This window comes from Prunus persica, chromosome G2 (assembly GCF_000346465.2).
Source record: "Prunus persica cultivar Lovell chromosome G2, Prunus_persica_NCBIv2, whole genome shotgun sequence".
Lineage (NCBI taxonomy): Eukaryota > Viridiplantae > Streptophyta > Magnoliopsida > Rosales > Rosaceae > Prunus > Prunus persica.
Window position 1 is genome coordinate 14,119,375 of NC_034010.1, and position 56,796 is coordinate 14,176,170.

The 56,796-nt window shown below is 38.1% G+C and overlaps 3 protein-coding genes across 3 annotated transcripts; all 3 read right to left on the minus strand.

Moving 5' to 3' along the window:
- LOC18787645 (transcriptional activator DEMETER) lies at window positions 6,204–18,829 on the minus strand. Its single transcript, XM_020558064.1, has 21 exons — window positions 18,079–18,829; window positions 14,701–15,030; window positions 13,108–14,655; window positions 12,652–13,008; window positions 12,327–12,417; window positions 11,217–12,222; window positions 10,845–11,114; window positions 10,684–10,763; window positions 10,511–10,595; window positions 10,324–10,415; window positions 10,182–10,250; window positions 10,025–10,061; window positions 9,848–9,930; window positions 8,972–9,409; window positions 8,536–8,572; window positions 8,386–8,443; window positions 7,963–8,102; window positions 7,810–7,875; window positions 7,437–7,551; window positions 7,303–7,341; window positions 6,204–6,319 (listed from the first exon to the last, which is right to left on the minus strand). The coding sequence occupies exons 1-21, from the start codon at window positions 18,827–18,829 to the stop codon at window positions 6,204–6,206; spliced, it is 5,808 nt and encodes a 1,935-aa protein (XP_020413653.1).
- On the minus strand, window positions 27,991–31,104 carry LOC18787377. Its single transcript, XM_020557295.1, has 5 exons — window positions 30,958–31,104; window positions 30,537–30,614; window positions 29,227–30,416; window positions 28,404–28,727; window positions 27,991–28,294 (listed from the first exon to the last, which is right to left on the minus strand). The coding sequence occupies exons 1-5, from the start codon at window positions 31,102–31,104 to the stop codon at window positions 27,991–27,993; spliced, it is 2,043 nt and encodes a 680-aa protein (XP_020412884.1).
- LOC109947586 (rust resistance kinase Lr10-like) lies at window positions 49,165–50,320 on the minus strand. The gene is given in 3 exon segments (XM_020558089.1): window positions 49,165–49,479; window positions 49,481–49,917; window positions 49,919–50,320. Coding segments are annotated over 3 exon segments (957 nt in total). The 5' UTR covers window positions 50,306–50,320; the 3' UTR covers window positions 49,165–49,346.

Sequence of the window (56,796 nt, forward strand, 5' to 3'; positions counted from 1 at the left end):
TTTATTGAAACTATCCATTCATAACATGTTAGCAAAGGAATGTTTGTTTAAGTAATGAGATATTGTACCCTAAATGAAATATCAAGAAAAGTTGTCCTAAAATGGACGATGGGATTTAGAATCGTCCATGGTATGCTGATCATTCTTATATTGTGCACTTATTTGATGAAAAATTTATGATGTGCTGATATTGATTTTAGATTTTACACTTTCTTTCCATAAGGTTTAATATTATGCTTGGTATTTATAATCAACATGAATTTTCATAGTAAAAAAGATTTTAGATTAAGAATTTTTTTATGTATTTATCATATGTAGGAAAAAATTTATTTCGGGAATCTATAATTGAAATCATACAACATGAATATAGTAGTGAAATCATACTACAATAGAAATTTCTTATATTGTATGTCACCATCAAAAATTAATATCAGCACATCAGAAATTTTTGAAATGATTGTAAAATTCGAAATCAATACTTATCAAAATTGTATTCCAACATGAATATAGTAGTAAAATCATACTACATGTATGAAAAAAAAACCACTAATTTCAATTTAATACTTTTGTAGGTAATAGTTTACTCAATAGGTCAAAATAACATATAACTAAAATTTCTGTTTGATGTTTTTGCTCCCTCAAATATAAAATCCTAGCTCCACCCTTGATTAGAGGGTACCTAGCCTCTAATCAGTATTGAGGTTTACTATGGAGATTCCTGCGGAGTTAGCAAGAAACGTTATTGCCTCTCACTTACATTGGAACATGACATAATTTTCAACGATTTGAAAGTTGAGCTTAAATGTTAGAAAAAATAACAATAAATGTTGACTTAGAGTTTGAGAATCAATCCCGATGGCATCTCACATATGGGACCATTAGCTTGTTGGAATAGTATCTTAATTATTATACTTTTAACCTTGCTCTTAATTTCAAATCATAAAAATGCTGTTCTTAGGGTGGAATGTAGCATTTCTTCTAGTAGGTGCTGAACGGTATTAACAAAAAAAGAAATAAATCTATTTGTTATTTGTGGAGAAGGTTGCTTGACCTCTTTTCATTTTTCATTGATTTATTTGCTTCTCATCAGATTGCATTTTACTTTCCATAGTTTGATCTTTGAGGTAAGAAGCTTGTTCATGGGATTTTAATCGATTTATCACAATATATCTATTCACATATATTCAGTTGATTCATGTGCTGAAGGGTTTTTGGAGTTAGCTCACTATTGTTGGATTGCGAATTATAGTTCATACAATCGCAATGCTGAAAAATTGAAATTGAAAACACGAGGTATTATTTTTATTTCCCAAATACTGCTCAAAGATCAAAGACTCCCCCTTGAATGTCTAAGTCATTTTTTGTTTTGTTTTTATCTTATTACCTAATAACTTAATGAACTATGTGAAAGTCACCATCTCTTCATTTGAGGCATTAACTTAACTACTTCAGGTCTCTTTGATGACATACATATGATCAGATTATCTAATTTGAATAGTTCAGTTCTACATGAAATATTTTATTTTCTATGTTCTAGGTTACTAAGGCTAAAAGTTTGTGCAGAATGATGTTTTAATTTCTAGATTATCTTAGTTTCTTATGGCTTATTTCATTATTGGGAGGTTTCTAATTACTGTAACGTCCATTCCATGGTTTAAAATTAGAAATGTTCAAAGTAATTGGAAGAACATTTTGATAAAACTGTTGTCCTCTCATAAGGTATCATTCAAATGTTGAAGCTTCAGTTATGAGCTTGACATAGTGATTTGAAGTTTGTCAGATGATGTCAGATACCAAAGCACTTACAATTATTGCAACACATTTGTCATATTCATATTAACAAGGCATAGTTTCTTGTTATAGTTTTCATCCTCTAGTGTAAATTTTCTCAATGGGGTGTCTTTGTTTAGATGGTTACATATTATTCTGTGTAAGTGGGATTTCTCTAGTTGGTTTTGAAGTTAGTTTCACAAGAAGTTAACTTTTGGTTTCTAGGAATTTCTATGACTTCATTATTGGTCTTAGAGGTAGGATTTTATTTGTGGTATTCTAGCTGAAGGAAGTTGAGGTTCCACCCCAAAACCAATTGGCAATGGGGGGAGTAGCTCAACTCTTTATAAGCCCTTGCTAGGTTTCCCAACTTTCCAATGTGGGACTTTTTACCTTCACATTCTCACACGCCCCCACACATGTGGCGAATTTTCAAGCCTAACACGCGGACAACACATATTGGGTGACGTTGAGCACGTGTGGCCGTTGGGCTTTCACACGTGGGCTAATCCGCTCTAATACCATGAAGGAAGTTGAGGTTCCACCCCAAAACCAATTGGCAATGGGGGGAGTAGCTCAACTCCTTATAACCCCTTACTAGGTTTCTCAACTTTCCAATGTGGGACTTTTTACCTTCACATTCTCACACTAACTTCATCAAAATAACTATTCGAATAATCTCTAGTGCTCCATTGTCGATAAAGTAGTAACATAAGCTTGAAAGGGTTTCCTTATCATCAACATTGTTTTGTCCTTGAGGTAATTACCTGTGCGTATTTGTAATCAGTTTTGTCCTTGAGGTAATTACCTGTGCGTATTTGTAATCAGCAATTCTTCATCATTAGCATTCTATGATTACAGAGAATTATTGCAATTTCTTGTCTTCATAGCACTAGCATGTGTGCAACTAAACATCCTGTACAATATTGTTGGTCGTTAAACGAATCGAAGCCTACATTATAATATTTGATTAAAGTGCTTAATCATGTTTCATTGTGTATAAATGTTCTACATGCTTTCAGACTTTTTAACCTGTTGAGATTCAGTATGGTTTGAATATTACTCGTAACTTTATTTATATACTTGATAACATTGGACATCTAAGAGGTCATAGATGCTTAGCATTTTGAGCATCTTGGTGGCGAGGAGAAAATAATCTACACATAACCAATTCATTTATTGAAAATAGTAATTATAAATTGTGAACGGATCTAATTGTAGAGTAAGAAATTTTTTTGTATAATTTGCTCATTGCTTTATAAGGTTGGTAAGCAACATCCTCTAAACTTTTGTTGGTTTCTTTATTAAATATATCAATTCAAAACATATTAACAAAGGAATGCTTGTTTAAGTAATGGGATATTGTACCCTAAATGGAATATCAAGAAAAGTTGTCCTAAAATGGACAATGGGATTTACAATCGTCCCGGGTGTGCTAGTCGTTATTATATTGTGCACTTATTTGATGAAAAATTTCTGATGTGCTGATATTGATTTCAGATTTTACCCTTTCTTTTCATAAGGTTTGATATTATGCTTGGTATTTATAATCGACAGGAATTTTCATAGTAAAAAGACTGTAGATTAAGAAATTTTTTATGAATTCATCATATGTAGAAAAATATTTATTTCGGGAATCTAAAGAAGTTGCAAATTAATTTGCGAATGGATCTAATTGTATGTCACCACTCCTTAGCAGTGCTAATAGGATTTCTTATATTTATTGAGGGTTTTTTTAAACAACAAACGCTTAGGGCAATGAAGGATTAGGAGAGCAGAACTACACATCAGGGCTTGGTCATCTGACTACTTACCAAGCAATCTATACCCTCTCCTCGGTCAAAGAGATTAGAAGAACCTAGTCCTCGATCAGTATTGAGGTTTCCTATGGAGATTCCTGTGGAGTTAGCAATAAGAGACGTTAGAGGTTGACCTTAAATGTTAGAAAAAATGATGATAAATGTTGATTTAGAGGTTGGAAATCAATCTAGCAGGCATCTCATATAGGAAACCATTAGCTTGTTGGAATATTATCTTAATTGTTTTTTTGTTCTTTTTTTTTGCCAGACCTAATTGTTGTGCTTATAACCTTACTCTAAATCTCAAATCAGAAAACACTATTCTTAGGGTGGAAGCTTGCATCTTTTCTATAGCAGGTGCTGGATGGTATAAAAAATTCTATTTTTTTATTTGTGGAGAAGGTTGCCTCACCTCTCTTCATTTTTCATTGATTTCTCTGCTTCTCGACATATTGCATTTTACTTTCTATAGTTTAATCTTTATGATAAAAAGCTTGTTCATGGGATTTTAATCGATTTATCACAATATCTATTAAAATCCCATGAACAAGCTTTTTATCATATGTCCAGTTGATTCCTGTTTTGAAGGGTTTTGGGAGTGAGCTCACCCTCGCTGGATCGCAAATTATAGTTCTTGCAATTGCAATGCTGAAATATTGAAGTTGAAAACACGAGGTATTATTTTTATTTCCCAAATACTGCTTAAAGATCAAAGATTCCCTCTTTGAATGTCCATGTCATTTTTTGTTTTGTTTTTATTTTATTACCTGATAACTTGTTGAACTATGTACAAGTCACCATCTCTTCGCTTGAGGCATTAGCTTCACTCCTTCAGGTCTCTTTGATGACATACATATGATCCTATTATCTAATTTGAATAGTTAAGTTATGCATGAAATATTTGGTTTTGGGTGTTCTTGGTTACTGTTGATGCCTAAAATTGATTCAACAGAAAATGACCTCTTCAAGATCGAGGTCGACAATCCTTCCAAACCAAGTTGGCATGACCAAGCAGGTCGTCCCCTAGAATAAGTTCTAATGCTTAGGGATTGCACTTGTAAATAGAAACTAAGTAAGAATATGCAAACAAGAGACATAAGAGATTTACTTGGTTCACCCATAATTGGGCTACGTCCACAAGCTGTTGGGTATTTTCACTATTGAATGAAGAAGTACAAAGGTACAAAGTATTCGATATCACAACCCAGATCCCAATTACACCCATAACACTCATAATTATGATAAACAAGATCAAATATTGATATAGTAGAGTTGAGTTCTCGCAAGTGGATGCAAGAGAAAAGCATCCTGAAACCCCTGTCAAGTTTGAGAGTTGTCTTTATATAATAGCTTGGAGATAATCAAATCCTTGTAGAAGTAGGCTTCCTAATTAGCCTTGGAGTAGAAGTCCATCTCTGAATAGAATTCCAATCCATATAAAGCTCAACCTTAGGGTAATTTTACCCACAAACAATTACTATGGCTAAAAGTTTTTGCAGAATGATGTTTTAATTTTTAGATTATCTTAGTTTCTTATAGCTATTTTCATTATTGGGAGGTTTCTAATTCTTGCAACGTCCATTCCGTGGTTTTAAATTAGAAATGTTCGAATATGATCTTTGATTAATTGTATGTGTCTAATTAATTGGAAGAGCATTCTAATATGCCATGCATATCACATATATAACATTCTAATATTTTAATGAATAACATAACTAAAATAATAATAACAATGATATGCATTAAACTTCTTTTCTAATATCAATCAAAATATAAATCAAATCATTATATAAAACTTTGCAAGATACATTCTCTATAAACAGAGAACCATATGTGTCTTTTGCTAGGTGGTTATGTACCTCCACCTATTATCACTTCATCATGGACATACCAATTCATTAAAAAGTTCCTTCCATGGAAGTAATATCTTTTAAATTCATACTTACAACCTCTATACCTTTCCATGGAGATAACTTCTTTTGGTTAATCTATGTAACCTTTTTATCAAGAGGTATCTTTCCATGAAAATCACACTTCTTTTGGTTATCAATCTTCCTTTCTTCAAAAGAGCCAAAAGTACATTCAAATATACATCATCTGCAATTCATAATATATTTCTTACTAGTCAAATTATGACAGAAAAATTTTCAGCAATAGAACCAACCATAAACATCTCATTTATTTATAAACTTCATGTTTATAATGACTATGATTCAAATGCTATTAAACATGTTCTACATGCTTTCAGACCTTTTAACTTGTTGAGATTCAATATGGTTTGAATATTACTTGTAACTTGTTCATAAAATTGACAACCTTGGACATCTAAGATTTAGGTCATAGATGCTTAGTATTTTGAGCATCTTGGGGGAGAGGAGCAAATAACCCACACATAATCAGTTCATTTATTGAAAATAGTAATTATAATTCTGGACAGATTACAATGAACCTGTCACGAGATCTCACATTTTATGTTTGAAAACCACTTTATGCTGCCCGTCTGAACATGTAGTGACAGCATCTCACGCTAGAAGAAGAACAATTGAAGATGCTAGGATTTCTTAGTCATTGTTTTCTCAAACAGTCGTAATCTTCTGTGTTTCTGATCAAAATCTTCTCTGCACCATGATCTGTTTATCTTTTTCCTTTCTTTTTAGTCTTGGTCAACTCACTTGCAGTCATGTGCAATGTGGGATTTATGTGTCTTGGTCCTCTTGTTTTCCGGTCAAATCCCCTCACACAAACATATCCTGCAAATAAAGGAGCAAGTTAACTTGGTTGAATAACCTTCTGCATGATTTTGGAACTCAACTTTTGTCCACGAAATAAGGTGTCAGTTGAATGACCTCATGCTAAACTTTTGTCAACGACAAGCTCATGTTTCAAATTTGTTAATAATCCTTTAGGTACTGCGCTACCTATGGGTTTTCCTTTTCATTATAACTACAGATTAGAGCCTGTTTGGTAGCCTTTTGGTTTTTGGTAGGACATGTAGAGGGGAAATGTATGGGACAAATGAAGACAGATTAGGGCCCATGTACATTTCTTCCATCTTCCTCCCACCACCACACTCCTTTTACACCCTTCCACATCCATTCTCTCTGCTTATACTCTATCTCTTAACCCCAAAAAGAAAAAAATAATACTAAAAAGGAAAAGGTTACAAAACAGGCCCCATGTTAAAAGTTTATGATTTACATTGCAGTCACTTAAAATCAGTCCATTTGTTAATAATCTAGTAGCATAACAAATCTTTACTCTTATGAAAATTTATGTACAGGTGTAAACTCATCTTCTAATAGTTCACCTCTCATGTTCATGAGTTACGCATATGGGCTTATAGCCATAAGATCTGAAAACACTTAATAGTGTGCCTCTTTTGCCATGTCTGAACTTAACAGTTGCTTAATCGGTTAAATGTTATGTTCAAATGATTTAGTTACTCAAATGATCAAATCCATTAGATTTACATTATGACTGGGATATTTGAATATTCTAAATGGACTTATATAATCTCGTGATCGATACTAGAAGAATTGCTGGAACAAGATGTATTTGCAAGCAATTAAGTAGGTTGCGTTGACGTTTATCGTAGTTGCCAAATACGATGTAGTTTTTGTTGGAAGTTAAATTCATGATCCTGTGTTATCTTCTTATTTCTGTACTTGTGCCTAAAGAGTTATCATCAAACTAGGCAGACAAATCACTAAGAACTGAAGTTGAAAACACATACCTTTCCAAAAGCAGTATTGAATTCCCACTGTTGATAGACCTGATAGACATAGGTAATTTCATTGTTAGACAATATGTATTCCATTGTAACTAACTTTTACATGTTTAGTTGGGAAGTATCTAGATTTCTCTTACCTCTAAATATTGACATTACAGAAGCTCCAAAGTATGCGGTCCGTCTTGGCAAATTCCATATCCACTGCCTTGGAACATCAATTGGATTGTAGCTAGAATCATGATCAGCGAACACCTGCATCATGATAGAACTTTGTTTATAATATGGAAATTAGTGGATCTGATATTCTTGCTTAGAGAACTGGATGAAGTAGCAACAGCTTTTCTCATTAGGGTAGGCAGATAGAAGACTCTTTTTAACCAATTGGGTTGCATGAGTGCAGGCTAGTGGTTAATCTAACTTGCACAAGGTGTACTTTCTGGTTTGCTATTAACTTAATCCAGACTGTGCACAGTAGATAAACTTCAAGGAGATTAGTTTGAATAGACTTGCCTCATTAACTTGAAAGTATGTTCCATTGAGCGGAAAACTCCCTCTCATTGCTGTTCTACAAGGTATCTGTTACAAGTTGAATCAAATTTCAGTAAACAACTGCAGGTAGTCTATTCTTTGCTTCGACAAATTATGACAATCAATTTTCCTCACCAAAATTGTGCCTCTGACTGTTTGCGAATTTTCTTCCCTTTTAGTATTGCATGAAAAGCATGTCTCCTCATTGCACAATTTATTTTTGTCCTGGGAGCCACACCTGCTTTCTGGTTGTGGAACTGAATTCGAAGTTTGACCTAGTATACAGAAATGTAGAATAAATGTATCACCACGAAAAATGTAAAATATTTAACTTCATATCTCTGCTAGCAGATTAGCTAACCCTAGTTCATCTGTATTCTGAGTTCTAACTTGTTCTATTAAATCAAATTAATTAAATTCACATGATGTCAAGATTCTCAACAATGTATCTCAGTTTCCTAACCGCTGCGAAGGTACGTTTTTTAGTTACTTTTGGAGAGATTACTTGGAATTCTGTATTAGACGAACTGTTTCAGCAAGGTTCTGTTTTGAGCTTACCTGGTGCCCATATAGCAAGAAGATATGGGGTTGGGTCATCTGGTTCCCGTTTGTCCATCTGTAAAATTGAATAGTGCTTAATTGAGAATAAGAATGTTTCATGTAGGTCACTACATATTCTAGATATAATGTGTAAACATTTCGACTTACCCGTTCCAAGAGTGGATGTGAATCTGGTAGCACATACCTGCATCATATCAATAGGATGTAGAAGTGTCACAGAGAATTCATAATTATGTCCATGTACATATGGTTGTATATAGGCATGTATGCCAAAACTCAGAACATACTGGCTCCTAAGCAGAGAGTTCTTAGGTCCAGGACAGGAATTCTGTATTTAGGTCCAAAGATATGGCCGTGCCGTGCCGGACCTTACATAAGAGGGGGGCATGCTCGGGCCGGCCTGCTACGTTTGACACTTAGACACCAAGACTTACTTTCTCTAGACATTAGTACGAACTGATCCAATCATAGACATTAGTAAGAACCTTCAAACTAGAATGAGGCCCTACTTTAGCTGAATATAAGTCCATCTTATAGACAAGCATATGTGGTTTTGCGACTATGGGAAGATATATATACTTACACTTGGTGCTCTGTTCGTAGTCGACTGGCAAACTTAAGCTCGGGGCCAGGGATATAAGCAGCATCTGGGTTCAAACAAACTAAAGCCTTGGATGTGTCGCATTCTCGGAGCTCCCTGTTCCCTTGCAAATAGTATTTTATTGTCGAGTTGAGCTCTTTAACGCTGAGTTTGATGGTAGGAATCTCGTCAGGATCCTCATAGGGAAAGTCCTCAATGTCACTTTGTGACAGCTCCGTGAACTCTTGTTCTGGCGTTGCTGGTTCTTCTATGATTGGTTCGCACTTGTTAATTTCAGTACCTACTTTCTGAAGCGATTTGTTTTCTGGTGGAGGCCGTGACATGGGAGTAACACCTATAGTAGGATTTGTCTCGGCTGCAATTGAAGAACTTGAACTGACAATGCTCTTCTCTTCTGGCCCTGGCAGGGCAAGTCTTGCACTGCACCAAACATGGTTGGTATTGGTTTCACTAATGCTATTTTCTTCTTTAACTAAGTTTGATAAATATAAAAAAGGACTCACTAGTGTAGTGGTTTGGAGCAATTCCTCCCCCAGGAAAGGTCCTGGGTTCGAGTCCTAGCATCCGTGTAATGTATGTGAGTTTAATATACTATTACCTCTCTCAATAGGGAAGGTATCCTCAAACAAAATAAAAAAAAGTTTGATAAAATTCTAATTTTTTTTCACTTCTCTTAATTGTTCCATGTGATTACTGAAACACAGTCTAAGTTATTTACACACTTTCTGATTGCTAATTAGTGAGGCATGAATCCCATGCCTCGAAATTTCTGAAGATACTCATGAATTGCTTCTGTGTTTATTTGCCTGAACAGTGGCATTAGTATACATTTAATGTTTCAGAGATTATTGCTCAAACCTTGCAAAAGCGCTTGCAAAGTGTCTGCACTCTCCTCTCATTGGACATGCATTGCAATTTGGTTTACTCTTTGTGCAGAAAACCTGCATAAAAAGCAATATTTTGAGCCACTTATTTTATTTTTGATTAATTACATATAATGTTTGTAAACTGTAACTAATGAAACTCCATGAATACCTTTCCGAATGTAATCAACTGGTAGTGCAGCTCATACCTGTAGTTTAGTAGGCAGCCAAAAAGCGCAAGTTAAATAAAACAAATCATGCATGAATATTTGCACACAAAAATAGTGCTCCCAAATCAACTTGAATGGTTTAGGGAGTTATGAGGTTACAGGGTTAGTTGATCAAGTTTGCATAGTCTTGGCCACAGATACTTTTGCATTGACTCCAACACTGGGTACCTGGAGAGGAATATGTTTAGCATTTGGAACTACCAGAAAACTTAAGCATTTTTTTCGAAACATTATTTCTTACAGTTCCACTAGGTGTAGCTGAAGTGATTCAGGTAGTGGCTGGATGGGAACCCATCCTAGTCGTACTGCTATCCTTCCAACATTTGTGTCAACCTTTTATGGAGCAACAAAGAAATACAATTTAAGTTCGTAAGATGTTCTGAGTCTCTTATCAGAGAATAACAAATTAGCAGCCAGAAAATTGTTACTGGGAAAGCAACGTGGTGCAGGGTTAAGAGCCGGACGCACTCCACACTTTTCAAGCCCAATCCTTGTATGCTTAATAAATAATCCCTGCACGAAAAAATTTGTAGGAACTACATACAAAATCTGCTGATGCATTTAAGTGCATTACTCTAATCAATTATTTGGAATGGCTTACTTCGCTTTGTCTGGTGGAACATCTCTTAACCATTCCAGATCAATGCTTCCATGGTCTCTAACCAGTCGGTTCAGGAATCCCTACAAAAAAATTGCAACCATGGGGATATTGATCTTCATCACAAATAAGAGGTGTTTAGACTGGACAGTGTAGGAGAGAACCTGGATTCTATCAGATAGCATTTTGTTCATCCCTCGCTTCCTGATCGCATCAGAAATTTCAATCACATCAGCATTTCTAACTGCTTCATAGTCCAGTGAGTCCATTGTGTCTTCATTTCTTTCCTTTTTCCTACCGCTGCCCTCCACCTGCTTTCTCAACATGTCCCAGTCAACTCCATTCTGTTCCTTGCGCACGGCCTTTCCTTTTCTTCCTTTTGAAATCTTTGTACTTGTGCCGTTATGTGGGTGGCCATGGGAATGTAGTTGCTCCTTTAAATTTGATTCAGCTGACTGATTTCCCATGTGTATTTTCTTATTCACAACAGAGATCCTATCAACGACATTGACAGATTTTTTATTAAGCTCACTGACATTTCGAGCATGGTGCATGCCACTCTTCTTTCCCAGAAGTTCAGTATATTTTGGAGTCTCTCTGACTGACTTGTTTTGTAATTGGAAGGTTTGGTTCCCTTCACATTGATGACTGTAGTCGGAAGGATGATTGCATCCATTGCTTGAACTTGGTTGATAATTATTTTGAGAACCCCACAAAATATTATGTTGCACAGAGGCATTAACAACACTTCCTGACAGCTCTTCATTACTAAAGCTTTCGCACTTTTCGCCATTTTCAATGTTGAACGTGGAAGCAGTTGGAGGCCAAGACGATATGCTTTCCTGACTGAAAGTTCCAAATCCACATGGATCTGGTTCTCCAAAATCCGGGTACATATACAACTGATTGTTGCTGGAAGAAGCAAATGGTACTTGCATTTTTCTGTTGTGAAGATTGAGTAGGTTGGTGAACGAAGAAGTTCCGTTGAGGTCATCGATTCTGTCTGATCTTGTCTTTAGCTTTCCATATTCTATATACCCATTATTGGATCCATCAGTTAATACTGAACTTCCATTTACTTGGTAAAATTCCTGAAATGTGGTCGCTTTCTCCATCTCTTGATTTGTTGAAAGAGGCATATGAATCTTGTTGGGTTGGCACTCAGTGATGGAATCTTCTGCTTCTGAGTTGGGCACCGAGTAGGATCGGATTCCTATAGCAGCTTGAGTGACTGAGGACTGAAAAGAATCTTGAGATGCTGCAAATTCTTCCTCCAAATACTGGCTATGTGCCTCCACTAAGTTCATTTCCATCCCTGATGTCTCACTGCCTCTCTGATTTTCTGCAGGTTCATGGAGTGCCACAAAAATTCTGTTATAGATTGGTTGACTTGATACTTCTTCATGCCATCTGGTGCCATCCTCTGGACTTGTCATGCGAACTTGAGGTGCTTTAACCAACAAGTTCATCCCAACCTTGTCTTGAGCTTGGCAATTGCTCGACTTGAGCGGAAATTTTTCTGCTAAGGACATGAATGCAGAGCTACAAAAAGAAAAAGGAAAAAAAAAATTTAAATACTGCTCACTTAAAGACATTCATTTATGGGCAACCTTGCTGCATAACAATCATGCTAAAATTGTGTGTACCTTGATAGATGGTCTGAAACATTCTGAGTAAGGAAAACTCCAATCACTGAGTCAACAACTGATCCTTTCCATTTCGAAAAACCTCTGTCTCCTGTGTAGAATAATATTGGATCAAGTTAGAGCTTGATCGAGATATCTACAAATCATGCAAATGTTTCACACTTAAAAAACTTTTTAACAAAACTGGGTTTGGCCTGGTTTATATACATATTAAGAAGGGAATAAATGAAACCATTCATGAAATGCTTATTACTTTACTGTCGACATATTCACTCAATTTCAAAACAACAGCCTAATTCTATATATTTTTTTGTTAGTATTTTACCTTGAACAAGGTGCATGCGTGCAATGACTGAGTCAACTCGTCCTCGGAAAACCTTTCTTTCCTCTTCCCAATACTTCTCCTTTTCCTCATCAGTTTCTTCAATGCCTACGCTTCCTTCCTTGCCCATCAAGAGATTCCACATCCTATTTGTTTCTGGGTCAAGCTCTACTTTAAGCCGTGGCTTACGTTTCTTAAGAGTCCCGTCATGGGGAACAACTGCGCCAGGTGCATTGTATGGGACAAGTACATTTTTCTCATGCTCTATAGATTTGCTGCAGCTTCCATTGAGGTTCAGGCCATTAAATTGACTTGTGATGTCATCTATTGATATGGTATATCTTGTCCTTATTGGAAACCCTGCATCCAAATCAAGAGGTTGTCATCATTTAACGAAGTTGAAAACAAGTATTGAGATAACATACACAAGTTTCAAAAGTTTCATAAGGTGGCAAGTACCTATTGCTTGTGGAGAAGGTTTCTGATTATCATACAAGGCATCCCCTTCTTGCAGAACTTTTTCTGTACCTGATGAAACCGATTGCGATACAGTCTCCTCCTTCTTTCCCGTTAACACAGTCTGCCTCTTTCCGGTTGTATTATCATGGCGAGTTCGAAATGCCTGCCTGTTTCCTTGTTGAAAGGATTTTCTGGAAGGTGATGAGGCAAGCTGGTTACATGTTTCAATCGAGGAATGGGCAGACAAGCTACGAGCTTGAGCGAATTCTTGGCATGAATGTGATTTGGATGAGTTCTGCTGATTCAGAAAACTACGCCCAGAAGCCATGGAGTGAGTGTACGTCTCACTGGTAAACTTGTTGAGCCCTTTGTTTTGTCCCTCTATCTTTCTGCTACTTTCAATGGAATAACTCAATAATGTATTATTCAGCTTTGATGCAAACCCAATTGAGCTGACACTATTTTCCCCTTTTTTCTCAACTTTTCCCAGGCACTCCTCAACGGGCGAAACTTTAGAAGACATATCATAGATGCTCAAGTATCCGTTATCAGATTTCTGTTTCTTACGACTCTCTGGAAATTTTTCGCCGCGAGTGCAACTATTTCTCTGATAGCGATCCATTTGAAATATCTCTTGGCACGACAATGAACTAGGTGGATGATTGGTAGAAAGATGTGTGTGCTCAATAGTTCCGGAATATCCCCTCTTGGATCCCCTGGCTTCACTTGGAATGGAGAGAAGTTTTACTACTGATTGACAGCCGCCAAGCTTGATACTTTCTCCAGTACTCTGAAGGTTTTCACCGTTAGTTTTTGCGCAAATGACATCATGGCCTATTCTTTGAGCATCTCTTTGTTGCTGCATGGGAGTGTATCCATCTCTACATCTTCTCTGGCATAAATCCGAATTCCCATTTTCTACTTGTCTCCGTATGACAGTCAAATTTTCCATATGCACGTCTTTTGTTGTAGCAAGTGCTGCTGCAGATGGTTGCTTTTCGGGCTGGACTGGATAGTTATTTAGAATATGGGTCATGGAAGGGGTTGGGTTTCTCATAGTTCCTGGTATCTGGTTTTCTACCATCAGCTCATTCTGTGCGCCAATTCGCTCAGCCGCATTTGTTCTAAAAACCTGGTCAGTTCCAGTGCCCATATGCATCCCTTTACAATCAATATTCAAATCAAAAGTTCTCTTGTTCCCTTGTTTCATCTCCTCTTGCTGACCAACTGCTCTGCATGGGTTTTCATCCATGGACTTTTGAGAACCAAAACGTAGAACTCTAGTGCATGACTTTGCAACTTTTCCAGCATTAGGGTCTATTGTCCCCCTTGGAACATGCGACAGTTGACCTGGGGATTCCTTTTGGACATTCTTTCTTACATACTTCCTCTTTGCTGGTCTTCTCTCGTTAGACACTGTATTAATATTTGGAGTTGCATGCTGTGGTGTCCTTTTGGGCTTGCCTTCTCTGACTACCTTGGCCCTGTGTTTTTTTCGCTTGGGTGTTTTCTGCTGTGGTGTCTTGTTTAGATCAATCCCTCTGTCACCTTCCCCGCCAGAATCTATCGTTTCGATATCAATCCCTATGTCACCTTCCTTGCCATAATCTTTCGTTTCCATGTATGGTGTAGAAATGGCTGCAGATGATGACTCCACAATGTTCTCCAAGAGGCCGTCACTATGTTTTTGAACTGCTTCATCTCCTATAGACAATACTAATTTCACTTGCTTGCCTTTTTCCTTACTAGCACTTTCACTTGTGAAGGATTTCAGTATTGTAGAAAGCTCGTCGATCTCCAAAGTCTTGGCCTGATTTGTTGTGAATTGGAGTTGGCTGGCAGCAGATGTGGCAGCATCGGCTTCTGTTCTTGGTAGAGAGTTTATTAGATCATAGCTTGGTAGGAATGGTACGGGAAAACCATCTGTACAATAAATAAATAAGGTTTGTAAATAAAATAAAAAAAGTTCTACCAAGTAGTTTTTACTTGAAAAGAAACACGGAATAAGGATAAGGAATAGGAATCGGATCAACTACTCCCCCAAGTTGATCAGATTCCTAGTTTTGAGGGTATTTGATTACAGATTTTAAGATGGAAACTCTCATAATTTTTTATTCTTTAGATGTAAGTACACGTAGGGGAAGTAAGAAATTGGTATCATTCCAATACCCATGCATTAGTAAACACAAGCGAAGAAGGAATTAGAATGATTCTCATACTCATTACTGATACGTAAACATGCCATAAATATGGAGGGTACAACTCCTGCAAAAGAAACATGGAGAAATATATATATGATGATGTGATGTTGAGGTCTTTACCCTCGTCTTTTAAGCAATTTAGGACCATGCTTATGATCGGCATGGATACTTTGTTATAGGATGAAGTCGTCCAGGATCTCATCTACCATGTGAGGATGAATCATACAATGGGTGAAAGCTCTCAGGGTGAAGGGCTCTACACTAAGAGTTCTGGTGCGAGAGGCCAGCAAGAGTTCTGGTGCGAGAGGCCAGCCATAGAAGCGAGATGGCCAAAATGGTTACATTGGAAGGTCAAAATTCAGGGATAAAATGGTAAATTTGAAAGTGGTTCTAAGGACAATTACGAAAAGGATTTTCCAGCATGGAAGGAGAAGAGGAACAAATTGAGAATGCAGGAAGTTCACATACAGACTACAGTTAGTGTTGCTAGCAACGCTGAACTTTTGGCTATGACCAGAAGCAACAATGAACTCATGGTCATTTCTTTACGAAAATCTTCTCCATCTTGGATTTTAGAATTTGGAGGTACTTTTCATATGTGTTTGAACAAGGAAGGATTTGATACATACGAAGACAAAGATGGGGGTGAAGTCATGATGGTGGATAAATCAACATGCAAAGTTCTTGATGTGATTACATTGAAGATCGGAATGCATGATGAGATTGTCATGTCACTAGGTAAGGTGAGGTACATTCCTTCACTAAGAAATAATCATATTTCTCTTGAGTAGAATGGCTACAATACAAATCTAAAGAAGGTAAGGTCACAAAGGGTTCACTTGGGGTTATGAGTTTCTACAAGCTTTCAGGGGTGACAATGAGCATCAGTTTCTACCGAGGGAGACTTAGAAGATCAAACTTGTCTTTTTGACATTCGCAGCTAGGAAAAATGAGTGAAATAGCCATGCAAGAGGTAAACAAAACATAACTTGCTAGAAGATCTATGCTTTTGCAGACTTATTAAGTTTTGTAAGCACTGTACCACTAGAAAGCAAACAAGGGTGGTATGTAAGTTAGCAAAAAAGAATAAGAGTACGAGAAGGATTAATATATTCATTCGGACGAGGTGGGGCCAACGTTTTGTTACTTTCTTAGGTGATTTTTATAGCAAGATTTGGGTCTACTTCATGAAAAAAAAATTCGAGGTCTTCACCAAATTCAAGGAGTGGAAGGCGTAAAAAAAAATTGGATAGGTAGAAAAGTTAAATACTTGAAGAGTGACAATAGGGGTGGGTTTATAGATAAGTAGTTTCTCAAGTTTTGCAAGGATGACGGTATCAAAAGGCAATGCGAAGAAAATCCCCAACAGAATGGAGCTGTAGAGAGGATGAACATTAATCTTATGGATAAAGGTCCATAAGGATTTATGCAGGTTGCCCGAGTCATTTTGTGGAGAGAGATTAATCATGCTTGTTATTTTCTTAATCCATCACATTGATAAAGGTAAGGAAGTTATATGGTTGAACAGGTTCGCTAATGTCGAAACCCTAGATGAGAATGTTTCACATTCTTTGATGAAACCTATCACTGCGGAGAAGTCCAAACATTCTATAAGCTTACTCAATCTTTTCACATGCTAGAGATTTGGTGTAACACCTTCTCACTTGAGATGCGTTGAGTCAAGTTGTCTCTTGCCATGGAGAGGATTCTTGAAGGATTTCAGGATTGTCTTCAGGAATATCCAAAGATCCTTGGGAGTTACAAACATTCGAGTGGTTAGTTGATGGCTATTGCCATGCCAACATGGAGATTGTTGTAAGCTGGCTCGCCACCCATTGCCACACTTAGAGAGACAAGTTTAAGTGGGCAGACTTCAGGGAGGGTGGGCAGACAAGTTTAATGGCAATCAAAATGTTTTATTCTGGTTTTGCCTCTTTTTTTCTTTTTTCTTTTTTCTTTTCCCTTGTTTTCTTTTGGTTTTGGTTAACATTGAATCATTCCTGATCTTATGTAGTGTTTGGATGAGAAAATTATGTATTTTATTTCTTTTGTTTTCTTGGTCAACCTTTTTGTAACAAATTATAGTACATACATACAAATCATTAGAAGACATATATCATAAACAAATTATAGTCAGAGCATTGTTTCAAACTATAACAAAATATATATCAAAGACAAGATTGTTGATGTTGAGTTCTGTTTAATATCTACTAGGATTCACTTGGCTTTTGATGTGAGACTGCCACATCATTTATAATATAATCAAAGGATTAAAAATATTTATTAGTAAAAATAAAGGAAGTTATTATTTTTACTTCAATATTTAATCTATTAGAAAGTTAATACATTTTTTTTTACATTACATTTAATCTATTAAAACTATTGTTTTTGCAATACATTATTGATGTGACAGTTTTACATCAAAAGCTTAGTAGACACTAATAGATAAAAAAAAACAAAGCAGAGGGTTCGGATTCATAAAATTTTATTTTATAAATTTCAGCATCTTAATGGTCTCATCGATGACAATTTTCTCACACAGTGTTTCAATAAGTTATATGTCACATAAGACTTACGAATGCAGTGACATGAAATTGATTTCTACTACATGACATTAAATGCCAAGTCATTTATTTTCTCCTAGTTCTTCGTTTTTATCAACAAAATTTTGTCATAATAAACAATAACACGCACTCTTTCAACCAACAGTTTAAGGCAAATCTTCGTCGCGTAAATGACACAAATATCAGAACAGAGTTAAAATGCTTACACTGGCATATCTGGGATGAGCTAGCGCCATTATTCAAAGGGTTTGAACTTGAGCAGGGGTTTTGGTTGCTATATAGCCAATGAACTGAGTTGGAATATCTCTGACTGTTGTCAACTTGAGAAGGAAAATCCATAGCCAAGGACCTGCCCATCACGATACTTGAAGGATATGAACCATTGCTGAAATTTTGATTGGCCAGCAAGAAACTGCCCGAGCTGTTTCCTAGGTTGCTCAAATGAGGTTGAAACTTAGGAATTAGAGCTGTGTTTGCTGCTATGTCTGCACTTGTGCTCAGGTTCCTGTTTTCAGAGGCAACATAAGCTGCCTGATCATGAAGCAGATGTGTCATTGGATCGTTGTTCCAACTTGAGCTGCCGCTACAAAGCAATTCTGTGAAGGAGCCTGGGCTGTAGGAGCCTGTGATGAGATCAACCATTTCGGTTTTCTCAGCCAGACTTACATCATAAGAGTAACCATAACGCCCTCCATTTGCATGCTGCTGTTCAATTGGGCTAACTGTTTGAGTGATCCCATTGTAAGTAGCCCCCATTTGTACACGATCACTTGAAATTCCAGTTGTTTCTTGCTGTTGTTGCTGCCAATTTGCTCCTTGCGGGTTGTTTGCATACGGGTTGGCAAGGATCGGATGAGGCTTCACTGAAATTGCCTTCTCTGGGGTCACTGGTACCCAAGCATTCGCGAACCGAAGATCTTCATCCTGGGGAAACGAAAATCTCCCTCCAAACTTCATTCTTGAGCCCCTACAATTTACAAACTATCAAAGTCCCTTTCCACTTCTCTGTTTCTTTGATGTCTTCCTATCTATAACACTGTGATCTCCCTCTAGCAGATAAGTTTTGCGGAAAATTGGCGATGCCTGATTTTTCAGCACATCCCTCTGTTGGTTATCCCTATTGCCTGAACTGACTGTGCCAAAACGCGTAAATATATTTCTCACAAAACTTACTCTCCCACACCCAACATGCAATACAAGATTTTAATACACATTAAACAAGAGATCTTTCCCTCAGATGGGAAAAAGAAGAAGGGCATCTCTGTTATTAATGCTCAAAATCATCTACACCAGATGTTTCTCAGCAGCTAAAGGCCAGCCATTTCTTGTTTCCTGGACAACAAGGAAACATGAGTGACAATTGAAGCCAAACTAGACCAGAATATAGATAGACAGTAATCTTCTCAATCTGTGCAAATTGAGTTATTTAATATTGGTTTAAACGACTAGGATTATGAGGCAAACAAATCATTAAATCTTCAGAGAATCTTCTTCTGATATGAAAGAAAATGTAACAATTAAATAGAGGCTTTGGTCAACATGCATGAATTAAGTGAAAGGCTTACAGAGATGGTAGAATGTATGTGAGTGCAGGCAGTTTAGCTCACAAATCCGGCTGTGAGACTCAGAGTCGCAGCCGGGCGGCTCACGGGTTAGTCAATGCCGGAAAATGCAGTCAGTTTCCAACAGTAACACAGGAAGGAGAGAAAGAGATTGAGAGAGAGAAACCAAAACAGATAGGCTACACTTAATATATTGAATAGAAATTAGTCTGGGCACCTCCTATATTTTATACTGTGGCCACACTGCCTATGGTTAATGACTTTACAAAACTCATGAACTTCTTTTAGTAGTTTGTTTCTTCAATTTAGTGCATTGCCCTCAATGACAGTGTGGTAAAACTGCAAATTAAACTGTTGCTAAGGTGGCTCGTTGGCTGTAACAGTAGTGATTAGCATTCAATTGTTTTGTTGGTAAATGGAGATAATATGAGTTTACAGTTTTGCCTCATCAAAAGTACTAGAAGACCTTTCAAGTAAGAAAAAAATAAATTACATAACACTATGAGGGTCAAAAAGTTTTCCCAAATTTCAGCCATACTCATCAATTAGCTTAATGTGTTTGACTACTAAAATTAAAATTGAGATGAGTTAGGAACAAATAAAACACTGTCACATCAAATTGACATCGAAGAAATGATCATTTATTTTAGTTGAAGTATTATTTTTGTATATGCTCAACGTAGTTATATTTTGTTGTGCCGAAATTATTCTTTTTTTTTTTTTTACTACACATGATTTATTGGTATGTTTTTACATATAGAAATAATTTTCTAAAAACAAGGTAATGATTTCAATTTTGTCATAATAGGAATTGAAAATCTCGGAGTTCATATGCGTGTATCATACACAGAAAAGAACGTTACAATATCTACTAATGTATTTAAAACGTGATTAGAATAGTTTTGTAGTTGGTGTAGCGCGTGACTTTCGCTAAATTTACTTTTTATGTATAAAAAACAAGAAGATAAGGATGGTTTTGGTATATAAGTATTTTATGTACAATAAATATAGACTATTTTAATTTAGGCTTATTATCACAAAACGTTCCTAAGGTTTACGAAACTATCAGATTGCATCTTTAATGTCTTTTTGTGTCACTCGTGGCCCTCAAGGTTAGTATGTGTGATCACAAATGGTCCCTGCCATTAGGTTCCGTCAAAACTCCGTTAGTATGCTGACATAGCATATATATATCACAAAACATCCCTGAGGTTAACACACTTATCACAAATGGTCCCTAACAAAATATTTTAATTTTTTAATTTAAAATTCATTAAATTTTAGTTTTCTTTTTAAAATTATTTATAAATGAAAAAAACCATTTATAGAAGGATTTGAATCTTGAGGACCATTTATGAACCCTAAACCCTTAGTTTTTTCATTTTAAAATTTTATGAATTTTAAATTATTTTTTAAAAACTCCATTAGTTAGTTGATGTGGCATATATATGGAGTCCACATCTACAATAATATAGTGTCACATGCATTTAAAATATAATATGTATTTTTAAATAATTTAAAATTCATAAAATTTTAAAAAGAAAACCAAAATTTTATGAATTTTAAATATAAAAAATTAAAAAATTTCTCATGGACCATTTGTAATAGATGAGTGAACCTTAGGGATGTTTTATGATATATATATATGACACGTCAGCAAACTAACGGAGTTTTTGACGGAACCTAACGGCAAGGACCATTTGTGATCACACATACTAACCTTGAGGACCACGAATGACACAAAAAAATATTAAGGATGCAATATGATAGCTTCGTAGAATTTAGGGACTTTTTGTGATAATAAGCCTTTAATTTATGTATGTAAAATTTGTGTATTGAAACTTTTATAGTGCAAGCATTAAGAGATGAATTGTGTTTGTTTAGTATTGTGCCTATTCAATTTAGACCTAGGGTAGCAAACAAAGTTGTACATGCTTTAGCCCAGCATACTTTAAATTTAGAATCCAATTTGTATTGGCTAGAAGAGGTACCAATTTGGCTTGATTCTTGTATTCAAACTGAGAGTGATGTATCTTGTGGTTTCTACTGGAATATTAAAATTTCAACTAAAAAAATAGAGGGAGATTCACTATTATATCCAATATAGGGACTTAAATTATAAATAAATAAATAAACCTATATAAAGTGGACTTTAGAAACACACCTAAAGCCCATTTACAACATAACAAAGAGGTTTTTAACTTCTTATAAATTACAAAACTGCCATCGATTTCTTAAAACAAGCACAACCCTAAAACCTCTTTAAAAAAACCCCAAAACACTCGATAGGGCATTAAAGTAATTTAATAATCAAAATTAAATTCAATAGGGCTAGCTGTCATTTTTTGGGGTTTTTTTGGTTTGTTTATAGAAAATAAATGGTGTAGGGTTTATCCATATCATTAATACTAAGAATGGGTATATGACTAAATATCTAAAAAGAAAATAATTTGATGCCAATGATTGGTAGTTATTTTTTATAATTGATCTTGGGCCCAAGTATTCATTCTTGATTGAACTTACTTGCTCTTGCCCTTGACCAAAAGAAAAAAAACTTGCTCTTGCCAACCTTAAACATAGAATTCCGGTTGACCAGAATTCACATCTGTACAAAATTCGAAGATTTATGCACAAATAAGAGATTATTGGTTTGATCTTATTAGAAAAGATTGGTATGCCAAAGTAAAAATTGTTGGGAGACTTGTGTTTTGAATAACTTGTTCCCCTTTTAATGAGTGCTGCTATTTCCACCCACATGTCTTATTTTTCCACCCATCTTATCTTTCCACCCACCATATAAATTTTAAAAAACACAATCCTATTTTTACACCCACCAATATTCCTAAAATATCCTTTTAATTTTACCTCATTTCCTCTCTCCTTTATTCTCTTTGCTCGTGTCTTCTCTCTCTGTGACATCCCATTCATCTCTCTCTCTCATTTTTGCTCTATCTCATTGTCATAACAGAGCTTGAACAGGAGCCACATGCTCCCTGTAGCTTCAAGCGCACTACATTTCCTTCAATTTCATGTAATGCAACATTTCCCCCATCGAAAATCAGATATGGTCGGATTTCATCCAATACACTTTCAACATTCTCTGCAGTCAGTGACAACTCGACTGCTGAATTTGGAGTAGCAACTGCTTTTGGGATGTAACAAAGTCTTAAAATGGTTGTTAATCACCTTTTGTTTGGGCTTGGAACGGTCTGTGAAATTCAAAACAGTATGGCATACCTGGAGTTCATGTCCCTATTGAACCTACGTATGACCTTTGATTATTTTTCATATCTGGAATAATACAGCTGTTAATATTGCAAATCAAAGAGCAAGTTTGGACATCCCATTCATCTCTCTCTCATTTTTGCTCTACCTTATTTTCCATCTCCCACACTCCATCTTTGTCTCTGTCTCTTATGTTTACTGAACTAAAACAGTTTTTTGCGGTAATTTTTATTTTTATTTTTGTAAATATGGATTCTGTGAATAAAATCACATTTATGCTCTTAGCTTTCTACCATTTGTTGGCGTGACTTGTGGATATTGCCTTACTTTCCTTACACACTAAGAATTCCTATTATAATTGTAATTGATTTACTTTAATTCTTGATTTCATACTGTAAATAGATTTAGGAATTTATTATTTACTTGCCCATTCAGGTTTCGTTGTATTATAAATATGACCTCCTACAAGGAGAAGAATACACAGAAACTTCCCAGAAACAAATATTCTCTCATAGATTTCATATTTTAGCATGGTATCAGAGCCGCGATCTTGGAATTGCTGACTCAAGTTTCAAACCCCCGCCGCCGCTATGGGGGTTCATGATTTTTTCAATCCTCATGGAGGTAGCACTACCGACTCCTTCTCTCATTCTCAACCAACCATCGTTGAGTTGAGTGCCCAGATGGCTCCGCTCTTGCAGATGCAGACTTTGACCGCGAAATCGATCCAAAATCAGGATCCTCTTTTGATGACCCCGACCCCGACTATGACAACGAAGACGACCTCGACCTCAACTCCGAAGACGACCCAGACCCCTACTCCGATGATGACCCCAACCCTGAATTTGTCTCTGATTCAGACCCCGATCCTGATTTCGACTCCGACTCCGGCCCCGACTCAGGCTTAGATTCCGATCCAAATTCCTACTCAACCTGTATCCTATGCATCTTCCGCTGCACAGATTATGACTTCTAGACTAACGACCCCGACACATGGACCAGATTGCGCATATTGTGGTGATTCGAGACACACTTGTGAGACTTATTTTAAATTGCATGGCTACCCCGATTGGTGGGCTACCCTTACAGATCGAGGATAATGCACCAGTAATGGTACTGGTTATGGATTCTATACTTCCGATAAGATTGATTCCAGGAGCTGGATAATTGATTCCGGTGCAACTAATCATATAACGTTTTATCTTGATGATTTTTTGAATACTACACAACCTCGACGAACCTATATTGCAAATGCCAATGGTGTTACTTATCCTATGACAGGGGCTGGCACTGTTGCACTCCCATCCTTTCTTACACTGTCTAATACTTTACTTGTTCCATCTTTATCCATTAAATTGTTGTCAGTTAGTCAGCTTACTGAACAATTGAATTGTTGTGTACTCATTTACCCGAGTTTTTGTTTGCTTCAGGATATTCACACTACGGAGATTCTTGGTCGTGGTACTAAGAGATGGGGGGTATATTATGTCGATGACTTCAGTCCCGGCGTGGCTAACAGTGTGACACATCCCTTTGATAGGAAATAAAAGCAAATCTGGTTGTGGCACCATCGATTGGGACATCCGTCTTTTAGTTATATGAAGCATCTTATACCAAATTTATTCTTAGGTTTCAAGGACTCCGACTTCACATGTGATACGTGTATTTTTGCCAAGAGTCACCGTGTGCCCTACCCGTTGAGTACGAACAAGTGTACTACTCCATTTATGTTAATTCACTCTGATGTCTGGGGACCTTTGCCTATCACTGCTCCTTCTGGTGTTCGATGGTTTGTCACATTCATTGATGATTATACACGAATCACATGGCTTTATTTGCTGAAGAATAAAAACAAAGTGTTTTCCCGTTTTCAGTCATTCCACAAACAGATGAAAACTCAGTTTAATGCTCAAATCCAGATTCTTCGCTCAGACAATGGTGGAGAATTTGTCAATCATGACTTTCAGACTTACTTCCAACAATATGGAATTATCCATGAGACGACTTGTCCTCAGAACCGTAACAAAATGGTGTTGCTGAACGAAAGAATCGACATCTTCTTGAAACCGCTCGAGCACTTCTGATTGGCACTCATGTTCCTCGCCATCACTGGGATGATGCCATTGTCACCGCAGTTCACCTAATCAACCGCATGCCTTCTGGTGTATTGACCTTTAAAACTCCCTTACAGGTGCTTGCGCAACGTAGACCTCTGCTCTCTGTTTTTTGGTACTTACACCCCGAATCTTTGGATGTGTGTCTTTCGTTCATCTCCACAAAAATCAATGTAGCAAACTTGATCCCTGTGCGCTACGTTGTGTTTTTGTGGGTTATGCCACTCATCAGAAAGGCTACTGCTGTTATCACCCTCTTACCCAACGAACCTAGTCACTTTGGATGTGACCTTCCTAGAATCTGAGTTGTTCTTCCATGACCCATCATCCAATTCTACGTTTTAGGGGGAGATACGAAGTGAAGAGCAGAATTGGAGCAACTTGGAAAATAAAGAAATTCTCCTCTGTACAGAAATGATTGATCATTCTGAGTCTGGAGCACGAGATTACTTTCTGTCGAAAAGCGACCAATCACCCATTCATAGCGATCAATTGCCTGACCCACTTGATCCACGTGAAGATATTTCTGATCCGAGTCTCACACCTACAGACAATACAGAACAACAAGATGAAGACCCCCCTCTAACTCAACAGTACCAACAGACCAATTTCCTAAGAATATCCTTGAGGTAACTACTCCTACTAGACTTGTGCATTTAGATGATAAAACTATTGGATATCAATTACCTTTCAGGCAAAATCGTGGGAAGCCACAAACCATTATTCACCTGATACTGGCAAGACATCCAAGTATCCAATTGCAAATCATGTATCCACTGAGAAGCTATCTGAACCACTCAAGGCTTTTGTGCATCAGTTGTCTGCTATCCATATTTCAACCAAGGTCTCTGAAGCATTGAAAGATCCTAAGTGGGTACAAGCTATAAAAGAGGAGATGAAAGCTCCTGAGAAAACTCAGACTTGGACATTGGAGACTATACCCCGAGGAAAAAAGACTATCAGATGTAGATGGGTGTTTACTATAAAACACAATGCAGATGGATCTATCGAGCGATACAAGGCAAGACTTGTGGCAAAAGTGTACACACAGACCTATGGTATAGACTATGAAGAAACCTTTGCTCCAGTTGCAAAGTTAAATACCGTCAGAGTCTTATTGTCCATTGCAGCTAATTTGGATTGGCCACTACACCAGTTTGATGTAAAGAATGCTTTTCTACATGGCAAACTCACAGAGGAGGTGTACATGGACATTCCTCCTGGATATAATACTACTCAGACTGGAACAGTTTGCAGGTTACGAAAAGCATTGTATGGATTGAAACAGTCACCACGTGCATGGTTTGGACGGTTCACCATGGCAATGAAGAACAATGGTTTCAAACAGTGCAACTCAGATCATACTCTGTTCTTGAAACATCGAAAAGGGAAGGTAACAACATTAACAATCTATATTGATGATATGATTATTACTGGGAATGATAAACAGGAAATATCACAGCTACAAGATTATCTGGCTACGGAGTTTGAGATGAAGGATCTAGGTGGACTCAAGTATTTCTTGGGAATTCAGGTGGCTCGATCGCAGCAAGGCATATTTCTCTCTCAAAGGAAATATGTCTTGGACTTGTTGATAGACATAGGAATGCTAGATTGTAAACCTACGGACACTCCTATTGTTCAGAATCATCATCTTGGAGAATATCCGGATCAAGTTCCAACTAACAAAGAAATATACCAAAGGTTAGTAGGAAGATTGATCTATTTGTCACATACTCGACCAAACATTGCTTATGCGATGAGCGTTGTTAGTCAATTTATGCACTCTCCAAGTGAAGACCACATGAATGCAGTTCTTCGGATACTTAGATATTTGAAGTCTGCACCTGGAAAAGGACTTATGTTCTCAAAGCATGGTCATCTAAATATTGATGGTTATTCAGATGCAAATTGGGCAGGTAATGTAACAGATAGAAAATCCACATCGGGTTACTTCACATTCGTGGGAGGTAATTTGGTGACATAGAGGAGCAAGAAACAGAATGTAGTAGCTTTATCCAGTGCAAAAGCTGAGTTCAGAGGCATGACTAAAGGGATTTGTGAACTTCTTTGGTTAAGAAAGTTGCTTACTGAACTTGGGTATAAACTTACATCCACAATGAATCTCTTTTGTGACAACAAGGCTGCTATAGCCATTGCACAGAATCCGGTTCAGCATGATCGTACTAAACATGTTGAGGTGGATCGACACTTCATCAAACAGAAGCTTGAGGCTAAAGTGTTTCAGTTTCCTTTTGTGAAATCCGAGGATCAATTGGCGGATATTTTGACAAAGGCGATTTTCAGTAAAGCATTCCACAATTCACAAGATCAGTTGGGCATTGGCGACATCTATGCACCAACGTGAGGAGGAGTGTTGGCGTGACTTGTGGGTATTGACTTACTTTCCTTACGCACCAAGAATTCCTATTATAATTGTAATTGATTTACTTTAATTCCTGATTTCATATAGTAAATAGATTTAGGAATTTATTATTTACTTGCCTATTCAAGTTTTATTGTATTATAAATATGACCTCCTACAAGGAGAAGAATACACAAAAAATTCCCACAAATAAATATTCTCCCATAGTTTTCATATTTTAGCACTATTGTAAATAAACTTTTTCTCCAGAGTTATCCAAGGACCAGAAATCTATTGAACTTTGCAATAAAAAAAATATAAAACGCCCATTCTTAAGACATGGGAATGTCAACGAGTACAAAGCCAAACAGATAAGGGAAAAACAACAGTACTCGCCCAATTCACATGTCTCACCCTTGAATTTGTTAAAAGACCAAGTTCAACCATCATCAGATGCAATTATTTCTCTAGTTATAATAGTAGACCTTGTAATATATATGAATTGTTGTATGCGAGTGATGTATGGGGTGGCCCATTCTGTAGTCCATGGTTCTCGGTATCTGTCCCAGTTTGTTGCTATAGGGGGAATTGGATGACTTGGCTTCAAGAATACCAGCACAAAGGTGTAAATATTTATAGATGAGGACATATTTATAAAATAAACAACTTATATTCAGATTATAAAATACCTGCACAAAATGACGATTGATGAATCCGATAGCGATCTCTCTACGATCTGATAGTGGCAATGGTCTTGATCTAAGAGTAAGAAAATTAGACATTGTACATTAGATAGGTGCACAAGTACAACATCATAACATGATGCAATAATATGGCCCATGTCAGGCATATTCATCCACCGATCAAAATTTGCATCAGTCCAAAGTACGCCAATGAGTGCTTTAGCTCATAGACCCTATTTTCAGACCCATAAAGTGCTGAATAGTGAACTGAATAAGACTCAAGCTCATTCAATAAATCTCTTCTTACTTGTACCCATCCATCCTCACCATAACCTAATAATGCTACAATAGCTCTGTACCCACAATGTCCATCTGCTGCCACATCTTTTACATGATCGATGTACAACCTTAATGCTTGTGGAAATGCATCAACAAACTCAACTATATAGCTTATGTAGTGGGGTGCGATACACCTGCACACATGTATATAGTTAGTTATAAAATTAGTATAGACGTGCAGATTATATCATCTTGCTATGATAAATATATAAATATATTATACCCACCCTCTCCTTCGGTCACCTCTTTTGTTTTGCACTCACTTTAGGAGGAAGACCACTAAGACTACATCCATCCAACCTAGGTGAATCTACAACCTCAAATAAGGATGGATCACGACGAGAAGATTTATCCATCTTCTTACCTGGCCCACCTCGAGTCTTGGTATTCACAAATGGTTCCACATGTGAAGTAGTTTGTGGTGCTACTAATTCCATAAGTTTCTTTTTAAGAATCATTTGTGTAGTTGCATCAGACTTCATCCAACGCCTATGAAATAACTTCATCTTTGCATCATAGGAACACTCCGAAGTTTTTCTTTTAAGTGCACATGTCATGTCAAGTTGCCTTCAATGAGGATCAATGCACTCAAGTGGAATAGGTTTACCGTCTTTCTTGTACTTTACAATCTCATAAGCACATGGTAACCCATGAGTTAGTCGTAACACAGCCACACGCCTCAGAGTCAATACCATAATTGTTAGCTAGCTTGGTCTCCTTGAGTACCATATATAGTGCACTTATTGAGACAAAACCACGAAGTTCCTCAAAATCTGAACTTCTAAAATCATGATGCACCACTATCAAACTTTTCTCGAACGAAGCCTTAATTTCAGTGTGTTGCAATTCAAATAAAGCGTGTATATTTTCCCATGTTGTGGCAAATATTCGTTGGCTTGTTCCAAGTTGTCTTTTTAATCTTGCATGTGAAATTTCAGCCCTATTTAAGTAAAAGTATAGTAATATTAAAACAATTTGTATATATAGTAATATGATTCAAATAAAGTAAAAAAAATATAATTGAAATCTATAAATCAAATAAAGTAATAAATATAATTAGCATTACCTATTTGAAGTTGTATTCCCAAAATGCATGCATTTATCTATCCATGCGGCAACAAACTTGTCCTTATATGGGTTCAACCAAGTATCTATTACATATTTAAGCAAATCTGGATACTTACTAAACTCACTGAGTAATTCTCTCGCCTCTCTTTTGAAATTGACTTCAGTTGGTGATGCAACCATTGAATTCCATTTAACCAAAAACCTATTACAATCATCCTTACTTTCACATTCAACTTTGCATTTGGCTAGCACATTCTTATTAATATGCCATTTACATAACATATGCTTAGCTGTACCAAACACTGCGTCAATGGCTTTCATTAAAGCCAATTCTCTATCTGTGACAATAACATCGGGCATAGCTATTTCATCCATCAATCCCCGTAGTACACTTAAGGCCCATACATAATTATCTTCTCGTTCCGAAGAAAGATAGATGAAACCAACACAAAATGTCATATTGGTAGATGTAACTCCAACAATTTCTAACAATGGCATGCAATACCTATTGATCTTATAGGTACAATCCATTATCAAAATACGTGGAAATGCAAATAACAAGTCCAAACAAGTAGGGTGTGTCCAAAGCAAGTCCAAAATAATATTTGTCTTTGGGCAACTCCTATGCCACTCAATGTAATTATGCTCAGATAACTTACTCATCAATTGTTGCATTTGGGATCTTCCAGCTTTCTCCAACAGCCTCCAACGTTGACGTGCATTATATATCATTCTAAGTGTGGATGAATTATGATAATCTCTTTGCTTTAGCATAGTCAAAATTTCATTTGGTCGTAGCAAACTTTTTGACATATCAAGTAACAATGATGTCTCCTCAAACGATAATCTACCAGCAAATGAATGACCCTCCAAATGCACAGCTACTATATGATTATGCAATCCATTAACCACTATCAGCATCCAATGATCATCTGCTTCTAGCTTTTTACCCTTTAATTCAAAAGGGCATCCACACTTTTTCGATCCTGCATGTCTTCTATCCTCATCCTTTATATCTTTTTTGGGAATTCGCTTTCTATATTCTCCATACCTCTCACAACCTAAAGTAACCCTAGGATTCTTATTTCCTTTTCCACCTTGATTAAATCTTAAGGTCACAATAACAAAACCATTCGCCCTTCCAACTTCACGAGCCCATCGTATTAATTCTTCTCTACTGTTAAATATCTGCATATCACCAATTTCATATTATACATAAATTTACAACAATGTAAGAAAAAAAAATTACTTATTTCAATCAAACCTAACTGTAGACACCAAAATTTGAATTCTTGTGTTTACACTAACCTCATTCGTGGTAAATTCACTAGTACAATCCATTATTTGTTCAAAGTCCACGTTACTACAACCAGAATATTCATCTCCCTGAAAAAGAAAACAAGAAACAATAGTAAGAATATATCTCCCTAGAACAGGGCCTAAATCGTAGTAATACATCAGTAAAATATCACTAAATTTAATGACAAAGGCTGCTTAGCAAGCAAAAGATGACCAGCCCTTGAAACCAAAAGTTGGCTCACACTCCCCAATTTTTGAACATACCCAGCAAACTCTTTGCCCACCTTCCAATCTGCTTTGGCTCACGCCCCTCAATAGCTGTAAGTCTCCCTCTTTCTCAAATATTAGTTCAACCTATTTTCCTGAAATATGATTCAAAACCATAATAAAATTGTGTTTGATTGTTTTTCAAACTTTCTGGTCAGCATACCAGAAAGTTTGGAAGGTGGGCAAAGAGGTTGTCGACCAGCCCTTGAAACCAAAACTTGCTCATCACATCTTCATGCAAAATATCCCCCACCAACAACCCATTAACCCCCAAAGCCTTCTTCACCAAATCGTCGAATTGTTTATTCATCCCCAAGTTTTCAGATTTTTAATTTGTTTAATAAAAAAAATCAGAGTCCAAGAAATACTCATCTTCCAATGCTTTAAGTAATCCTAACGATCTTCGAAATTCTGTTCAAATAGGATTAACTTACCTTTTCGCCAAAATCTTGCTCTTCAACATCCATTCTGTTGTTTTCTTCTTCATAAACAATTTGATTGAATGAATAGAAAATAGAAGAAAATTATTTGAGAATTGAGTTTTGAGCACTGAAAAGCCTTCTTCACCTTCTCATAAGCAAGGAGTCGTATTCTTGTGTTTTTTTTCTCTCTGTCAAATGATAGGATTACTTGAGAATTGAGAAGTCTACGTTGTTTTTCTTTTTCCCTCTTTCTTCTTCCTTAAGTCCTTTTAAGTCGTTTTACAATAGGGTTAAATTTATCTTTAAAAGTTTAAAGATAAGGTGTGTGGAAAAATAGGACAGGTGGGTGGAAATAGCAGCACTCCTTTTAATTTAGACTGTCGTTTGTATTTTTATGTTTACTTGAAAAAAAAGAAAAGGTTATGACCGTGTGTCTTGGAGGTAGTATTTGATGCTTACAAATTTTCAGGTTACTGAAAGAAACCATTATTGTTTGGCTGAGGACATATTTGCTTAATTTTTACTCATGGCATTAAAAAAGAAAACCCCACCAAAATGTACAGAAAAAAAGCGGATGAGCATGGGCTTTGTTTATAGAGTGCTGCTAAATAAACCCTAAAATTAACTGAGTGCACCCTACTACCAAACTACTTATTGAATTACTAATTTATCCTAATATAAAATGACCAAAAAGGATACATTGAATTGTGAAACAAATATAATTTTAATAAGTACACCATACTTACCATATTCAACCCTAATCAAACTTAGAGAAGTTTTCATACAATGAACAACCCAACGAGCAGTGACGGAGGCTCAATTGCATATTTGCAAATCCTGAAATACGTTATGGATGAAGCCAAGAAACATCAAAATATGAAGTAACTGGTCCTAGTAAATTTGTAACTTTCTCGGACTAGCGGCGAGTGCCATGGAACTATCAAATGTTCTTTTATAGTGATTTTACATAGAATTTCTTTATCTACTTTAGACAAGCAAGATATTTTGCTGGGAAATAAAAATCCATAATTTTGTGTCCTTAAAAATGGTAGGTCATAGTAGAGATCCCCTGGAGAAATATTTATTACGATATTCAGAATTATAACATGAACATGGGTGCTTATTGGGAAACTAATTATAGATATGTGTGATGTTGAAGATTTATACAAGGGTTGAGTGATAGAGTGTATTAGGGTGTACCATAGGTATTTTTGGTAGTTAAATGGGGTGTGCATAGTTAATTTTATATTTTGATTAAAATATTAGGGTGCACTTAGATGATAGGGTGTACTCAGTTAATTTTAGGGTTTGTTTAGCACCACTCTTATTTATATTAAGTTTGAACTGTGCTACCAGGGAAAGTTAGTGACTGCGAAATTGTTTTTACGTCCCATGAAGACCTTTAAGTGACGATTTAAAAATTTTCCTTAGTTATCTTACATAAATGTGACAAAATATAATTTCGTCACAGAAGACATGTGTTTCTTGTACTATTAGCAAGTGTTGCTAGTAGCACTCTTTAACTATAACTCAAGGCTTTTTATCACAAAACTTCCTTGAGGTTAACAAAATTATCAAGTTGCATCTTTTATGTTTTTCTATGTCATTCGCAGTCCTCAAGGTTAATATACGTACTCACAAGTATTCATTGTCATCATATTCCTCTGAAATTTTGTTAAATTGATGACATGTCACAATGTGGGCCTCATACATATATATATATATATATATACAGTCTTCTTCTATTGAGGGATTCTTCAAATAAAATTATTTGAGGGACACCCTTTAGGGTCTCCTACGATTTTTTTTTTCAACAATCCAAACCATCTATTTTTTAAGCCTACATTCATAGATCATCCTTGCAAAAAATTAGACAAATCGGAAACCATTTCAATACTAATTGTGTCCTACAAAATCAATGAACACGGTACTTCAAGAAAGTACTAAAATTTCAATAATCAAATTGAGTGGTCAAATGATATTGGATTCAAGTGATTTTTTGTAAAGATGATCTTTGAATGAATATCTATAAAATAGACGGTATGGATTAGTAAAATACAATATGGAACGGGCCCTGCAAGGGTGTCTCTCAAATAAGCTTATTTGAGGGATCCCTCAATAGAAGCTCGTTGTATATATATTTAAAATGACGCATGAAAATTTTGGTGTAGGTGCGGCTCGATACAAGGCATGGTTTGTAAGTCTCACATTAGAGAATACAACAATATAGGTGGTCCACTCCTAATTGCATCAATACCTTTTAAGTTAAAACTCCACACCTAGAGGTCCATTGGGCCTAACCTAACCCAAGGATTGGACTTATGTGGTTAAGGTGGGGACAATATCAATGCATGGTTTAGACAGGTAATTGACTCCAATTAGGCACGTTGGTACAAAAATTAGTATTAGAGCATGGTTCATCTAATACGCACTTGATTCAAGGTGGAGCCATTGACATGTTCAAGGACGTGACTCAAGTAAAAATTATGGACATGCGAAGAAAGGTGGAGTGGGATAGTGGAGCAAGGCTCAAGAAAATCCTAGGCATAGCTGAAGTAAGGGCCCCTAAACCCTAAACCCCAGCGAGGCTCAAGAAAATCCTTGTCGTAAGAGGTGGAGTTGTAGGGGCTCACTCTTGAAAGGTGTGGGTGTTGTGAACGGGCATGTTACCTTGGCTTGGATCTCGCCAAGGTGAAGATTGTTGGTGTAAGTGGCTCCATGATGTGCAAGTCCAACATCGGAGAATACAACAATAATCTACGATTTAAATATAGGTGGTCCACTCCTAATTGCACCGAGGGCTTTTACATTAAAACCCACACCTAGAGGTCTATTGGGTCTAACCCAACCTAAGCATTGGACCGAGATGGTTAAGGTGGGAACAATATCGGTGCATGGTTTGGATAGATAGTGTACTTTTATTGGGTCGGTTGGCACAACAATAACTTGTCATGCAAAAATACTCTAAGACCTTATCGTTGCACACACCATGAAGAGAGTAAAGCAAACACAAAATAACCCCAAGATTTATAAAGGTTTGGCCTTGTGCCTACGTCATCTTTAGTGATCTCCTTGAATAATTTCACTAAAAGAATAGGAACAACTTTGGTTACAATAAGAACTCCCTTAGCTCTCTATCTTCTCCAACCCTAGGTCTTAATTTCTTTCGCACCCTTGCTCAAACCCTTTGATGCCATTGTAAACCCTCAAGAATTCACCTGTCTTGAATTTTGTCTTGTGTATCTTTCTCTCTGTCTCTTACTTTTAACCTAGCCTTAAAAGTCCTATTAACTCATAGGACTCGGGTTACAAGTTAACTAGGAATAGGAAACTAAAACCCCAACAAAATAGGTGATGTGATTAATTTTAAATGGACAATATCACTCAAATTAATATAGTAGTAAGTAGAGTATCGTTCCAACAGGGATCAAGTTAATTTATTAAATATTAGAGTGATTTAATTCTAATTATATTTGAATTAAAGAATAAAAGAATTATGATGATTAAAATCTAATTAAGCAAGTAAAATAAATTGAGATTAAGGAACTAATGTAAAAGATGAAACAAAGATGATAAAGCACTAGGGCACCGATTTCACCTAGCTAATCCCACCCAAATCCTTCTAGATTGTTAATCCTAATTACCTAACATGTTGATAATCGTTTTCCCTTACCTCACCAATACTCTCTTCCGAGTTATATTAGTTGTATTCCTTACCATCAACCCACTCTATTCTTAGTTATGGATTTAGATAGCTAAGAACCCATTAAGATTTGTGGAAAACAATAAAGATTACACAAACCATAACCTAGTCTTTTGAGTCGGCTATGTAATTTATGGTACTTGTTACTAGAAGCTTTTTCTTAGGAATCTCCTTCCGGTCTCAACCTAATACTTCCAATCTTAAAATTAGTGGCCAATTAATTGAAAACATTAAGAATGGTAACAAGCACTCAACATGTATAAATAAATAAAATTAACAATATCAAAGAATTTAAGTATTCATAGCTAGGCTACATCGTAGCCCTAGTAAAAGAAATTAGTTCATGAAGGACTTATTGTAACACCCCAACTCCAAATTAAACCCCTTATTTAAATTATTTAAGGGAAATTACAAATTTGCCCTTGAGATATGAGCATTTTGGTCATTTTCTTACCCGGAGAGAGTTTGGGATAGTGACTGGTATTTTTGGATAGGTCGTACTGAGATGAGTTCGTAGACACGTAGTGGGCTCGAATCGGACTTGTAACGAGAGAGATATGGTCAAAAGAAACCCAATGGCACAATCGTAATTATTTCGAAATGGGATTTTTATAAAAAATCAGATTTCTCTCTCTCTCTCTCTCTCTCTCTCTCTCTCTCTCTCTCTCTCCCTCCCTCCCTACCGCGTGGTCTCTCTCTCTCCTCTCTCTCGCGCGCTACGGCAGCAGGCCACATTTTGGTCGGCCGTTCTCTCCTCCGGCCACCGATGACGACGGGGCTGGTACCAAAATGACCAGGCCGTTGTCCTCTTCCAACCCCAGTCAGCTCCAGCCTCCAGCCACCGCGGTTTCGTCGAAAAATGGAGAAGAAGCGGCCGGTGTCGTCCGCACTTCTCCGCCGTCGATCTCCCTCCTCCGGCCACCGATTCCGACGAGTGAGGTATAGTTTCTCACCTTTTTTTCATGCTCTAGCTGCCTGTTGGGTAGGATTGGATCGATTCTTAGCGTAGGTAATTCGATTTACGAATTGAAATTCGGTTAGTTTTGGGATCGAGATTCCGGCCACCTCCGGTCAGTTTTTGGGGTAGGTCCAAGAACAAAAGTGGCTCCAAATAGGGTGTTATACCTAGGGTAGGAGTTTGGAGCCGTGGTTTTGAAATTTTCCGGTGATGCGTAATCGCTTTGGGCACCCAGCGCTGCCGGCTCGTGTGGCGGCGTGTGAACGAGGGTAGTGAAGTTTCACTGTGTCTCGATGAGATCCTTAGGTTGTCACGAGTGCGTAGGATTTCACGGATCTCAATTCGGACGTCGTTTGACTATCGAACGGATATCGCCTATTGCTCGTTATCCGAGTTCGATAGGTTAGGACCGTTGGATGGTCTCAAATTTAATATATGTTAATCTAGGTATTTCTAGGATCGTCTAGGAATTCACGTATCATGAATCGGAGCCCCGGATGTTCCGATTTAATAATTTAAAGTTTATGTTTTATATTAGCCGTCAGATCGTGCGATCGTGAGCGATCTGACCGTCTGATCTGAAACAAACTTGCAGGACAAGTGTCCTATACCTTGTAGAACCCATAGGAACTTTTGGATCGGAATTTGGAGGTCGTGGGCCCCGTGGGCCTGTTTGACCAAGGTTAGGGTAGTTTGACCCTTGGTTGACCGTGAGTCTCTCGGAGTAGTCTCACCTTCCCAGGGGGATTATCGGATGCTAGACTATTGTTAAGGTTTACACAATATTATAATTAAATATTTATATATGGTTGTAAAGGTATAAAAGGAGTCTAGAATGTCAGTTTGAAGTGTTATACGCACTACCTTAGGTACCTCCCCGGATTTTGGTTACATTACAAGTACCACCCTGTGAAAGTTAGGTCCCATGTGGCGTAGGTTATCCGGCGTGCGGACAGACCTCATACGTGGCTTTGGTTGTATCGGCGTATGGGGAGATTATGTGATATTATGTTGAGGTCGCACGTGGCGTAGGTTATCCGGCATGTCGACAGGCCCCATACGTGGCATTGGTTGTACCGGCGTATAGGGAGACATTGTGATATGATGTTCAGGTCTCGCGTGGCGTAGGTTATCTGGCGTTGAGACAGGCCCCATACGTGGCGTTGGTTGTACCGACGTATGGAGAGATATTGTGTTAGTATGGTATGGTCGCATGTGGCGTAGGTTATCCGGCGTGTTGACAGGCCCCATACGTGACGTTGGTTGTACCGGCGTATGGGGAGATATTGTGTTAGTATGGTACGGTTGCACGTGGCGTAGGTTATCCGGCGTGTTGACAGGCCCTATACGTGGCGTTGGTTGTACCGGCGTATGGGGAGATATTGTGTTAGTATGGTATGGTCGCACGTGGCGTAGGTTATCCGGCGTGTTGACAGGCCCCATACGTGGCGTTGGTAGTACCGGCGTATAGGGACATTATGTGAAATACAGAGAAATGAAATAAGGTATTGCCTATGTGTGGAATTGGGTTTTAAGGAAAAACTACGTGTGGCTTGATCCCTCAGGGAGGGTACGTAGGTAGCCTAAGGTTACTAGGTGCAGCCGCGGACATAGATGTGATTGTGTTAGGAGGTTAAAACCTCGTAAGTTGAAATTGAAAAAGTTAGATGATGTATGTTGAAATTTAGTAGTCATAATTTATATTGAATTTATCGTATGCTTGTTTAAGGCATGAATTGATTTGCTAGCATGCTTGGTAGTTGAGAATTATTGGAAGGCCGAAGGCTGTTTATGTGAATTGCATGAAATTATATTATGCATGCTCCCAGTTGTGGATATTAAATGTGTTTTTGTACAGGTTGAAATTTTGCGAAATGTTCAATTTACAGGGGAGACCCTGCCAAAATTTCGGCAGAAAGTCTCGTACCCTTATTCCATTTTGGGAAAAAAGGTATAACTTTAGAAGTGGGCCCGACATCGGGGTGATGTCGGGAATTTCCACAGGATTCGTCTCAGGTTTTTGAGAAATTCGAGGCGGGTCCTTTCACTTATTGAGAATCATGATGGTTGATGAAGACATGGTAGGCACCGAATTCTCCGAGTAAAATGCCAAGGTTGTGCAAGCTCTCTTCGTATTCTCCTTTGGATATTTAGGCCATGAGTATGAATATGTAGGAATTTGATGGTAGATTATGGAGGATGGAGGATGATGGATGATGAGGGGATGGAGCATTTGATCAATGACTGAAACTCCCTATTTATAATACTCCTAGAAATCCTACCTATCTAAGGTATAATTACAATTATTATAAAAGTAGGATTCCTTCTAATATAGGGTCTTCTTTATTTCTCCTTGTTTGACTTGATAAGACTTGAACAATCTTGAACTTGGAAATTTGACAACATTCCTTGCAACAAAAGGAATGACTTGGCTTCTTGACTTGATTAATCTCCAATCTTCATCTTCTTGCCCTTTTTAGCACACTTTCTCCTATTTTCACAATTCCTTCACAAATCTCACAAAACCAATTAAACAACCAATTTAACCCAAGGAAATTAACAAATAAATAAGTAAAGGACAAATAAAATATATAAAAAATATAGGCTTATCAATAGGAAACCATGTCAAAACACGCCAAATCGCCAAAACAACGCATGACATTGTTCACATGACGACCAGTCACTTTGGAGAAGAAAAATCATCCCGAGCTCTCGGCCAAAAGAGACATGTTGCTTGGCCAATGGCGAACTGTCGCCTGCAACAATAGCTTCCTCTTTTGACTTCTTCTCCTCTTCATGTTGCTCTTCCTTGCAACCCTTGGTTCCTTTTTCTCCTTCTTGAATTATATGGTGAACCAAACTTCAACAATCTCTACCTTGGCGAACCATCAAATGGCCGTGAATAATTTTTGACCCCTAGAACCTCTTCAACCTCTTGGAAACCATTCTAGTAATTTCCAAGAGCTCTACCAAGGCAAGAAACCCTTTGCCTCAACACACCTCAAGTGAGGTGATGCTCTACCCACGCCAAAGTTGGGTCACTCGGACCTTTTTTGTAGAAGAAAGATCCCTCATGCCAAACTCCGTGCTCCTTACTTTCTTGGAACCTTGAATTCTTCACATGCCTTCATACGCAAAATGCATACCAATCCTTGTTCCATAAATCTCTACACAGCCACCAACCTTGCTCTTGGATTCACAAACTAACCTCTTCATTCTCATCCAAGCACCCATCCCATGTCATGCTCCCAAAAGCAATCCGAAATGTAGTTGAATCTACCTTGTCATTCCATCTAAATTTTTGGGACTGTTTGATGGATTCTTTAGGCCCGAACCTTGCTTGTGATGAAGGCTCCACCTCAAGTAGAACCCCTTTATAAGTTTTTTGTTGATGCTCATCCTCTTCGACCTTTGTGCTAAGCTCCACCCATCTTGGAGTCCCTTCTATGATCACCTTAGTAATGAGTGTCTTTTTGGTTGCTACCGACCTAAAAATATGCTCCACATCATCCCATGGCTTGACTTCACCCTTGTGGACCTTATCCTTCAACACCACCACTTCTACACCTTTGAAATCAAGCACCCTTGATAATAAACTGTTAGTCATACAACCTTGACTAACCTACTTTGCTCAACTAGTCTTGAGTGCACTTATAGCTTGATTATGTTGCACTAGCTTCTTGACAGTAAGATTTCTTGCCAGCTTTGTTGTACAAAATGCCTCATTGATAGAATTTTCTACTCCACCTGCTATTGTATCCTCGAAAAGCTAATAAACGTTGTTAGGTTGAATTTTCTTCATCATAATCACTACTGAACCTTGTGTGACAAAGAGCTTCCTTTCGCCGGCCTTGTACGAATACCATTCTGTATCTAGAACTCCAAGGGAAATAAGACTCCTTTTTAGTGCCGGTACATGCCTTACCTCACTAAAGCTCCAAACAACATCGTCTTGTATCTTGATCTTCACTATTCCCCCGCCCAAAACCTCACAACTTGTTTCGTCTGCCAACAAAATCTTTCTACCCTTCATTTCCTCATATGTATCAAATGCACTCATATTTGAACACATATGATAAGAGCATCTGGAATCTAAATTCCAAACTGAAGTAGAACCCTTACCTGAATAATTTGCAATGACTTGCCCATTACACTCCTTATTCATAACAGTCAAAAGTTCATCATTGGATGCGTTTGAACTTTTGGCAATCTTCATCTTGTTCCCCTTCTCCTTCCGTATCGGATAAACCCGCTTCCAATGGTCTCTAGATCCACACTTGAAGCACTCTTTATTGTCCTTGAATTTAGAATTCCTCACATTGCCTTTCTTGCCCTTACACTGTCTTGTGTGACCTCGCTCTATGGTCCATGTTACTAGACCCCCATCTTGAGAGCTATCTCCAGAATTTTGAGCCAATCCATGATGCACCAAGTCTTGCACCACTTCCTTAAAATTGAGAGTACTCTTGCCAATTATCAGCATCTTCTGTAAGTGTTCATAGGATAGACGCAATGATGTCAACAACATCAACGCCTCATCCTCCGTGCTATAAACAATGTCCACCTTGTGCAAGGCCGCAATTCACCTATTAAAGGTGTTAAGATGTTCTGTGACATTTTCACCATCCTCTATTCGAATATTTAGGAGCTCCTCTTTCATGAAGAGTTTTTTTTAAGGGAACTTCCCTAAAAACATCCATTTGAGCTTTTCCCATGTTTGCTTTGCAGTGTCTTCCTTAACCTTGATGGACCTCCTAGCAAACTCGCTAAGCACGTCTCTCTCCTCTGTTATCATCTTCGCCTGCTAAGATAACGGTTGGACCTTGCTAGGCAAGCTCATATTTCATTCTCCTTTGCCATAGTGTGAAGTTCTTCATCCTTATGAACACATTCACCTCGAGCTTCATGTTGTCCATTTGTGGTGTAGTTGTTTGGGACCCTTTTCCCACCGCCTGCTTGTTATCGGTCATCATTAGTACTTACAAACACTCTTAAAACTATAAGAGCCTACCACGAACCTTGGCTCTAATACCACTTGTTGTGTGGAAACACTCCAAGACTTTGTTATTGATGGACTATGCAATGGCACACACACAAACCCTTTGAGAATAAAACACAAACACCATGAAGAGAGTAAAACAATCGCATAAGAATACAATGATTTATAGAGGTTCGGCCTCATGCCTGCATCCTCTTTGGTGATCCCCTCGAGAAATTTCATTAGAAGAATAGGAACAACTTTAGTTACAACAAGAACCCCCTTAGATCTCTATCCTCTACAACTCTGGGTCTTAATTTCTCTCACACCCTTACTCAAATCCTTTGATGCCCTTGTAAACACTCAAGAATTTATCCGTCTTGAATTATGTCTTATGTTTCTCTCTCTTACTTTTAACCTAGCCCTAAAATCCTATTTATAACTCATAGGACCTGGGTTACAAGTTAACCAAGAATATGAAACCAAAACCCTATTAAATTGAACCTTGAAACCCCAATAAAATATGAAATAATGTCAAATTATGCCAAACCGGCAAAACAACGCCCGACCCTAATCAAGTGACGATCGGTCGCTTTGGAGCAAAAAATCATCCCGAGCTCTCGGCCAAAAGCAATTGGTCGCTTGGCCAACAGTGACCTGTGGCCTGCAACCATATCATCCTCTTGCAACTTCTTCTCCTCTTCCCACTGCTCCTCTTTGCCGCCCTTGGTTCCTCCTCCTCCTCTGCCAAACTTCATCCCCCATCACCCAACTCGAATTTCTTCCCTTCCAAACACAAACTTATCATCTCACATCACCGAGTTGTCAAAAATCCAAAGAAAATGTTAGAAGTGTCCTTATCAAATCTGGTTATTATTTCCATTCACATTGCAACCCTCTTCCCTGGCTAAACTCTCCACTCCCACCTAACAATTTGCAGCCCCACCCACTTCTATAGTAAACTTTAAATAAGAAAAAAATAAACAATAACAGATATCTCCAATCTTCATTAATCATTATCAATGTAACATTATCAACAACAAAAAAATAAAACTTATGCAAGCTTCCTCAACCATTATTCCGAATATTGGCAGAAGTATATACAAAGGTGAATAGTAAGTTTGGGTCTAGAAGGGGAGATTTTTGAGTTGGTTGAGGGCTTGGGTAGGGGGGTTAAGGTGGGTAGTGGAGGCTGGGGCACATGGGAGGTGGATTGTGGCTGGAATGAGTGGTTGGTCAAGTGAGATGGTGAGTTTGGATTTGGAAGGGGAGATGGTTGACTTGGGTGAGGGGTTTAGCTATGGAGGGGGAGGCGGCTAGGGAGTTGGAGGCGGAAGGGGGTAGGAGTTTGGCTTACGATGGAGGAGGTGGTGAATTTTTTTGCTTTTTCTTTTTTCTTTTTTTAAATGATTTACATATGTATTTTTATTTAAATCCACATGACGTCATATCATTGGATATGTGAGGAGCACATGTGTGCTACATCATCAATATAACAGACTTTTGCACGGAACATGACAGCAAAGACTACTTATGAGCACACATATGGACCTTGGGGACTGCAAATGACAAAATATATATATATATATATAAAGGACACAATTTGGTAGTTTTGTGAACCTCAGGGACGTTTTGAGATAAAAATCTTAACTCAATGCCTTCAAAGCAAGATATTTCTCCTCAAATATGTAACGCATGGTTGGCTGTCTTTGCATGGCTAGTTATAACTGTTCCTAACTTTCGCCAACTTTAACTCCCGATGCCAATAAAATTAGATAATCCTCGTGTGTGCAACCTGTGCTTGACTATCTTTACATGGCAAGCAGCTGTAGCTAGCACTTCTCAACTTTAACTCTAGATATTTTAACAACCAGATATTTCCTATATATCTAACGTGTGATTGGTTCTCTTTCCATGGATAGCACATGTTTCTTGTTGTATCAACTTTATCTCCCGATTACTTACTAGATATTCCTCATACGTGTAACCCGTGGTTATCCATCTCTGTATGGCATAAAAACTAGGGGCAATGCAAGGGACACCAAATTTGAGTGTCAAATGACGTGGCATGTGCCACATGGATTTAATTAATTAAAAAATCCTTAACTATTTTTTTCAAAAGAAAAAATAATAGTAAAGGGTTTACCCAACCCTAACGCCACTAATTTCACACCACTACACCATCCCTACCAATCTCACTCCACCACTGTACAACATTATCCCTTGGCCTTTCCAAAGCACTGCCATCACTTGGCTTCGCTAGATGTTCCACCATATAACCATCGATCTCATATTTTTACTGTTATATGTTTATAATTTTGTTCTCTAACATGTTCATGTTCAAGATACATACTTTAATTTAGTGACTCAAGAAAGCACAGTCCTTTAGTTTTCTAAACCCGTATAAAGAGATATGAAAACCTATGGATTAACAATCTTAGGAAGAGAACATGACTTATATATCCAGACGAAACCCGCACCACCAGAAAACTAGAATAATCATACCCGCCTCCATGCCCAAACTCAATTCTCTCTTCCCAAAACATATTTTCTTGTTTCAGACTAGTTCTATTTGCTCAAACTCAAAGCCAAGGCCAAATCAACCATATTCATGGTCAATTCCAACAAATTAATGTTGTACAAGTTTCTGGGCATACATGAATTCAAATCCATAACCAAAATCAAGCATATGCCTCGAGTATGACCGGATGTGTCGCCACATGGCAGCGTTGTAAGACGGCCAATATGGTAGTGTTATACGGTGGCAGTGATGCGGGATAAATTTTGTGACTTTTGAAATTTAGGTTAACACTATATTATTTTATATTAATATTAATTAAAGAAAAATTTGAGGATTTTTTTAGCTAAGCAAGTCGTGTTGGTTAATATTAAATGACCCACATTTTTTGGTACTCAAATTTATTTAAATTTTTGTTGGAAAGATGCTTTATTATAGAAACATCATATTAATGTACAAATGATAGGATGAAAATATCCGAAGAGTCAGGAACAAGAGTGTGATCTTAAAAAAGACTTGTGGCCTGAACCAATCATGAGGAAACAAAGAAAAAACAAACTGGAGCTACGCAATGTCAGAATACAATTCAACATAAATTAGAACTCGGTGATACAACAAGTGTGGTCTCATTAAAACCTTGCCTTAAAAAACCCCAAATAAAGGAAAATCCGGCCAAGTAAAAAAAGTACAACTATCACAACCAACTAAAACACAAGTCTTAAACTGCCACTCTAATTCCTTGGCAAGTTCATCTACAAAAGGACCATTCATCCAAAGTGCAGCACTCCACAATGTCAAAACTACTCCAACTGGTGAAAAACATGGGCAAGCACAAGTTAAAACCTACTGAACTCAGATTAATGGAGAAAAGCTTCCTAACCTAGAACACCAACAAGGAAACACTGAAAAAAAAAAAACATTAATCACAAAACTTGAATAAGAAGTAGAAAAATAACATAAGGAAAGATAATGGCAGAAAAAACAATTAAGGAAGAAAAATAAGAAACCACTCCTTGAGTGACCTGTAGAACATTTGTATTTGTATTTGTATTTATTTATTATTTTTTACACAGTTGGGAACCGCTTCTAAATGCTGCCTTTAGGAACCTGAAAACCAATATAACCGCTAGGAACTGCGTCGAATTGCTCAAACATTGAACCACCACACTTGGCTATGTAAGATTCGGTTGTGTCTTAACTCACTAAGTGTGGTCTGATGATCAGATTGAAGTTTTAGAGTTTGACATGGATTAGGAGTTTTGGAACCGATCATACCTGCTACTCTAATAAGGAAAAGTGTTTAAAGTTAATCACTAGAGTTAGAAGATATCCTATCTCATTCTAGATTGGGCGACCTAAAGCTAATACAGTTGTGAGAGCTAGAGATTTTCTTGATGTGCAAAACTCTCTAGCCGATGCATATAAATAGAGCCCCTTGCTCATTCGATCAATCCATCACAAACATAGCATTCATACCCCATCTGGAATTACAGTGATGAAAGGATCGAATTGAGTAGAAGGTTTCTATTCAAAGTCGGACTAGTTTTCCCAGATAATTCTTATTGCCAATCCAGGTATGTAGGAGTTTATATTTTTTATGTATGCAGTCAACCTAGTTACATGTGGTATCTGAGCGATGTCTACATAATCTAGAATCTAAAAGCAACCAAATACCAAAAATTATATATCTAAAATCAATTGTACAAAGACTAGGAGTTAGATCACATTCATATTTGTGTTGTATTTCAAGTTCTTTTCAAATGCATGTTTTATAAAGATCAAAGGCCAATTTACATGAGCTTTTGTATTGATTAAACAAGCCACAGCGGTTTAGTCAATTAAAAACTCATGCATACAAAGCAATTTTGGCTAGATTTGCACTATAAACTGTTGTAGTTTTGATGCACCTTCTGTCCATAGATGTTGGTGTTTGATTCTATAGGAGTTTATGGTGGCATGATGCAAGGGATATTACACATGGATTAATGAAATCTTATTTCTATCCACAGATGTGAGGAGATTATTCGTACAGAAAATTCATTTGTGATAAAACTTGGTGATCACTAAAACATGTTTGATTTACTACCTACAAGTGTTAATCAATAATGTACAGTTTTTATGGGGACAGTTTTTGTTTGTGTACTTATTTTTTATCCGTTAAAATCCTCCAGCTTTGAAATTGCTATGAATTTGAGTTCCATTGAAACCTTGATTGGTACCAATTACTAGAAATGGAAAGCAAACATGGAGATAGCTCTAGGTTTCTTGGATTGTGACATGGCCTTGAGAGAAGAAGCTTCAGCAGTTACTATGAAGATAGCCTCTGCAGAAGAAAAATCCTATTATGCAAAATGGAAATAGGCAAATAGGATGGCCATACTCATTATGCTGAAATCAATGTCACCATCAGTGAGAGGTGGAATTGAAGTGAAGGACAATGCTAAGGATTTTCTTAAGTCAATTGCACTCAAGTACAAGGAGTCTGAGAAAGCTAAGACAGGTTTTCTGATGAATCAACTCATTGAGTTGAAATATGTAGGAGATGAACATGTAAGGATGCACATACTAAAAGTGATCAATATAGGGATGAAACTTAGGACATTCATTGAGTTGAAATATGGAGTCCAAGTTGAAGTGGAGTTCATTGGATTAGCTAGAATCGAGTTAGAGTATGGTTTCTTTTTGGATTTAGTAGACGTAGTTTATTTTCCTTCCATGAGAAAGAACTTAGTTTCAGTTTCTAAGCTTGTTAAAGCTCAATATGAGGTCGTTGTCAATGTTTCTGGTTTTTCTATTTCAAGGAATAAAATTTCAATTTATTATGGAACTGTTGTGGATGGAATGTTTCGTTTTAATCTGATCAAGGAATCTAATTTGTTTATGAACACTGCAAGTATTCAGCACAACACCCCTAAAACAAATTCACCAAACCTTGTTTGTGTCTTAACTCACTAAGTATGGTTTGATGATTGGATTGAAGTTTTAGAGTTTGACATGGATTAGGAATTTTGGAACCGATCTTATCTGCTACTGTAATAAGGAGAAGCGTTTGAAGTTAATCACTAGAGTTAGAAGATATCTTATCTCATTGTGGATTGGGAGACCGAAGGCTAATGCAATTGTGAGAGCTAAAAAGCTTCTTGATGGGCAAAACTCTCTAGCCGATGCATATAAATAGAGGCCCCTGCTCATTCGATCAATCCATCACAAACAAAGCATTCATACCTCATCGAGAATTACAGTGAAGAAAGGATCGAATTGAGTAGAAGGTTTCTGTTCAAAGTCAGACTAGTTTTTGGCTTCATCATCCCAGATCATTCCTATGGCCGATCCAGGTATGTAGGAGTTTGTATTCTTTATGTATGTAATCGATCTAGTTAACATGTGGTATTAGAGCTATGTCTGCATAATCTAGAATCTAAAAGCAACCAAATACCAAAAGTTCTATGTCTAAAATCAACTGTACAAAGACTAGGAGTTAGATCACTATACAAAGAATTTTTTTTGAAAACTTTCTCTCTTTTCTCTGCAACTAACGACACAGGGTCGAGTGGGTGTCGGTGGGGTGGGGAACTAGGGTTGGGAAAGAGAGAGAAAAGGAATAGAGATAGAGGATGGGTTAGAACCTTACTTCAGAAGAAGGAGAATCTGAAAGTAAGAAAGCACATCTAATCTCCCTCATCACCCAAGCCTCGCACCCCATTCCTTACCTCAAAAATTGTTGCAGCCATGGGCTTCAGCTTAACCCAATTATGATCATTTGGGTATATGGTATTTGGGACTCAAATTTGGTATACAAATTTGGTGTCCCTAGCAGTATTCAAAAAGTAATATGCTTTAAGCCCACTTAGAAGATCAAATTGAGTTAATGATATTTTTATTATAAAATCAAATAAAAAGGAGAAAACTGCTGAAAGACCCCCTGAATTAAAAAATCAGCCAATTTATCCCCTTGACTAATTTATATTGACAATTTCATTCCTCCCATTAGATTTTGTGGGATTTGATCCAATCTCCGATCAGACCCAACAGTGTGACGCTCACTTGTGCATTATTTGGAGTGCAATTTCGTGCTCCTATGGCCCTTCCTTGTCCTCCATGTTGTTCTCTTTTTCTCTCCGTGTTTCTCACTCTGAAAACAAAACCAACCCAACCAAATTTCACCATTAAATGACATAAACAATGCCCTCCAGCTCCAACAAGTCACAAACTTCACTGCAACCCACTTTCTGATCGGCCTCAAATTTTCATTCCCATTTTTATCAAATAGAGCAAGACACATAAACAATTAACCACCGCTCCTCCCGCACATGCACCCTCTCTCTCTAAAACAAAGTCATAATCGGACGATCAAGAGCGATACAGCCGCTGGTGAACCTTCTCGAGAGTGGAGGTTTTTGCGGGAAGAAGAACGCGTTGACAATTTTGTATTCGTTGTGCTCGGTGAAGGAGAACAAGATTAGAGCCGTCCAATCATGAATCATGAAGCCATTGGTGGAATTGATGGCAGATTTCAGGTGGAACATTGTGGGCAAGTCTGCTCCTGTCCTGAGCATTCTCGTTTTAGTGCCTGAGGCTTGAATGACGTTGGTTGAAGAAGGCGGAATTTTGGTGCTAGTGGAAATCATAGAGGTGAGGTCAGAGAGGAGGTGATATTGCTTCAGATTTGAGAGAACAGTGCGGCAACATCACTATCCAATACCTCACCGGAACTCGACATCGAAAACCTCAAAGCTCTCAAAGTCTCAGGCAAGGGAGCCATGGGTCTGACCCTTCTACTGTTGCCCGTTCACACCGTGCTTGTGATTCACCTTGGCTTTGGTCCATCTTCTCATCCCCTCTCCTCCCAATCCCTTCCTTCTCTATTGGGGTTGTTTACTAGTATTTTGGCTGGATTTTCCGCTTGTTTGCCATATTGATTTCATTGGCATCTCTTGTGGTTTTGTTATCCTTGGAATTTTTGGTGACGACGAAGTAGCAGTGTGCTGGTTGTTTACTTGGTGGATTTGGAGACATATGAGGTGGTTGAGCAGCTTGTTGTGTGCTTACAATTCTTGAGTTGTAATTTGCATCAACTCTTTGTGAGTTGGGTTGTGTTTGTAGTCTCTACTTTCGAGAGTTTAAATGTTGTAGTTGGGAGTTTTAGGCATTGCAGTTTATGTGTGCCTTGTTCAGGTATGCGCTTTTCATGCCAAAATTTCCTTGGCCTTATGTAGCTATATTAGTAGAGATACACCTTGTGCACTTGATGTTGCCATTGTATTTTTATGTATCTGGATTAACCTTGCCTGGTTAACATATGCTCCCATTTTTGTATTAAAATCTTTGTGGTATTTGTTCTAACCCTTATGGCTTGTGATCTTTCTGCCTAATTTATAAATACATTTTTGCTTTTCTTTATGAAAAATAAAACAAATCATGAGATAACAATTAGGAATAATCCCTACTCAAAATAATGTGCTTAAGATTGGAAAAAACCCGCAGCTCAGAAGCAGGACAGAAAAGACATTTTAATGCTAAACTCTCAGCCTAGTTAAGTGGACATGAAGTATGTTTTTTTTTTGGGGGGGGGGTCAGAACGTGAAGAATGTTTAGGTTACTAATTAGTGTTGTTTGGTGGCTTACTTTGTAGTTGTTTTGTTTTTCCTCTGATATAAGGACCCAAATTCGACATGTTATGGATCCTTCAATTTTACTGAAACCTCTCAAATATATTGACCTAGCAAACTTAATGACATGCATGCAAATACGAACTTATATGTATTCAACAAGCCATGCAAACAGAAACTTATATACAATTCACGAAATTTTATCATATTAAACAACTAAATTACTTAAAATAAGGACAAATTGTTCTAACGAGAATATGGCTACCTTTCCCCCACAATCAATGAGGATTTGATGTTCACTTTACATGCACACATAACCAGTAAAATGGCATTGAGTTTCAAACTGATAGACTAGTCTGTGCCTTCACATAGCTGACAAAGTAGATGTTAGCTCGGTCTTAGAATATGCTTGATTCAAACTGTCTTGATCAAGATCACCCACTGGCATCTCTTGTGGACATAGAAAAGGCTTGGGAGGCATTTTCAGGAATTCAGCACCCTTCAAGCATCTCTATGACTTTCTTCATTGAAGGACGATCACTTGGCTTCATTTGTATACACCATAAGGCTGTTATAACCATTTTTTTCATGATTTCCTTTTCCTCCTCTAGTACATCGCCCATCTCCAAGTCCTTCCCCTTGTTATATTGATCATAAACCCAAGAAGGGAAGTAGATTTGGCTTGAATGCTCTGAAAATGCATTCAAATTCTTCCTTCTGCTTGTCATTTCCATCAACAACATTCCAAAACTATAAACATCAGCTTTAAACGAAACACCCCCAATATTCTTGTAGAATAGCTCAGGAGCCATGTATCCCATTGTTCCTCTTGCTGCTGTTAAAGAGGCAATACTATTATCCATCGGATATAATTTTGCAAGCCCAAAGTCAGAAATCTTTGGGATGAAATTCCCGTCAAGAAGAATATTGTGGGGGCTTGATGTCAAAATGTAAAATTTGCATGTCACAACCTTCATGTAGATATTTGATCCCTCGAGCCACTCCAAGAGAAATCTCAAATGCCTTTTTGCAATTTAAGGGGATACTTTCATCTTTATAATAAATGTACTTATCAAGAGACCCATTTGGCATGAAGTCATATACTAGAGCACGCTTTGATCCCTCGGCGCAATAACCAACAAGTTGCACCACATTAACATGGTGAATCCGACCAATTGTAGCTACTTCACTGATAAACTCTTGCCCATTAGCTTTTGGCTTGCCTAACATCTTAATTGCTGCAAAACGGCCACTTCGTAATTTCCCTTTGAACACAGATCCATAGCCTCCCTCACCTAGCTTGTCCTTGAACCCACGGGTCATCCTTTTAATATCATGCTAAGAGTTCTCACTTCGCAGAAAATCTTCTATGGTTGTATACATTGAAAAATGCCTTGTCCGCCATTTATAGATCAAGATGCCAACACACAACATATATCTTGCCAGAAAAAATCCAACTGTGTGGGAAAATTATGAAATAGTACTCATTACTTCCTCTTGCTTCTAAATTCATTCATAATAAATAAATATTAAACCTCTCCAATAAAACAAAGAAATATTAAAGCAAGGGACAAAAGCTCATACCGTAGATAAAGGATATCATCACTCGATATTCTACGAGAAATACAACAAAAGTGAGCAACATTAGATGAATTTACAAAGTTTGAAAAGTCAAAACCTGAAAATAAAAGTGAGCAACATCACTTGTTATTTACTATTCTTATTGTGTTTTCTATATTGGGGGAGGTAAAGAGGGAAAATTACTTTTTGGTTTGGTGTATATTGTTGTAATTGTTCTTATCACTAGAACTATATATACGTCCACAATAGTTTGTTAAGCATGAAAGGATATGAACAAAGAAGGATCAATTGTAACATCCCGACCCAAATTTAATATTCGTTTAAGTTAAATGAATTTAATAAATTATGAAATTACAATTTTGCTCCAGGGGTAGGGGTAATTTGGTTACTTTTAATCCAGAAGGATTTTGGGGAAATGAATGGTATTATTACGTAGATTGTACTGAGATGAGTCCGTAGACACGTAGTGGGCTCAAATCGGAATTGTAACGAAAAAGTTACGATCAACATAAACGTAGTGGCAGAACCGTAAATAATTCGAAGGGGTTATTAAAATCAGATTTTCCTTCATTTTATTGGTCCCAAAACAACCGGGCCACTTCCCTTTACCCATCCCGACCCTTCACCGCCGCCACCACAGCCCCATTTCTCCGAAAAACACGAAAGAACAACTGGTTTTGACCCAAACTTCCCAGAGCACTTTCTGGCGATTTTGACCACCAATTTCTTCGATCTAGGTATGCTTTTTCATCCTCTCAATGTGTTCTAGCTGATGGTTGGGTTGAATAGGATCGATTTATGCGTTTTGTAACTCAATTTAGTGATTGAACTTTTTGCCAGTTTCGGCCCGTAATTCCGACCATCTCCGCCCACTTTTTGGCCTTGGTCCAAGAACAAAAGTTGCTCCATTCATTGTTCTGATCATATAGGTATATGGCTGGACCGGTAGTTTAGAGATTTTTCGATCGCATGTGGCGGCACGTGGCCACTTTGTGGCGGCTCTTTGGGTTCTAAAATGATCCTCATGTCATCCCGAGCATGACAGTATGCTTGAAGTTGAATTTGGTTATCGTTTGACTATCGATCGGATATCGCATATTAGGCGTTATGTGCGTTCGATATGTTCGGACCATTGGATCGACTCCAATTTCATGTATGTTGATCTAAGCATCTCTAGGATCGTGTAGGAATTTGTGGATCGTGAATCGAAGTCCCAGATGCTCCGATTCAATAACTTAAAGTTTGCATTAAATGATAACCGTCCGATTGTGCGATCGTGAGCAATCCGACCATTCGATTCGGACCAAACTTGCACTACATGCATTATAAACCTTGTTGAACTCATCGGAACTTCTGAAGTAGAAATCGGAGGTCATGGGCCCGGTTGACTAGATTTGGAAAGTTTAACTACTCAGTTGACCGAGCATCTCCCGAGGCTATTCCACCGTCCAAAACACGTAATTGGACCCTAGCACGTCTCGTTCATCATACACACACATGAAACCTAGGAAACTAGGATTTTATTTAAAGTTCTCATTCAAAGTACTTTATGTTAATCTCGCCCTCGTATATTGAAATAGGTACTCCGGCTACTTGAACGCAATAGGGGGGACCCTCTCAAGGTCAAGCAGCGTGGGACTACTTGTGAGTGGACTTTGTTTCAAATAACAAGCATTATTTTATGATGGAAAAACAGTGCATATTGTTTTAATGGTTTATTGAGTTTATTATATAATCAATTGTTGAACTTAATATTTTTGTAAAGTATTTGTAATATATTCGGGTTTTGGCATATTCGAGTATCTTGAGTTTATATATATTGATTTCGAAAATTCTTATCTATGCTTGGTTTTGTTTGGGGTACATGGGTGTCGGTAATGAGATTATGGAAAGAGAGTGGATTATAGCTATGTTAGTTTGAAGTGCTATAAGCACTACCCTATGTACCTCTCAGAATATGGAAATTATGGATTGGATGATTGGAATTTTTGGTGATACTTGGATATGATAGAACCCAGGCAACCTTGATGGGGTGTTTCGTAGACTCTTAGCCGGATAGTCTGCCCGCATAGGACTTGCCATAGGCGTACGAGTATTGAGGATTCTACTGTGCGTGTTGATAGAGTCAGTCCTCCGGTTAGACAGCTCGTTCCCTAGCCACATGGTCAATTGAGGATTCTTCCATGTGGACTAGTCAACCAATCCCCCGGTTGATTTATTTCCCCGGTACAAACTTGGTAGTGATTATACTTCTATATATATACACCTATATGTTCCTTCTTGTTTATCGATGAGGATACTTCCTCTCTTGCCATGCCAACGGGCACGCGTTTCAAGAGAGTGGTTTGGGGAAATGGTTTTGTATGAGATGGGTATTTGGATATCTTTACGAGAATTGGTTTTCACCATGGTTTTGATGTGGCTATATATATGTTTATATCTATGATGGTTTGAAGGCATATGGTTTTGCGGCATCGTTTTCTAAACGGTAGGGTTACTATACGTTGTTTTCAACTAACGGAAACTTTATTTTTGTCCGCTCACAATTTTTTATTTTGCACGCCCAGGCAGTAGTTAGCTTCAAATTGAGCGGCAGAGCCGAGATCTCTGCTTCCGAGCCCTCAAGCCTCTGTAGGACTAAATTTCATTCGCTTCTCTTATGTTGAACCTTATTGCTTGTTTGCAAACTAAATTCTATTAGATTGATCTGATGTCGCCTCGTTAGGGTTTGATTGTGAGGCCAAAGGCCATGTATGTAAACTGCATGAATATTAACTCGTGTATGCTGCCAGTTGGGATGTTTAAAAGTATTTTAACAGGTTGAAAATTTTGGGATTGTCCATTTTTCAGGGGAGACTCTGCTGAAATTTTGGCAAAAAGTCTAGTGTCTTTAGTTTGTGGGCCAAGCATCAGTATGATGTCGGAAAATCCATAAGATTCGTCCAGAGTTCCGAGAAATTCGGGTCAGGTCCTGTCATCAATCTTATTGATCGAAAGCTTAGATGAATCTGTATAGAGAATTCAGATGACTATTTATATTCTCTCTTACTTAACAGAGCTAATCTTCAACAAAATGATTTAGCTAACTGTCTAAGATTGTGACACTTGTTACAATCTGAACGGTCTATCTCATACATGGGTCCAGCTTGATGTTTGGTGAGCTTAAATGTGTTACACACTGGCTAGGACTTAAATGTTTGTTTAGGATATCAAAACTTTAAGGACATGTCCCGAATTTTCTCAAAATCCGAGACGAACCCTTTGGAATTCCTGACATCACCCCGATGTCAGGCCCACTCACTAAAAACCGAGACTTCCTGCCGAAATTTCGGCAGAGTCTCCCCTATAATTTGGACATTTCCCAAAATTTCAACCTGCATAAAAACACATTTAATATTCCCAACTGGCAGCATGCACAATATAATTTCATGCAAATTCTCATAAATGGCCTTCGGCCTTCCAAAAATTCTCAAACGACTACCAAACAATTCAATTACAATTTATGACTAATAATTAGTCTGCGGCTGCACCTAATAACCTTAGGCTGCCTACGTATCCTCCTTGAGGGATCAAGCCACACGTAGTTCTTCCCTACAACTCAATTCCCCACTTGGGCGATACCTTATTTCATTCCTTTGTATTTCATATAATCTCCCCATACGCCGGTACAACCAACGCCACGTATGGAGCCTGTCAACACGCCGGATAACCTACGCCACGTGCGACCATGCTATACTATCATAATATCTCCCCATACGCCGGTACAACCAACGCCACGTATGGGGTCTGTCTCAACGCCGGATAACCTACGCCACGTGAGACCTGCACATCATATCACATATCTCCCCATACGCCGGTACAACCAACGCCACGTATGGGGCCTGTCCCAACGCCGGATAACCTACGCCACGTGGGACCTAACTTTCACTTCACAAATCTCCCCATACGCCGGTACAACCAACGCCACGTATGGGGTCTGTCAACACGCCGGATAACCTACGCCACGTGCGACCTCAACATAATATTACATAGCTCCCCATACGCCGGTACAACCAACGCCACGTATGGGGCCTGTCCCAACGCCGGATAACCTACGCCACGTGGGACCTAACTTTCACTGGATGGTGCTTGTAATGACTCCAAAGTCCGATGAGGTACCTAAAGTAGTGCGTATAGCACTCCAAACTGACATTTTAGACTCTGTTGTACCCTTGTACAACCATACATAATTATATTTATATAAATTAATTCTTATATTGTGTAATCCTCCACAATGGTCTAGCACCCGATAATCCCCCCTAGAAAGGTGAGATTACTCCGGGAGACTCACGGTCAACCAAGGGTCAAACCACTCTAACCCTGGTCAACCGGACCTGCAAAACCCACGACCTCCAATTTCCGATCCGGAAGTCCCTATGGGTTCTACCAGGTATAGGACACTTGTCCTGCAAGTTTGGTTCAGATCGGACGGTCGGATTTCTCACGATCGCACGATCCGACGGTTAATATAAAATATAAATTTAAAATTATTATTCGGAACATCCGGGGCTCCGATTCACGATCCGTGAATTCCTACACTATCCTAGAAATACCTAGATTAACATATATTAAATTTGGGACCATCCGACGGTCCCAACCTATCGAACCCGGATAACGCATAATATGCGATTATCCGTTCGATAGTCAAACGACGTCCGAATTGAGATCCGCGAAATCCTACGCACTTGTGACGGCCCGAGGATCTCAAAACTGCCCAGAGTCACTCCACCACCCTCGCCCACGCGCTGTCACACGCGCGGGCAGATCGGGTGTCCAAAGCGATTATGGTTCGTCGAAAAATCTCGGAACCAAGACTCCAAACTCCTATCCTAGGTAAAACACCTCATTTGGAGTCACTTTTGTTCTTGGACCTACCCCAAAAAGTGAACGGAAATGGCCGATCATGGCGGCCGAAGTTTCGGCCGATTTTCAATTCGAAAATTGAGTTGCCTACGCTACGAATCGATCTAATCCTACCCAACCATCAGCTAGAGCAGCTCGAGAGCTTCAAAATCCATACCTGGGTCGACGGATTTGGTGGCCGGAGGAGGGAGATCGACGGCGTTGAAGTTCCGGCGACATTCGGACGAAAATCGCCATTTTCCGGCGGCTGGAGCGGCAGCCGATGGCGGGGATGGCTGGGTCGTGACGCCGAGGTCGAGCCAGTTCTTTTGACACCGGCCCCGTCCGCAGCCGCGACCGGTGGCCGGAGTTACGAAGAGAGAGAAAGGAGAGGCCGACGGGAGAGAGAGAGGAGTCGCGGGAGAGAGAGAGAGAGAGAGAGAGAGAGAGAGGGAGAGAAAAACCAGATTTTATAAAAAAAATCCCATTTCAAAATATTTACGATTATGCCACTGGACTTCTTTTGACCATATCTCTCTCGTTACAACTCCGATTCGAGCCCACTACGTGTCTGTGAACTCGTCTCAGTACGACCTATCCAAAAATATAAGTCACGGTCCCAAACTCTCTCCGGTTAAAAATATGACTAAAATACCCTTAAATAATTAAATAATTAAATGAGGGTAAAATTTGGGGAAATTTGGGGTCGGGGTGTTACAGACTACCCCCCTTATAAAAATTTCATCCCCGAAATTTCCTACCTTGTCACTGAAGGGTTGTGAGCATGGGGCCCGCATCTACCACTCGGGTTCCCAAGTTCTTTCTCCACAACCGTGTTGGCAACCAAGACAAAAACTCTAGCTAAGCAAGCAGAGAAAGAGAAGTCTCCTTCTCTAACTATGGCGAGCTCACGTGAGAGAGAAAGGAGGAAGAACCCTAATGTTCCACTCCTGTCAATCGCGGCATTCAAGCCCACACGAATGAAGTACGGTTCCACCCAACTCCACTACTTCTCCCTTTAATCTGCCAACATGATTCTTTGAGAGAAATGTCAGAAAGGATCATTTTTACCGAATTGTAATCATCGTCGATCTCTCTCAACCATGATCCATTTCTGATTCCGATGAAAGATCTCTACTCAAACGTGCTCACGTGAGATGAGACCCCAAAGTACTCTCTCCATCCATCTGGGTCTCGTCGTTAGACTTGACCATAGTATTCCCACCACACACGAGCCTCTTTCTGTAAGAGACACTTGTGATTTCGATTATACCAACGCCACCCTTCAGACCCTGGATCCCTTGATCCAATGTCGGGGAGTTGCTCGTCCCAGAGAGAGGTTATGCTCTTAG

Bases quoted from the DNA above. Each gene is read 5' to 3' on its own strand.
- LOC18787377 (XM_020557295.1), bottom strand. From the start codon at position 31,104: ATGAATAAACAATTCGACGATTTGGTGAAGAAGGCTTTGGGGGTTAAT. The intron at 30,615-30,957 runs GTATGCTGACCA...TTTCTTTTTCAG, and splicing joins CCCACCTTCCAAACTTTCTG to GGAGATGAATATTCTGGTTG. The intron at 28,728-29,226 runs GTAATGCTAATT...TCCTCATTGAAG, and splicing joins GGGAATACAACTTCAAATAG to GCAACTTGACATGACATGTG.
- LOC18787645 (XM_020558064.1), bottom strand. From the start codon at position 18,829: ATGAAGTTTGGAGGGAGATTTTCGTTTCCCCAGGATGAAGATCTTCGG. The intron at 8,103-8,385 runs GTAAGCTCAAAA...TCTGTATACTAG, and splicing joins TCTTGCTATATGGGCACCAG to GTCAAACTTCGAATTCAGTT. The intron at 7,342-7,436 runs GTAAGAGAAATC...TATGTCTATCAG, and splicing joins TGTAATGTCAATATTTAGAG to GTCTATCAACAGTGGGAATT.